The sequence below is a fragment of the Lissotriton helveticus genome, chromosome 6 (assembly GCF_964261635.1).
Source record: "Lissotriton helveticus chromosome 6, aLisHel1.1, whole genome shotgun sequence".
Lineage (NCBI taxonomy): Eukaryota > Metazoa > Chordata > Amphibia > Caudata > Salamandridae > Lissotriton > Lissotriton helveticus.
The window spans coordinates 159,994,944-160,067,032 of record NC_136067.1 but is presented as its reverse complement, the minus strand read 5'-3'; the positions used below and the strand labels follow the sequence as shown (position 1 = coordinate 160,067,032).

The window sequence follows — 72,089 nt, the reverse complement described above, 5'->3', positions numbered from 1 at the left end:
GACCACTTTCGGAATTCCATGCAGTTTGACTACATGTTGCACGAACAAAGAGGCTAATTCTGTAGCATTAGGAAGATTTTTTAGGGGGACAAAATGACTCATCTTGGAAAATTGATCAACCACCACCCAAATGACTGACTTCCCCTGACTGGATGGTAACTCAACGATGAAATCCATCGACACAGTGTGCCAAGGGTATGGAGGTACTGGTAACGGCATAAGGAGCCCCTGTGGAGATTGTCTAAGACTTTTCCCTTTTAAACACTGTTCGCAAGTGGCTACATACTGTCGAACCTGAGCTTCCATGCCGGGCCAAAGAAAATTCCGCTTCACCAACTCCAAGGTCTTTACCACTCCCTTGTGTCCAGCCAATGGCTGATCATGTAACATTTGAATGGTTTCAACTTGAAGCTTTTCTCCAGGAACAAATCTTTTGTCTTGAAAAAACGGTTTCCCATCTTTCACAGAACGATTAGGACCTTCAGATTCCCAATTCTGATAATCTTCTTTCTGAAATTCCAATTCAATCTTTTCTTCCAATTCATCTATTACGGAGACAGCTACAATCTTCTCCTTTGGAATCAGATATTCTTCTTGTCTTGCTTTTGGATTTTCTCCCACATTTAAACGAGAAAGAGCGTCAGCTTTCCCATTTATCACTCCAGGTTTGTAAGTGAGTACAAAGTCATAATCAGCAAAGAACAGCGACCAACGTAATTGTCGCGGCGTCAGGGTCCGAGCAGATTTAAGGAATTGCAGATTCCTATGGTCAGTAAACACAGTGACAACATGTCGGGCCCCTAGTAGATAATGTCGCCACTCCAGGAAGGCATTTCTGACTGCCAACAATTCCTTGTCTGCAATTGCATAATTGAGCTCTGCGGGGGACAGTTTCCGAGAATAATAAGCAACTGGATGAAGCTGCCCAGTCTTTTTATTACGTTGAGATAGCACTCCTCCTATTGCCAGATTGGAAGCATCCGCCTCCACAAAAAACGGTTCCAAAGGATCTGGGTGTTGCAAAATTGGAGCAGTGACGAATGAATCCTTAAGAAATTGAAAGGCCTTCTCAGCCTCAGGTCCCCACACAAATCTTACATTTTTTCGAAGCAACCGGGTTATTGGGCTCACCTTCTCAGAGAAATTCTGGATGAAACGCCGATAAAAATTGGCGAATCCCAAGAAACTTTGGATTTCTTTCACTGTACTTGGAGCGGGCCAATCACGGATGGCTTTAAGCTTAGAATCGTCCATGGACACTCCATCAGGGGAGAGAATGAATCCCAAAAATTCAACCTTGGTTGTGTGAAACACACATTTTTCCAATTTTACGTAAAGTAGATTTTTTAACAGACATTCCAAAATGGCTCGAACATGTAAAACATGCTCTTCAATGTTCTTGGAAAAAATAAGAATATCGTCTATATATACAACTGCAAATCGGTCCAAAAACTCTCGAAGGATATCATTTACGAAATGCTGAAAAGCCGCAGGAGCATTGCACAACCCAAAGGGCATCACCTGGTACTCAAAAAGCCCAAATCGGGTGCGAAACGCCGTTTTCCACTCATCCCCTTCTGCCATCCGGACCAGGTGGTAAGCCCCCCTTAAATCCAATTTTGTGTAGACATGGGCCTCCATAACCTGGTCCAAAAGCTCCGAGATGAGTGGCAACGGGTACCGATTTTTCCTAGTCACCAAGTTCAAGGCCCTATAGTCTATGCAAGTCCTCAAGCTCTTGTCCTTCTTGGGAATAAAAAAAAGAGGGGAGGAAACTGGAGACTGGGAAGGTCGGATAAATCCATTTGCCAAGTTCTTGTCTAGATACTCCTTTAAATGCAAATTCTCAGATTCAGAAAGAGCATATATGCGACTGCAAGGCAGTGAGGCTCCAGGTTCCAATTCAATAGTACAGTCATACTCCCGATGAGGAGGAAGCTTTTGTGCCTCTTGTTCGTCAAAGACTGCCTTCAAGTCTTGATACTGCACTGGGATTTCTGGAAGTTCCACCAAACAAATCATTTGTGGTTGGTTAGCCAAACAATAAGATTCAAACTTTTCCTTCTCTTGAGGACGAGGATGGAAACAATGTTCTAAGCAATATTCCGAGTCCAATTCCACTGTTCTCTTTGCCCAATCTATTTTAGGATTGTGTTCTGTTAACCAGGGCAAGCCCAAAATTAACTGAAATTGAGGAGCGTCAATTAAACTGAAACAAATGAAACTGCAGTGATTTCCAGGCCCGGAAACCGAAATTACTTCTGTATCAAATGTGATCGGACCTGATGACAATGGAATACCATCAACTGCCCGCACTGGCTCTGGTTTGATTTTTCTTACAAAATTAATACCCAGACTTTTTGCAAATAAAATGTCGCAAAAATTTCCGGTAGCTCCGGAGTCAATCATGATAGCTACCGATGCACATTGATCTTTTCCAAAATGAATTTGGCAAGAAAGAATGAGATGCGGAGCTGCGAGCTGCATAGTATTGGACAGGGACTGTTCAAAAGGAGTTGACTTAGTTTCGGCATCCACCAGAGCAACTCCGTCTACTGGTGGAGCTTCTCTTTTACCCATGGCGATGTCTTAGGTCTTCGGGGACACTCCTTTACAAAATGGCCTGTACCTCCACAGTACATACATAATTTTCCGACTCTTCTCTTTTCTCGCTCTTCCTTGCTCAAGGGACCACGCACAGTTCCAATTTGCATCGGTTCTTCTACGACTGCTTCATCCTTAGGTTTTATTCCTTCAGAACGAATCCGGTCAAACCTGGGAGGAATAGGTCGATTTTCCTTTCGCCGCTCTGAACGCCTCTCAGATTGTCTCTGATCGATTTGAAGAACCAGGTCGATCAACTCGGAAACATCCGTGGGTCTTTTAGGAATCTGAGCTAGGCCATCCTTTAGTTCATCTCTTAGACCTCTGTAGAAAATCGCTGCTCGTTTTTCCGTAGGCCACTTAGTTTCCACTATGAGTTTGTTGAACTGTGCTAAATATGCCACTAGTTCACGATTCCCCTGTTTCAAATCAAGTAGCTCATTGTCTGTGGTTTGCGAGATCGCTCTCCGATCAAAAATCCGTAGAAATTCTGTCTTGAAATCTTCAAAGTTGTATAACATGGGATCATTGGTAGACACAAATGGCAAAGACCAAGCCGCGGCATCCCCACTCAAGTACGACAGCATGAAAGCCACCTTTGACTGGTCCTCTTTAAATATTATAGGTTTACAGAGATAGTGCAACGAACACTGTGTGACAAATATCTGTGCCTTATTTGGGTCTCCCATAAACCTTTCAGGTGGGGCTAACGGAATGGTGGGGGACATGGCATGCACCACCTGAGTAGTAAGCTCAGAAGAAGATGGAGATGGATTAAAGGTTTGAGATTTCTGACCCCCAAAATCAGGTCTAGGGCTCACTGTGAGTTCATTTAACCGTTGTCGAAGAAAGCTAGTTTCTTGATTGGACTTTCTAACTTCTTCTCTGGTCTCTATCAACTGCTTCTGTAAGCCTTCCAGAATAGACCCCAGGGCCTTAACGTCAAAACCTTCTGCCATGACACCCAAGCGGAAGGCAATTACGGGCACTTCAATCTGTCAGATTGGTACCTGAAAATTCCTGTAAATCCGCGGGAGTGCCTGGCCGAAGGTGATGCTAGCTCCCAACTCCCTCACGCCACTGCGCCAGATTTCTCTTGCCTCAGTGGCACGGGGGAAAGGGGAAGTGGAAGAGAAAATACAGAGAGACTGCCCACACAAGGTTCTTCACCTCGACTGTTCAGGAGAGACGAATGTTCTTCCTAAAAGATTTAACAAAACATTACTAAGTTCCTTTACACAATTCAGCAGTTAATCTAAATTCTCTTTTACCCTTATCTCACCTGACTTAGTGTGGGATTTTGCCTCTCTCATGTAAATCTCTATATGTAACTTTCAGGCAAATAACATCTGAACTTGTGGAATCAATAGGTGAAGTGATTGAAGATAGAGATGGTACACAAGAATATATATATATATATTATTATCTACTTGTAGAGACAACTCAGCAGGTGACTTCACAGGTTACTGAATTCCACAAATTTCCAATGTACAAAGTCAAAGAATGCAGTTCCAGAAGAGGCGCCAAAAAATCTGGTCAGCAGAGGGCGCTCAAGATTAACATTAGACTCTAAACACTCAGGCGAAGGTAACCTTTGCATTAATCACGAAAATGTCTTTTCCTGTCCACTCATTGCTTCATGTGCGGAACATCATAACGTGAAGGCTCACAAAACATAGGTTCGAGTCTTTGCTGAATTACCTAACAGCAAAATACCAGTCTCTGAGGGAATTGTCTTTAAACTCAGTGATGAAGTTGTATTCTCGTATGACTACAATTTCAAATAAGAATGGTCTCACCCAATTCGTGACTGGAAGGTGAGTCGGAGGAGGAAACTGCTGACACCTCAGCTGGGCTCACAGGAGGAGTTTTTTCTGACAGGAAACTCGAGTGCGCTGAAACAGCTACCAGCGCAATTCACAGGTTCCAAGATTCCGAGTGGCAAACAAAGATTCCGTTTCCTGAACTGCCACCAACGGAACTGCAAGTAACGGGTAAATACACTAATGCCTGGAAACTCTAAATTGGAAACTATGACCAAACTAAACTGGAGAGCGCGAATTAAACATCCGCCTCCCGCTAATGGACGGTTGAAGTGCGACGTTCAAAAGACGCTCGCGCTTCAAGAGCAGCTGCGCCGGCAATCTCTGAAACCACTAGAGCGCTAACCGCAAGCGCAAACAGTGGCAACAGGGATATGCCTACATTGGCTCCAACGATACTTAGAGACCAATGCGCACCAACTTAAAGCGATGTAAGGGGTCTTAAACAAACCTAAACACTTGAAGCGGGGGGGAACTAAGCGTGAATGACCAAACTGGAAGCCATCCCTGACAACCGCTTAGCCACTTATCCTATGGCTAACCGCATTATTCCAGAGGTAATGGATTCTCAGGGGGTGACCCATCAGGCCCCCATGGCGGTGGCCCAATGTTTTGCTTCATACTATGCTTCCTTGGGTTCTGCCCAACCCCCTGACCTCGCTCTCTTGGAGCTCCTCCAGAGTGAGAGGTTCCCCCTCTCGCGGCTCACCGATGCTGAGGCAGAGGGTCTTGATTTCCCGATTACTCCCGAAGAAATCAGTGACGCCATCTCCCGCATGGCGGGGGGTAAGACGCCGGGGCCAGATGGCCTCCCGCAGGAGTTCTATGCATCTTACCGGGATACGCTGATTATCGCCCTATTTCTCTTATCAACTTGGAGCTCAAAATATTTGCCTCAGTCTTGGCGCAGCGCATACACCCTTACCTGAGCACATTGGTCCACATGGACCAATGCAGCTTTATGCCCGACCGGGGTACCAGGCACTGCCTCAGGCAACTCTACCTTACTCTGGTGCATCAACACCAACTAACTCCCTATCTTACATTGCTCCTCGTGGATTTCGAGAAAGCATTCGATTCCGTGGATTGCCGGTATCTAGAGGAGATGCTGTCGGAGATGGGCTTTGGGCCCTCCTTTTGCAACTTGGTCAAGAGGTTAACGGAGCTCTCTCACGTCCCTTCCCCATTGGGAGGGGCACGAGGCAAGGTTGCCCCCTCTCCCCTCTCCTCTTCGCGCTAGCGATGGAGCCCTTTGCTTCTCTTGTCCACACGGACCCGCTCCTCACGGGGTGGCACTGGCCTGGTCTGGCAGAGGGCAAGATTGCCCTCTAGGCTGACGACGTCCTGATATTTTTGTCAGATCCAGCCCGCTCAGGGCATCTGTGTCTACGAGCCCTACACCTTTTTGAGCGTGTCTCTGGTCCCCGATTGAATGCGGCCAAGTCGGTTATGGTCCACCTTCATCTGTCCAGAGAGTGTTTCGATTGGCAGTCCTCGATCCCTCTCCGGCAGCAGTCGTTCAAGTACTTGGGGGTCTGGGTGAAGCTCCTTCCTGATCTCGCCTGGTCCCTCAATGTCAGCCCTCTGGTGAAGCGGGTACGCGCAGATCTTCTTCGATGGCAGACATTGCCATCGAACCTTATGGGAAGGATCGCTCTCTTCAAGATGATGGTCCTGCCCTGTTTCCTTTATAAACTCCAAAACCTGCCCCTCGCCTTCTTGCGGTCCTGGTTTCGTACAAGGGATGGCTTGGCCATTAAATTCTTGTGGGGGGGTCGTAGGCCGAGACTGGCCCTAAACACCTGCCCGATTCTGCCCTTTGATGGGGGTTAGGAATGACAAACCTTCATCTCTATTATCTGGCGACCAGGCTTCTTACTGTACATTAAGGGTTCAACGGCGGTTGGGCGGATCCGGCCTATCGCCTGGAATTGCATGCATTGGTTTCTCAGATATCCAGGGGATGCTCTATGGAACTGCTATTCCCCACACTTTGCCGGAAGTTACTCGTGGGGTGTTTCTGGCCTGGTGCCTGGTGAGGTTCCCTGCGCCACACCCGCTGGTCGGGTAGGTAAACCCAATACACCCCTCTGTGGTGCGGAACACAGCTCAGGGAGGTTGCCACCGTCTCTGGGTTTAGAACCTGGAACCTCATTGGTATTTCTCAGCTGGGGGATGTTTGGAGCGAGAGCCACATTTGTGAATTCTCAGATCTACAGACCCGGATCTCCCTCTACACCTCTCAGTTTTATCGCTATCTTCAGTTGCGCCATGCACTCCACATGCACATTTCGGAGGGGACCTACTTGCCCGAATATAGCCCGCCTGAAGCACAGGTTATGACTGGTAATTTAGGGAAGGGGGGGATTTCCCGCATTTACCGTACCCTCATAAATAACACCCCCATTTCCCTTTCCTCTCTCCGGGATAAATGGGAGGGTTGGATTGGTCCATTAGATTATGCTGATTGGAGGGATGCACTGATGGCCCCTAAAATAGTTACAGTTTCTGCACGGCTCCGGTTGGTTCAAATATACTATTTGCACGCAGCCTATCTCGCGCCATTGCGCCTTCATCGCTCTGGGCTTAGGTCCGATGCTTCCTGCCCCCGCTGTCGGTGCTCTCAAGCAGATTTTTATCACATGGTATGGCTCTGTCCAGATATTACTATGTAAAAAAACAGGAGCCCCCTGGTGCGAATAGCAATCCTGGGTCAGGGTAGGAAATATATGTAAACCAAAATTCCCAGGCATGCACAAACGTTACTAGCAAGTACACATGCAGATAAGATTATCTACAAGAACATAGAACAACTGCTTTCTCCAATAAACTTGGTTTTAATTTCTTTTAGGTATTCATAAAAATTCATACGATAAAACTGTTTTACAATGTTCAGGGGAAATGCAAACTTCATTGTAAATATACATAATTTGTCATAGATAAAAATGTCATTAAACACTATAAAAATGGATGGTTTCCTGTCGACGCGTTTCGACACGTGACTCGTGTCTTCTTCAGGACTGTACCATCGATATTCTGTAAAATGATAATTATGAGCATTACAATTCTTTTCGTAATGAAGCAGTTTTCAATCGTTCATTTCATGTTAATTGTACCGCTAGTCAATCTTTCATACATGTTGATATACCGCATTAGTGCTCTAATACTTTGTAGTGAACCCATTTAAATACATCTATTATTCTCTATAAACATTGGCATCCTTGAGATAGAACATAAACATGCTTCAAAGTTATTTACAATGTCAACATTTGTTGTATAGCATCCTTAAGATGGAGCATAAACACGCTTCATAGTTCTTCACATTGTCAACATTTGTTGTATATAATCAGGATTTTCTAGTTTTTTTAAAAACGGGTGAAACCGTAGGAGTGAGCAGGTCACAGAGATATAGAGAGACTTAATATCTGTAATGATATATAAATTGTAAATGTCATACAACGTATTCTGTTTTACTGAAGATGGTACAAATGCATTACATTATGGCGCAGATGTTAGTTACCTTGAATTGGGTGATTCGTATTTAGTCACATATTTTGTCAGGATAATAAATGAAGTGTCTTCATTCAGTCTCTGGCTTGTCTAAACGCTGAAAACACGCTGTCGTCCGCCCGTTTTAGCCGACCCTGAAGTTAAAACATTAGCTGTTTATCGCGTATATTTTCTTTTGCCTAATTCTAAAATTAACCGGCACTGTAATTCTTACCGGCTTGGCATTATCAACCAATCTGCTCAGAGAGTATGGCGTAGCACGTTGATATGCAGGGGAACGGCCAGGCTTAACGGAATGAGGTTCTCGTAAGTCCCGTGGCAGATAAGGTAAAGAAAGACTCTATGGTAAAAAAGGGCAGCTGTAAAAATTAAGTAGTAATATCTCTAACTTTCCCCTAAACGTAATGGACATGTGCAATGTATAAACGGTTCTTACCGGTGAACGTATATTATATACGTTCACCGGTAAGAATGTATAAACGGTTCTTACCGGTGAACGTATATTATATACGTTCACCGGTAAGAACCGTTTATACATTGCACATATCCATTACGTTTAGGGGAAAGTTAGAGATATTACTACTTAATTTTTACAGCTGCCCTTTTTTACCATAGAGTCTTTCTTTACCTTATCTGCCACGGGACTTACGAGAACCTCATTCCGTTAAGCCTGGCCGTTCCCCTGCATATCAACGTGCTACGCCATACTCTCTGAGCAGATTGGTTGATAATGCCAAGCCGGTAAGAATTACAGTGCCGGTTAATTTTAGAATTAGGCAAAAGAAAATATACGCGATAAACAGCTAATGTTTTAACTTCAGGGTCGGCTAAAACGGGCGGACGACAGCGTGTTTTCAGCGTTTAGACAAGCCAGAGACTGAATGAAGACACTTCATTTATTATCCTGACAAAATATGTGACTAAATACGAATCACCCAATTCAAGGTAACTAACATCTGCGCCATAATGTAATGCATTTGTACCATCTTCAGTAAAACAGAATACGTTGTATGACATTTACAATTTATATATCATTACAGATATTAAGTCTCTCTATATCTCTGTGACCTGCTCACTCCTACGGTTTCACCCGTTTTTAAAAAGATACCCCCAGAATATTTCCACGTCAGTTTTTGACGCACTAAAAGGTGAGACACTTGAATGTGGGAAAATGAAAAGTAAATTAAAAGGTGGCCACTGCATAAAGGGGATAGAAAAGTCACCCTGATATACTAATAGGAGTGTTTTTTCCAAAATAAGAATAGGAAAAGGTATAGGCTAAATATCAATATGTCTAGATAACCCCATAGATTCAGGTTTAGATACACATTCAAGATTCATTTTTTTTAGCACATACCCACCATTGGATTAGTATGCATACCATGCAATGCAATGCTGGATACTTCTTCCCGCAGGGCAATACACCGTTGCATACCTGGTTGATGTTAGCGTTTTACTCTGTACAGTCGGTAGAATTCCACCTATGACCGTGCAGACTTATACGATAGTAATCCCTAATGGGTAATTCCTTTTCTTTGTTCTGCATGAATTTAAAAATATATGTGTAGCACAGTATATACCCATGCCAGTTCGTTCTGATACTAGCTTATCATCTAGTTCCTATTTAACAACTAGAAAATCCTGATTATATACAACAAATGTTGACAATGTGAAGAACTATGAAGCGTGTTTATGCTCCATCTTAAGGATGCTATACAACAAATGTTGACATTGTAAATAACTTTGAAGCATGTTTATGTTCTATCTCAAGGATGCCAATGTTTATAGAGAATAATAGATGTATTTAAATGGGTTCACTACAAAGTATTAGAGCACTAATGCGGTATATCAACATGTATGAAAGATTGACTAGCAGTACAATTAACATGAAATGAACGATTGAAAACTGCTTCATTACGAAAAGAATTGTAATGCTCATAATTATCATTTTACAGAATATCGATGGTACAGTCCTGAAGAAGACACGAGTCACGTGTCGAAACGCGTCGACAGGAAACCATCCATTTTTATAGTGTTTAATGACATTTTTATCTATGACAAATTATGTATATTTACAATGAAGTTTGCATTTCCCCTGAACATTGTAAAACAGTTTTATCGTATGAATTTTTATGAATACCTAAAAGAAATTAAAACCAAGTTTATTGGAGAAAGCAGTTGTTCTATGTTCTTGTAGATAATCTTATCTGCATGTGTACTTGCTAGTAACGTTTGTGCATGCCTGGGAATTTTGGTTTACATATATATCTGTCCAGATATTATGCATTACTGGGAGTTAGTGACCACTGATCTTACGGAGGTCCTGGGCTGGGAGGTCCAGTTGAACCCGCTGAACATACTCTTGGGGGTGACTAACGGTCTGGACGGGGACAGGGCTGAGAAGCTTTGTCTCACCACGGCCCTGATGGTGGCTAAACGCGATATTGAAGCCCTTTGGTTGGACCCTGGGGCCCCTTCCATTACGCGGTATCGTAGGGGGGTAGATTGGTGCGCAGCGCAGGAACGTCCCATGTATGCTGCCCGGGGTTGTCCTAAAAAGTTCAGAAGAGTGTAGGGTAAATGAGTTGGGGTGGTAGAAGACTGAATTACTTTAATCTTTACTGTGGACATGGTTATGGACATTGTCGCCTGGTGTTCCTCGGACTCCTCTATGTGGGGTGCTTCGGCTTCTTCCCCCCTGTGTTATTTGTCGCTATTGTATAATGCTTATTGTGTGAAAAGCTGGTTATGTTTTCATTGATGAATATGTATTCCTTGAAAGTCGATAAAATTGATTGTCAAAAAAAAATTATACATTCATACTGGTCTAGAGGTAGAATTTCAGTAGGAAGAGGACATTCGTGTTCGTATTGCAGGAATGCTTGTGTTTTCAAATAAGGATCAAAAACATATTCAACATCAGTTGCAGCAAGAGAATCAAACCATTGTATCCATCTTGGATGTAAAGCTTTTGCATTCGGAATGCTAGCTTTTGTAACTGCCTCTCAGGCTGGTACAGGAGTTACGACCATAATGCATTTCCCCTGTGCTAGGGCTCTTTCTTTTGCTACAGCGGTTTGAACTGCTGTCAGAATTTTTTCTGTTGATGTAAATTTCATTTCTGCTTGCGTGCACAAATGTGATTTGTATGCAATTGGTACTTTTTCACATTCATTAAAAGTTAAGTAGGTGAATCCGCATTGACCCAGAATGATTCGTATCACTAAGTTGCGTACGTTTTCGCATGTTTGTAAATCTTTTGTTGCTAACATGTCTGTTTGTAGTGAACGCAAAATTCCCGTGTTATCTTTAGTCCAATTTATTGCTTTAAATCAGGTTTGATTAATTCGTAGAGAGGTTTAACCCTTTCTGTGTAGTTTAGAATGTAAGTTCTTCCAAAATTCAGGAAACCTAGAATCGACTGTAAGTTTTTTGGCGTTTTTGGAGGTTGGAGCAGTGCACATTTTTGTAAAAAGTTGTCTGCCAAGCTTTTGCCTTCACTTGATAGTTCATATCCTAGAAAAAGGACGTTGAGATGGGCAATTCTTGATTTTTTTTAATTGAATTTATACCCTTCAGAGGTGAAGCCCAGTATAATGGTGTTCACCCTGTTCTAGTGCCTATTTAGGTCATCGTCTGTCAGATAGATATCATCGACATATGACAATGCCTCCTCATCATAAGTTTGTAGTAACTCTGTTACCCTTGCTGAGAATAACCCTGGACTATTCCTGTCAGAATCCGCCGACTGTTCGCGCCTGCCACACGGAAGAACTACAACTCCCATGAGCTCCGGCGGCTCATCACAGGAAGTACATCTAGGGACTAGACGCGCTTCCGGTTGCGCGTTATTCTGTTGCTGTTCTGCTTTCGGCGTGAGAGCGGCCGCTCTGCACGCCAGTCATTCGAGCCTCCTGCCTGCCCCCTAAGGCTCCGTGGGGGGGGGCATGTGACCATTCGGAACCGTGATTGCGGACTGCCTGGGGAGGACATCATCTTTCTAAACCGGCAGTAAGACTGAGTCTGCTTCCGCAGGTACTGTCGATCTATTTTCCCCGGCCGCTCCTAGCGGTCAGCTGATTGCTTGCTTAAGTCCGGAGCTCAAAAATGTACATTGTTTAGAGCTCCCTGTTCATAGCTTTTCTATTGCTCTCTTGGCTATTTTGGGTGTGGCGGAACACGGTGGTGGTCGAAACCACGTGTTACCGTACACCCCTGTTTCTCCTGGATACTGGGATAGCGGGGCGCGGTAGTGAGGACAACTACGCGTGTACGTTATTTTCTTGGACTGTGTGTGGAACTAAGGAGCTGGGTGTGTAGTGAAACTACAGGTTACCCCGGTCTCATGCTCTGTCATCCAGTGGGTGAACTGTTGACAGAATTCAGTGGTGGTCGCAACTACGTTTTCCTGTTTGGCATGATATATATTTACCGTTGGGTCATTATTTAGAGAGCGGAGTGTTGTAGTTTTTGCTTCCTACACACTGCCGTATCTCTCATACATTGTGTGGAGCGACCATACGTTTACTTTGGATATCTTGGACCCCCCTTATACATTGAGTCCTCTGACCAGTATGTGGTATGTTGTGAGTGTGGGTTAGGTGTCTCAGTACTGTGTGTGTGTTTGTTGAGGCAGGATCTTTACATTTACCTTATGTCTATGTGTTCCTTAGGCCATCCCCACAGACTGTGGCAGAAGGGCTGTGGTTGTTTCCTATCAAAGGTTGTGTTTTCTTTCTGCTCAGGTACCTACCTATTTCCATGCCTTCTTAGCGAGACTATATGAGAGTAGTACTGCATGCTAGTAAGCACTTAACTGATGCTTGTCTTGTTTTTTGTTACAGGCATCCTTTCCCTGCTGAGCCTACCTTTACCCTTCCCTCAATTTTTTATTTTAGTTTGTTATTTTTCTCCCTCGCCTAATGGCTCGAACACCCTGTGTTTACACTTCAGGGTGTTGGTGACATTTGGAGGTGGAACCATTATTGCAGTGACTGGATCCCGTGGAGTATACCTGACAATTCCTGAATCCTTGAGGGAGACGACAGAAGTGACGCTGGGTCCCCATTATTGAGAAAGCGGTCAAATACCTACTTTCAGGTGCAATGTTTTAACAAAAATAACTGTTAGAAATATCTAATGTGGTTTTATGTTTTTTACGCACATTGTTATTCATTAATGCTGTACTGTGTGCATTCTTTACTGCAAATGATTTACAACAAGAGTTTAGGTGTCTGTAATCCAAAACTAGACAATGTGTATTGTCTGGTTTGGAAACAGGAAACAAAGGATTGTTCATTGATGGGGTGCATGTTTCAATTACCCCTTGATATTCAAGTTGATCTAAGATCTCCCTGACCTGTTTTTTTTAGCTTCTTGCTTAATTGGATACTGCCTTTGTGCAGTTGGTTGATTTTTTAACTGGAATGTGTGGTGAGGTGAGTCCTCATCCCAACCTACATGATTTTAGTATAATGCTGTGGCTTGGGCAACTGCCCATTTCCTGGCATAAGTATATTTTAAATGTACTGGAACATGGGTGGAGAAGGCTGGCATAATGATGTCTTCGCCATGTGACTGATAGATGCGCTATTTCCCTTGGGAGTAACGTCTCCTCAATGCACTGGAGGTTAAATTTTCAAACGAATGATCAATAAAGGTTCATCTCTTTATTCTTTGGAGTAATATCTTTTTTTCATATCACTTTTTCATTCTTCATATTATTGTTGTCATAATATGTATTCATCATTTATGCCCAATGCATTTTGGGCTTCTGCCCTTCATCAGGAGACTTAATATCTGAAGGCAAAACAAGTAAAGCAATGTATCAATGCATCTAGTATTCAAGAACATGTTCTTACAGTTCTTAAATGCACGTGGTTGGAAAGACATGTTATATAAGTGCATCTGTATACTATACACAGGGCTGAACCGAGGCAGTGAATGCGGAAATGCAATCGGTGAACTGAACGTGACTTCTGTGCTTGAAAACATGCATGTGCATATGTGAGGCGCGATCTTATAGTGCACGGTGAGTGGAGATTCGGAAAAGGAAATAGATTACGAGTGCTCCGTTAACTGTGCCCGGTGCTTGCGGTGTGTCAGCCGATCTGCATGCGTGCTGAAAAACGTGTCCTAATGACTACATCGATGTCTGACCTGTCTCGTAAAGATACCCGGTTTCCACTGTGACTTATTCCAATGAAAGAATCTGGAAAAACATGGAGTATGAGTTACACGCGAGGAGTGAATAACGCGGTACAAATACACGCGAATCGCCGTTAGTGTAAATGCTTACCCGAATGGCTTAACAAAACCTTCCTCTCGTTCTACTATCACGCAAAGTGAACGCTGTGGTGACGGTTTGTGAAGCGCCATGTTAGGACGCTGACTGATATACATGCTCTGTCGTGTGGTTGGCGGGTCAAATGTCAGGTGACCCTGCTGTACGTTAGCCGGCCGTGGATAGGCTGATGGGTTACGTAAGGTGTACAACGCCAATACGAGAACTTTATTAGGTGCATGGTGAACAAGGTGGCACAGTCCCTAAATGTAAATAAGTAAATGGGCTGTGAACTTCGTGAATACATAAGTGCGAGCCTATGTGAGAAGGTGAATGGGCTGTGAACTGCGTAAATAGATAAATGCGGGTCATGAGAATGTGATACGTCAAGAATGACCAATGTGCATACATTCCAAAATAACCATAAAATACATAATATCTAGGGAGAATATATAACGTGTATATGAATCTGACAAGAAAGGTGCTACTTTGATTTAGAGGTGGCAACTGAATTCCAAACGTTCATTAAGTCCTTTCGGCTGTGCCGATGACAGGAGGTGTATCCAGAATATTGGGCATTGTCTCGCCCGGGTAACACTGGAACTTGTTCCAATATGCAAAAGCGTAACTGGCTGGCATTATGTTTGAACTCATCAAAATGTGTTGCCACAGTTGATTTGGCCAATTTTAGTCTGATGTTACTTTTGTGTTCGATTATACGCGTTTTGATATTCCTGGCAGTCTTGCCCACGTATACAAGCCCACATGGGCATTTCAACATATAGACGAGATTTGTGCTGTCGCAGGTCCCAGTTACGTTGAGTTTGACGTTATTGCCGGTTAGCGGGTGTGTGATGGTGTTGCTTTTGATAATGGCGTTACAATTGCCACAATTGTGGCACGGGAGAGTTCCTTTGTATTCAGTCGTTGGTTCAATTTTCCTGGAATTCAGTAGTTCTTTAATGTTTTTGGTTCGTTCATATGCGAATCTGGGATTGTGTGTGAATATGCCTTTGAAATCTTCCTCCAAAGCCAATAGCGGCCAGTGTTTCAGGATGATTTTTTTAATCTGGTGACTTCTGGTAGAAAACTTGGACACAAACACTATTCTGGGTTCGTCATTTCTGTGTGTAGGAGATATTTAACTCTTGTGCTATTTTAATGGCCTCTTCCAATACGGTTTCAGGATATCCTCTTTCTTTAAACTTTGAAATGGTGAGATTCTTGTGTTGTTCATAGATGGCCGGAGATGATGCGATGCGTTTGATCCGTACTAACTGGGAGAATGGGAGATGTTTTTTCAAGGATGGTTGGTGGAAACTGTGAAAATGAAGAAGGTTGTTTCTGTCTGTAGGTTTTTGATATATACTGCCGTTCCTGTTGATGATCATGACTTCAAGAAAAGATACCTGGGTTTCACTGATGTTGAATGTGAATTGATTCCGGTTATTGACATTGTTAAGATTCCCAATTGCTTGTTCCAAGGAGGTAGTTGATCCCTTCCACAGGTTGAAGATGTCATCAATATACTGTTTATATAAGATGAGATTATCGGTCCATTCTGTGTTGGTGAGTATGTGTTCGGTTTCATAATGATCCATGAAAATGTTTGCATATGATGGAGCTGCACAATTTCCCATCGAGGTACCAGAGCATTGTGCGAAGAATTGGGTATCCCATTGCAAATAACTGTGAAATAAGGAAAAATGCATTAATTCCATTAATAGTAATTTCAGTTTTTCTTCTTTGTCACAGTTTACCAAGGCTCTTTCGATGGCAATTAGCCCTAGGTTATGGGGGATCGAGGTGTACAATGCTCTCACATCAATGGTGCTCATGATCATGTTGGTATTGAATGACCATTTATGCTCCTCCAGAATATTTAAAAAGTGTCTGGTGTCTTTGATGTACGTTGGTATATTTTGTACTAATGGTTGCAAATGTTAGTCAATAAATTTACCCACCGGTTCATGAATGGAGTTGATGGTAGAAACAATTGGACAGAATGGTGGAATGGTCGGATGTTTGTGGATTTTCGGGATCATATATATATATATATATACGGGATTGACGGGTTGCTCTTGATTAGAAATTCCTTTTCCTTGGTACTTATGATGCCAGTATCAATTGCCGTATCGATAATTTGGTTCAATACTTTAATGAACTCATTGGTGGGATCAGATTCCATTCTCATGTAAATTTCTTTGTCATTAACATGATCATTTAAATTTTTTTCGTAAAAGTCTGTCTCAATTATTATCAGGGCGCCACCTTTATCTGCCTGTCTTATAGTGATGTCTTTATTGTTAGCAAGGGTTTGCAACGCATGTCGCTCTTTTTGTGTTATGTTCGTAGTTTTTGTTCTTGGAGTTTTGAAGATTTGAATGATATCTTTGTTGACCACTTTCTCGAATGCATCTATCACTTTATGACTGATCGGTGGTTGGTATCTACTTGGGTTCCTTAGCCCCATCAGTACATCCTGTTTGGATGATGTTTCTTGGTCTGGAGTAGTAATGACATTCGAAAAGAAATGTTTTAGGCGTAATCTCCTTACGAATTTGTATGTGCTGATTTGGGTCTCCAATATGTTCCAGTGATATGTTGGGACGAACGAGGTACCTTTTTGTAGGGTCTCCATCTGAAAGTTTGTGATGTTGTGTTTGGCTATGTTGATGACTAAGGTTTTTGACTCCTTGTGTTCTTCGCAACTACCTCTATGGTGGATCCTGTTTTTGCTCCTGGCCCTGCTCCTCCTGGTTCTTCTGGTCGTCCATGGCCTCTTTCTAAAAAAGAAGTCGTCGACGTAGTTGCCTGTTGTCTTTGATTCTCCGTTGTTGCGGAGTCTCCCATGCCTTGTCTTTCTTTCCTTTGATACTGTGCGTTTTTTCTGTGTGTTTGAGAGTCGTCGGATGAAGTCTCGTCTGATGATCCCTGTGTCGGTCTTTGTTATCTGCGTCGGGCATATATATCTGCCCATGTGTATACTTCCCCTGTACGATAGTCGGTGGTGTCTCTTTTGAACTTGCGGAGTTTCCTATCGTTGATTTCTTTTGTATATATGTCAAGTTGCGCGTTTATGTCTTTAAGTGCTTCGTCCCATTCTTCTGCATTCATCATTGTGTTTAATTCTTCTTTCAGTTGGTGTGCTTCTTTGTTTAGCTCCTCTATTAATTTCGCTAACTCTTCAATTATAAGCAGTATTAAGTCTAGCAAACATTTATTGAGTATCGCGAACCATTTCTCAGTGAAACGTGCGTTGTTTTTGCACAGTGTGGATTTGAGCGATATCCTGAGGCCCCTTGGAATTCTTTGTGCCTTATGATATTTTATGAGCGTGCTCGCATGTAAGCGCTGATTAACGATGCGTTTCGACATGTAGATAAGTTGTTTGATCGTGGCTTGTGTTGATCCTGTGCTTGTACTTGGGCCTTCGTCATCTTGAATGAGAGCATATATCCGTTGTGAGTCGGCATCTGTGAATACAAAGGTTTCTGCTCTTAAGTCATTGGTGTGCATGAGGTCATCGAATTGCATAATTGTGAGTTGGTGCAGATTCCACAGTTGCACAGGGAAGGTATAATTAGAAATCCAGTAAACGGAGTGTGGAAATCACACTCAGGTTTGTTTATCTCAGAAAAAACTTTTCTTTCTTTTCTGTGGTGCTGTCGAGGTGAACCCGCCTGGGCTGCGGGTGTAAATGACTGATAGATGCGCTATTTCCCTTGGGAGTAACGTCTCCTCAATGCACTCGAGGTTAAATTTTCAAACGAATGTTCAATAAAGGTTCATCTCTTTATTCTTTTGAGTAATATCTTTATTTCATATCACTTTATCATTCTTCATATTATTGTTGTCATAATATGTATTCATCATTTATGCCCAATGAATGTCGGGCTTCTGCCCTTCATCAGGGGACCTAATATCTGAAGGCAAAACAAGTAAAGCAATGTATCAATACATCTAGTGTTCAAGAAAATGTTCTTACAGTTCTTAAATGCACGTGGTTGGAAAGACATGTTATATAAGTGCATCTGTATACTACACACAGGGCTGAACCGAGGCAGTGAATGCGGAAATGCGATAGGTGAACTGAACGTGACTTCTGTGCTTGAAAACATGCATGTGCATATGTGAGGCGCGATCTTATAGTGCACGGTGAGTGGCGATTGGGAAAAGTAAATAGATTACGAGTGCTCCGTTAACTGTGCCCGGTGCTTGCGGTGTGTCACCCGATCTGCATGCGTGCTGAAAAACATGTCATAATGACTACATCGATGTCTGACCTGTCTCGTAAAGATACCCGGTTCCCACTGTGACTTATTCCAATGAAAGAATCTGGAAAAACATGGAGTATGAGTTACACGCGAGGAGTGAATAACGCGGTACAAATACACGCGAATCGCTATTAATCTTTGTATATTACTAAGTAATTCACTGTCCGACATTGCTTCAATGTCAGGGTCAGGTGTATAGCAGGCTAAAACCGGCCATGTTGCTCCTGGTCTACCTAGTGGACCAAGCCTGTTAATGTGATTTAAGTATTTTAGGGCGCCTTTAAACCAGAGATCATGCTCCTGGTATGTGAGTGGAATTTCAATATCCTCGAAAGGAATATATTCTTCAGATGGCTCTTCTTCGTTGTAGTAGTAAAACACTCTTGTTATTGGATTTGATTCTGGGAATACTATCCATGAGTAGAATACCTCTGTCTGGTGAGATTCATGTGCCTCTATCACAAAAACTGCTTTACCACCTCATGGTGTTAGACCATGTCTTATATGTTTTAGAGTGATGGCTTAAATTCGGAGGAATGATTATAGCATTCTCATCGGTTTCATTAAAACCTGTATTGTCAAAAAGTACTGCAATATTGTCGAGTACAGCTTCGGTGTTAACGGCGTCTTCGGCCATTGTTTAATGAGAGTTGCAGAGCAAGTTTCAAGGGAACAAAGATAAGGTGCACAATATTTTGGAACACTATCCTTCAAGGTTGAACAAACCAAAGAGCTAATACATAGGATTTTCGTCCTACTCAGCTATGGCGGATATTATCCCTTACCCACTCCAGACGTCTTATGGAGTATTACGAGTAGGGGTCTCTGAGAAAAGCACGACTGAATTACTTCAGTATCTAGCGTTAAATAAGTGCCTTACCAAACCGTTGGGCGCCATGTAGTGTAGTTCCTATATCCCTGATATGCTCTGCACATTGGAATAATATAACTATAGTTTTGACATAGGACTGAGGTCAGTATGTCTCTATCGAGTACATTAAACTTTATTACTTGTGTGTGCCAGCTAACTCAGAGGTCACTAGAAACTTCTTGAATAAACAAGAAGGGATTTGTTGCTGACAACCGCATAAACATGACAACTTTGTTTCCCTTTGAGTCGGAACAATCTCAGAATCGTGGAAACAATAGATAACAGTTTCACTCAGTCAATCGTGCATGCTTCGTTTCTACAGAGTTTGCACAGAAATAGAGAGACAGGCGTTTCAATAAAAAGGGTTTATTGAACAGTCTTATTTCTCATGCAAGAGATGTGAACTGCTACTATTGTAAGACAGAATGCAAAGTATAATACGTACAGCGTTAGCAGTAGGATAAAATAATACTACAATAGCATGGCTTGTAGCTATGACATATATTTGTATAAATACATACATAAATAACACAGGCTAAAATACTCATCTGGTGCTTTTAAAATAACCCTACCCCAGTGTACCTAACCTAAGTGTAGTACGAGGGAAAAACTAGGTTCTGTTTAGCCATAGTCTATTTTAGCCAAGAGTTGCCAAAAGTTTCTCTAGGTTCTAGTCCACTAGAATTATTGAGGTTGGAATCTCTTTCCAGGTCTCAATCTCTAACAAACCGCAAGGGGAGTCAGAAACACTGGAACTGGATTCTCTGCGAGGAGGATGACAGCGTCTGGTCAGTGCGTCAGTTGGGGACTCGACTTCCTTCCGAACTTGTTGATCATGTCTGTATTTGGCTAGCATGAGCAATGCCTAAATAAGGGCTGGGTTTCTATGCCTAAATAAGGGCAATGTGAATTGTACCTATATAAGGGCATAATTCTGGAAATCTATATATGGTATCTATATCGACACACAACAACATGGCCCAGTATGCAGCCATACCTCTGGACTATCTCCCTTGCACGGGAACTGGTAAAGAAAAGCCAGATTTCTCATATACCAAAATAAAGGTTTGTTTTAGCCATCTGCTCAGAGTAGCCAAAGAAGGCTGTAACCCCTTACCAGGCAAACCAAAAGTCACAAACAAGAATTGAACATTCTGGAAAGATACTGTACTTGTCACATAAATAGACAGAGCTCTGTGTAAGTCCAGAATATGCAAGCATTCATCTTTGGTAGATGAAGGATTGGGAAAATAACCAGGCAGAACCAAATTCTGAAACATATGACAGTCTAATGGAACCTTCGGGACTAATGAAGGCTTCGGTCTTAAAATCACTTTATCTGGAACGAAGAACAGGAGCAAAACACAGAAGTGCCCCAAGTTCTCCAATTCTACGGCCTGAACAGATAGCCACCAGAAATAACCCTTCATACGAGAGATAGGAGATCAACTGATTTTAATGGTTCAAATTGAGCGAACTGGAAATCATCCAGGTAATGAATGACTATATCTGCGGTAGCCGTTCACTTTAATGCCCACTCAAGAAATTAGATGAGTTGTGCATCCAGTGGACATGCATTTGTAAAAAAAAAAAAAAATGAGTAAGAAAAAAAAGCCCCCTCAAACTAAAAACCTAGTTGGAACAAACCTTCTGGTTGTACTGGCAGTAGGCGGAAGGTCAATTTGGGTCTAGCTAGCGCTATATAAAACTAAAATAAATAAATATTGTGCCTTGCCAACACTCCTCCCCACACATGGCCCCTCAATTTTGCCTGGGCCTAGTCAAGGGAAGCGGCGTACAGGGCAGGGTCAATGCATCATTTACCGATTTCTTCTGTCGTAAGTTCCCTATTGGGCCCACTGTAGTTCTCCCCTATGTTAGCCTACCTGTTGGTAGTAGGATGCTTTTGCATTCCACACATTATTAAATAAAACGTTTGTTTTTGTGCCACACTATTATTTTAGAAATAGGCTGCACATGATTTTTGTTATTTAACTCTTTTGCTGGGTTTCAGTCTGAACATTTTGTACAAGGCCGAACAACACTGTGCCCTGTTTTTCTCTTTGGTCGGTCACAAACACATGGACATAATAAATATACCCAGCTGCTGGTTTCTAGTATGTCATTTCTCATCAAACAAGCATAGACTACGCGGTTTGAAAATAGAGAGGAGAATTTCTTGCAGAGGAAAGATCCCAAGACGAGCATGCCAGCCGAGCACAATCTGAACTGTAGATCAGATAACAGTAAATGGCAGGTATGGGGCCCTTGTCTAATCCCAGAGATCGATGCCATATCAATGTGCTCACGTAGTGAGGTTAGGCATAGGCAAATACATAATTCGCCATGGTAGGGCTTTTCATTGTGTACAGTCCACTAATAATGCTAATCACGTTGCTTAGTTGCATACGTTTAAGTGCAGCACAGTTAGTACATGACAGAGCATGATAGTTTCAATGAACATTGTAAACTTTCCTTGTGTCTCTTGGTTGTTCATTATAGACATATATGAGTGAGAAAATGAAAGGTAATGACCTGCTACCGCTGTTCCCTGAGGAGACTAGAGTGTTTTGTGTTCTGGGGTGCCAACTCATCTGTTACTCTTGGAGGTTAGGAGCGCAGGTAAGGCACTATGGGCTAGTCAGGATTTGGGCGGATAGGTACTGATGTGGTACGGTGACTCAGTTCCTACATACTGACTTTCTGTGATCCCATGCTTAGTTCTGTTTCCAAAACAGAATCCCTGAAACACTACCTTTGGTGCGGATAGGTTATGTATGAGACAGTCCTTTCCTGTCTCCTTCAATGGTTCACTCCCAATGGTGAGTACACACATTTATCAAAAAAGGGTTTAGAAAAGGATCCAGCCATCCTCCTCAGCCTTCTTTCCTTTTCAATTTATTTCTGGCCTCCCCTTTATTCATCATGACAAATTTCTAATTCTTGCAGAACCTGGGAGCCATTACTCCTGATAGAATTTTGAAAATATAGTGAAAGCCACCGTAAAGTTGGCGAGCTGCCTCTCAGTTAGGACAGAAATACAGAAAAGGGATCAAAGCTTGTAGGACCATGGGTGAGTGGGTTGTTAAAAATAATTTCCTCTCAACCCCTTTCCTCTCTAGATTTCTTGAAGCACTTATACTCAGGATGTCCTGCTCTCCTACAGAAGATGCAATTGTGCTCAGATTATAGGTGCCAACTGACCATGTACAGGGATTTTTGCTCCTGCCCAACATGCCCCATTTTTTTACCCCCTGCTAGTGAGGGCCAAAAGGGCTGACTCGCCCCCTCACCTTTAAGCAGAATACACACACCATAACCATGTGTTAATATACGTTTGGCCCCAGAACATATTCAGGTTTGTCACCTTCTATAAGCTGTGTAGTAATCTTTCCATCAAGTACCCTCAAAGTCCTAAAAAGCACACACAGTCTTGTTCATGTAAAATGTGATTTGTAAACCCCACTAAGGCCACTACTCAATCATGACAGACTTGTTTTGCTTTTTAGTGCAATCATTGGTCTCTTTTGGCACCTCCGCAACCGATTTTTCAACAATCAATTCAAGAATATCCACACACAGCCCCTTCTTGATCTTATTCCTACTCTCCCCAGTCAAATGAAACCCTAGCTGATCCCTAAACGACATCACCTGGTCATTTGGCTTATTATTAACCACCCGCCCTTTGACCCCTGCAATAGCTTATGGAGGTGAGGGCGTGACTGGGGCTTTTAATGGCAGGTGAGGGAACCGGGGGTTGTGGGGCCCTAGTGAGGTAAACTTGTATGTTTTGTGCCTGGCCTGTGGGCACTGATTACCCACAGAAAATGTCCTGGTGCTATAAAGATTCTGGTTTTCACTAGAAACTAGTTTGATTGGTCTTCTCACCCTGACCTATGTATCTGTTTTGCCCCTCTCTCCAAACCCTCAGCAGTGCCACATCTCCCAACCTTAGACAGCCAGGGAATGACTCATTACAACCTGCCTATCGCCGGCTTCGTTTCAGGCTCGTTCATGCCTGAGCCCTGCCCAGGTTCAATCCTACTCGCTCTCAAAGTGACTTTTGCCCCTAGATTCAGCTGTTCCTCCATAATGTCTATAGGATGGTGGGTGGTGGAGGCAACAGTCGCCTTTTAACCCTCTCCTAAAAGTTAAGTCCTACCTCAGGTGTTTAGGCATTCGGGGAAGAGCCATTTTCTCCTATGGTGTTCCTCACCACCTTCAAATGTTGGGGAGGTGGAGGCTCTGCTGCTGTTTCTAGAACCTATTGCGTCCCCATTCCTGTTTTCGAATAATTATCAAAAGAGGAGGCTGCAGTAGGGCAAGTAACTCCACTATTAAGATGGTTGCTATTTCAACATCCCTCCCCACAGTCAGCTTCTTCCTTATTTGTCTCGGGCCATCCATAAATCAACCCCTTGCTATATCAGTAAACAAGGACTCACTCTGACCAAAATCAAGGAAGGACGCTGTGTTATGAGGAACAAAAACAGTCTGTGTTGATCTATGTTGTATGCCTAAACACAAAATAAACATTCCTTTATACTATTTCATAGGAAGATTTGCAATCAGTGCATTGCACAGATAGTGAAAACAGAGACCAGGTCAGTGGTGGCACCACAGGTGGGCCCTAGCACTATAGCCTCCATCCGTGCTTTTGATCAAGGCCCAGCTACCCCTATCCAACCCATGCAACTGGCCCTCAGCACCCCTAGTGATTCAGCTTGGATCGAAATGTCGACATATCTGCGGGATCATACCTTTACTGGATTAAGAACACTGATGTACTTAAATTGGAGTTAGGACCTAATGTCGATACCTCAATAGGGTGTATATTTATGACTTGATTTTTTCGCACCAATCACATTTTCTGCAACGTGTGCCATCCACACTGATTGTTCTACTATAAAATGCTGGTATTGTGATATTATGTATCATATTAACATAACGTTTTGGGCCCTTTGTTTAATCTATTGGTATACCATCATACCCATAGCAGATCTGGTACCGATGGTGTGATAGATCTGTACTTGAATGGTGACCCATGAGACCATTGTTGACTTGTTTTTGTAGGCAACATATATCAGTCAGGAACTTCCTAGCCATCATGCTGGCATCCAGAAGCCTCCAGAATATAGAAAGTGAGCCATCTATTGAATAATGGTTTACGGTGACTATGATCACTTGATTTCCAACTGACGGATGTACGTCAACAATAAAGTCAGGAAACTGTGTGCCACGGAAGAGGAGAAACGGGCAAAGGCTGAAAAAAACCAAAGTGCTTATCACGGACTGCCTTGAACTGTGCAAAGACAGGACAGGACTTGACATGGAGCTCTACATGCTAGCAAGCAGTAGGCCACCAGAAGAGACATAAAACAAGTTCTAAGGTTGATTTAACTCCATGATGGCCTGCTACTGCTGAGTCGTTACACATTTCCAGAACCTTAGTTTGAAGATTCTTAGTTGGAATTATTAACAAGCCCTGCTGGAAAATGTAGATTATGGCAATAGGGCAAAAGCACTTGACTCTGTAGACCACCCAGGCCTTCGGTAGAGATCGCAATATGAGCATTCCTCATACGCTGTAAGAACGACTTTACCAGGAAGAAAACTGTGTCAGGCTGCAAAAGGATAGGTGTCTTAGAATTCTGGACCACAATGTCCCATCTAGACAAGGCACCAGCTAGAAGGTTTGGAGTACCCGGGATGTTAGTTACAAAAAAGTAAAGGTGTGAAACAAAATAGGCCCAGCGAGCTTTTCTGCTATTTCTACACTAATCGCTAATAAAACTGGTCTCTCCACTCCCATTAAAAGATTGCGCCAATCCATACAGGCACATTTAATAATTTAATAGCCAAGAGCTCTCGTTCTACAACAGAATACCTTTGCCCACGGGGGTTCTAGACAAGGGAGAGACAAAAGATGAAATGCTTCAGATTTTCCTACTCTTGGAGTAGAAAGGCAAACCGTTCCCACAGCAAATTTAGAGGCATTGATTGCCATTAGAAATTTCTTAGACTGTTCTGGGTACCTGAGAATATAATCGTAAGAGGATCCATAGATAATCCATCCTCTGAGATATCCTAGATACTCCATTTCTGTCACATTTCTCTGCCTTATAGGTCAGTCCTTTTTCATCCCTGAGACAAAAAAGGACTGACCGATCATGTTTATGTTTTTTAAAGTCCATGGCTTTCCCGCGCTGGTGAGTACTGTGCTGAGTGTAGGGCCTCTGGTACATTACGGGGAAATAGCCATGTCTTAGGTTTCGTCCTGAAGGACAGTTCATTTTCCACTGCTCTGAGACTGGGTGGAAGATCATTCCAAAACTTTGGTATTACATGTGTAAACAGTCTTCCTCCCCATCTCATCCTTTTTACCCTGGTTGTACTGAGGAAATTAAGATGTGAAGCTCTCAGGTGTCTATTTGGAACATAAGTGGTTGCCTGCTCTCTAAGCTTTACTGGGCCATTGTTATTTATAGCCCTATGAGCAATACAGAGGGATTTAAACGTAATCCTTGCCTCAATTGGGAACCAATCAGCTGTTTGAGGGGTGCTCTTGCGGAGACATAACTAGGAACCTTTAGAAGGAGCCTTGCTGCAGCATTTTCCACAGTCTGAAGTCTCTTTATTACGTATTTGGGTGCTCCCACATAAAGTAAGTTGCCATAATCCAGAGGGAAAACTATGAGGGATTGAATGACCGTTTTCCTTAGATGCTCTGGGATCAATACCAGTATCTTCCTGAGCATTCAGAGTAAAGCGAAACATATGCCAGAACAATCATGGACTCAAAGCTCTGGAAGGGAAAGAGAGAAGATCAGAATATCATACAGGTATACAACAAAAACTGGTTTAAGATGTCAGAGCATATGCAATTGATGAACTTCTGAAAAACTGTTGGGCATTTGTAAGACCAAAAGGCATGAATCAATATTCGTAGTGTCCGAAGGGTGTCCAAAATGCCGTCTTTCAATCATCACCTTCCCCAATCCAGAGCAGATGATAAGCTCCACTGAGGTCGAACTTTGTGAAACATTTCGCACCGCGAACAGACTCAAGTATGTCTTTGATGAGTGGAAGAGAGTAACGGTCTTTAATGTGATTTTATTTAACCCACAATAATAAATGCAAGGTCCCAGCTCTTTGGTCTTCTTCGGGATGAAGCAGCAGGTAATGTAGAAGGGACAATCAAGCCCTTCTGAAGATTCTCGTTCAAATATTCCCTCAGAACCTGTTTTTTGTGCAGGGCAGACCGTATATTATAGCATAGGGAATTCTGACTCTGGGTTTTCGGTCAGGGTGGCACAACCAAATTTCTATAAGAAGGGGGAGACACAGAGCTAGGCTGCTGTAGGGCATCATAAAATTCCTGGCAAGCCATAGGAACAGGCAAAGTCTTTCCAACAGTGGCTTGAGACTGGCCTTCAGAAAGTCCTTGTACCACGAGAGCCCAGTAACACCTACCAGTGATTAAAGGTATTTCTGCAGAACTGTGATGAAAGTGATACGACTCCGGTCTCTCAATTGACATGGGATTGAGTGGTTCTAGGAGGTAGCACAGTTAGGAGACCTAAATAGATACAAATCAATCATCTTCTTTTGGTTGCCTAAGAACATTAGGAGCAGAACCATGATGGAGGTCATGAGAGGACTAAGAGGAGATCCGTTGATTGTTTGTAAGTGATTTCGAGAGGACTTCTTACTGGTCAGAATTTGAAGTCTCTTGCAGAATTCAAGTCCATATACATGCCAGGCACTGGAATTTAAGAGGCCAAGAACAGAGAGAGACTACCCAGGACAGTCTTGAAGGAAGAACTTTAACCTGAACAAGCCTGAATTGGAGCCACCAGATGAACTAAAAACTTTAGGAAGAGTGGAGTCTCCCACCCTTTTCTCACTTACAAAGCTCTGGATCTGGCATCTCCCTGTGCCTGAAGGGTCAAACAGTACAATTGCGCAGCAGATGCTTAAGACTTACAATAGAGGCACAATCCTCCCTTATGTCTTCATTCCCTTTTCGTTATGGACCTCTAACAGATCAGAGCTGCATTGTCTCGTCAGGCACCGCAGAAAAAGGATCAACTGGCTCAGTAACTGGACCAGTCTGACTAAAAATTCTGGCAGAAAGAGTAGAAGTGAACCTTTGGCCTTGTCTGTTTTTTCATTCTCCTTTCCTTAAGTCATTGTTCAATCTGGAGAACCTAGCCCAGAGGTTCAGAAAATGAGAACGCTCAGGGAGGTCTTTCCATGTCATCCTTTAATTCCTCCTTCAACCCTCTACTGAATAAAGTCATCAGAATGAGTTCCACTAGGTGGTTTTAGCAGAAAGCTCACAAACCTGACTGCAATAGGTAAGTATTTTTGAATTTCCCTGAGAGATCTCAGATAGGGCGTACTCGGCGGAAGCTTTACGATCTGGTCTTTCGAACATCTTATTGAACTTTGCTAATAAATCAGCATATTCACTCATGCATGAATCTTCAGCGACAAGCAGAGAAATTACCTATGCTGCACCAGAAGACACAATCAAATGTCCCACTTTGTATCAATCAGAGGACATTTTGGATGTTGATGAGCTGATGAAAGACAGACTGCAAGACCTTGAGTGGATTGTTTTATGAAGGGCAGCATTCTCGGTCCTCAAATGGTCCAATTTCAGGGTTTGGTGCTGTCCCCATGCACGAACACCATCTCACACACTTGTCCATGTACAGTGATAAGGATCACCCAAGAAGGACTAGAGCTAGTTGCAGTAGCGCACAACCGAACCCTCACCGCAGTGTCACTGCCCTTGCTTAGGGTGAAGTTGTAGACCGCATCCAGACTACACCGGACTTTGGAGTCTCTGATGCCAATGTCTCTACCAGCTTTGTCGCCTAAGAAAAGTCTGACCCACAAAATAGAACAAACTCTAATACACTAACAACATTTCACTGTAACACCAACTTATTGCAAAGGACAGTTGAAAGAGAATAAACCATTAGGAAAACATTGCATCACTTCAGGCCCACTGGCATAAATGTTGGTCACCTGCTGACCCCCACACGTCCCACCAGCCAATCACGAGAAGCCATGTTTCACAGTCGTTTCAACCAGCCCTTAATGAGATTCAAAAAATGCCACTGCTGTTCCACCGCAGCAGAACAAATGACAGACTTCCCAGAAGATGTTTTAAAAATTAGTGCCTGCCTTTCAAGATTTAGTGTTGAGAAAAACAAGGTAACCCAATATGCAATTGGTCAGGAACCTTGGGTACGTTACTATTTCTAACGACAATGGTCCCTAGACAGTTGGAATAGTGCAAATCAATATACACTCGATCAGGGCTATATTCTCTGTCCAGCCGGACAGGTTTTTAATATGCAATAAATGTATAGCGTAAAGTAAAAGAAAAAATCAAAGTGGGACACAACTTGTGTCCTACTGACAGTAACAAACAAACAACATTAAGGGAAGGGTTCAGGCAAAGGAGACGTGTCTGCATATAAGTTTGAGAATAAAGCAGACGGAATAACGTGAAAACACCATTACATATTTAACATAGCAATATAGTACATGCATATGGTGTACATTATGTCGACAGCGTTTCGATCCCTTAAATAAATAGTGGGATCATCTTCAGGACATTATAATAACATGCCTGTGTACATCAACCCGAGACGATGAACCAGGGGTCCAAGGCGGTTTGGGGCGATAATGATAAATAGGGGACCTGACAAGTGCCGCGGATGGTGAAGTTGGATAAAGTGGAGGCCCGGGCCCGCTGAAAGGTAATTTGGAAGTCTTTTTTTTTATTTATTTTTTAAATCTTTTTATTATTGCAAAGTACAAACAAGACATCAAGGAGGGCCATCACAAAACACCCTGTCAGACTGTACATCTTGAGAGAGAAACAAGACAGTATTCCGAGAAGATAACAACGCTCCTGAATCCTATTCCAACCCTTTCTCCACTATGTCTCGCTCCCTCACTCAGTGCCGCACCAAGCTCAAGCTCATAGCTCCAGCCCCCCAATCTGTGCTCTTTGTGTTGCATCCCTCAAAGTCTATGAACTCCCACTCCCCTCCCCCACCCCTGCCGTCAGCGCCATCATGTAGCTAGAGAGTGTGAGCAATGTACTATCCTAACGTATGTTCTATGCACTATCCATCCCATCTGTTATTTATTTATTTATTTTATTTTCTTATAAAGCGCTAACAATCATCCAAGTAGGATATCACGGCGCTATGATTGCTAATGTGCATGTACCGTTGGCATAATTCAAGTTGGGTTAGTCTGGATGGGGGAAGAGGAAAGTTTTTAGCTGTTTCCTAAATGCCAGGTGGTATTCTGTGAGTCGGAGGGCCGTAGGTAATTCGTTCCACTTGGTTGCAGCGATGTGGGAGAAGGCACGCTCACCCATCCTGGCTCTCTTTACCCGACAGGTTTTTGCATGAGCCAAGAATTGAGAGCGGAGGTTCCTAGTGGGAGCATAAAACTGAATCCTGTTTCTGAGGATGAGAGGGCCTGTTTTGTGCAGTGCTCTATGTGTTATACACAGCATTTTAAAAGTTGCTCTCTGCTTCATTGGTAACCAATGGAGATCACGCAGACAGCTCTTGGCTGAATCATATTTCCTTTTCATGCAAATAGCCTTGGCCGCTGCGTTCTGCACCATTTGGAGCTTGGTGAAGAGATACTCTGCCATGCCTACGAACAGGGAGTTTCCATAGTCCAGCCTACTCATCAAGAGAGACTGGACCAGGATCTTTCTGCACTCTATTTGAATCCAGGGAAAGACTCTTTTAAGCATTTTTAGTATTGCAAAGCCTTTTCCGCATATGGCAGCTACATGGGTCTTCAGGGATAGGGATGTGTCGGCCACCAGCTGTCGTTCCACAGTTGAGTGTGACCTCCGAACAGTAGTATCTCTGATTTGTCTGCATTTAGTTTAAGGCAGTGCTTGTGCATCCATTCAGCCAATTCAGAGAGACAGTTTAGTAACCTGTCTTTAGGGTTGTTCTTTTCATCCAGGATAACAGTAAGTTGAGTGTCGTCGGCATAAGAACATATTTCGACACCCCACTTTCTGCCTATTCCCGCCAGGGATGACACAAAAATGTTGAACAAAGTTGGGCTTAGTGAGGCCCCCTGTGGGACCCCGTATTTGATGTTCCGGCGTGGGGACAAGAACTTGCCCATGTGCACTGATTGCAATCTATCCGATAGGAAAGACCGCAGCCAACCCAGTGCTTTGTCCCTAATGCCCCTAGATGCTAGAGTTTCCAGGAGCAGATTATGAGGGACAAATGAAATGAAATGAAAAGATGCTTGCTAAAGCGCACTGCGGCCAAGCGGCTTCCTGGCGCTGGGGGAGTCAGATTCTACAGTGCTACCAAGGGACTAAACTGGGAAGGCCTGGGAAAAAAAGAAAAGTTTTTAAGGCTTTGCGAAAGGAGGAGTAGTTGGGAATGGACCGAATGGACAAAGGAAGGCTGTTCCAGAACTGGGGGGCCAAAACCGAAAAGCGGGTGCCACCAGTTCGAGATTTGCGGAAGCGGGGTACTTGGAGGAGAAGAAGAGATGAGGAGCGAAGGGTGCGAGTCGGGGTGTAGGGAGTGACTAAAGAAACAATAAAGAGAGGAGCAGAGTGGGTGTAGGCCAGAAAGGCTAAGCAGGCTAGTTTGAAGAAGGAGCGGAAATGCACCGGGAGCCAGTGGAGGGACTTGAGGACGGGCGTGATGTGAGAAAATTTGGAGAGATGGAAAATGAGACGGGCTGCTTGATTTTGAATTGCCTGTAGCCGTCGTGATTCGAAGGCCGGGATGCCAACATAGAGGCAATTCCCGTAATCAAGACGGGAAGTGATGAGGGCCATAATGATCGATTTAAGGGCAGTGGTAGAAAAGAAGCGGGAAATTTTTCGGATGAGACGGAGGGACAAGAAACAGGATGAAACAACGGAGCTGACTTGGGCATGCATGGAGAGGTCATTGCTAACCTTGATGCCCAAGGTACGAACAGAGGGAACAGGTGGAGGGGAGGGGCCAAAGGAAGGGGGCCAGTGAGAGGGGGACCAAGGATTGGTGGGACCACCCGTGAGGACAAGCTCCGTCTTGTCCGGATTCAACTTGAGATGGTTCGTGATCATCCAATCCGAAATGAAGATTAGGGTGGAACTAAGAAAGGAGGAAGAGTCAGGAGTGGACAGGTCAAAGATGAGCTGAAGGTCATCCGCGTAATTGTACACGGAGACCCCCAGCTCCTGAAGAGAAAGAATAAGAGGGTAGATATAAAGATTAAAAAGAAGGGGGGAGAGAGAGGAACCCTGAGGAACTCCACACACTAGAGGGCGGGGAGGAGCGGAGAATCCTGCAAGATGGACTGCCTGGGTTCTGCCCTGGAGGAAGGATGCTATCCAAGAGAATGCAACACCTCTAATGCCGGCTGCGCTGACACGGTCGAGAAGAATGGCGTGGTCGACCGTGTCGAACGCAGCCGACAGGTCGAGGAGCACCAACGCCTGGGGAAGGCCAAGGTCCGCCTTGCCCTTGAGCTCATCCAGAACAGCGGTGACAACAGTCTCTGTGGAATGGCCAGGGCGGAAACCCGCCTGATGGGAAGCTAAGAGGCAGTGTTCCTCAATGTGGGAGGACAGACAGGAGGTGACATGTCTTTCCAAAATCTTTCCCAGGTAGGGGAGAAGGGAGATGGGCCTAAAATTAGGGGGTGAAGAGGGATCCAAGCCCGTTTTTTTATGATAGGGAGGACTATTGCGGATTTAAAGGAGGAAGGGACAGAACCAAGGGCCAGGGAGGAGTTAAGCAAGGTGAGAGGAGGTCCAGGACAGGAGGTGAAGAGAGTTTGAAGGATTCGAGCCGGGGCACAGTCAGCTGGAGAGCCGGACTTAACCTTAGCAAGCAAAAGAAAAAATTGATCATAGGTGATAGGGAGAAAATGATCCAGCAGCACAGGCGGCGGAGGGGGAGAAAAGGTAACTTGAATTTGAGAGACTGTGGAAATGTTGTTTTTGATGGCAGTAATCTTGTCAATAAAATAATTATTAAGAGTGAGGCAAAAAGACTGAGATGGGGCAGAACTGATATTTGTGCGGTCAGAGGTAGCAAGCTGCTTGACCAGTGAGAAGATCTCACGGGGTTTATTAATAGAGAGAGCAACCTTCTCTGAAAAGTAAGCTGTTTTGGCCGACACAATAGCTATCTTATAGCTGTTCAGTAAGAGTTTGTACCTGGAGCGGAGCAAGGGACAGTATTTGCGTCTCCAATGGCGCTCCGAGCCCCTGAGACTGAGTTTGAGGGACGGTGTCGAAAGCCGCCGAGAGATCCAACAGTATTAGGGCAACTGTTTTCCCCTGATCTACATGCATTCTGATGTGATCCAGCACGGCCAGGAGTGTTGTTTCCGTGCTGTTGTTGGCCCTAAAACCCGTTTGTGTGATATCCAACAGGTTGTTTGCTTCGAGAAAGCTGGCCAGTTGCCTGTTGACCAGTTTCTCTAGGACTTTCGACAGATAGGGAAGTTGGGATATGGGTCTGTAATTGGCCGGGTTGTTGATATCTAAGCCAGCTTTTTTTAGAAGGGGGGTGACTGTGGCGTTCTTCCAGCTGGATGGGAACTCTGCGGCATCTAGCGAGTGATTCAGTACTTGAGTCACTGCAGGGCAGATCAAAGGGATAAGCTGCCGGAAAATATGATGAGGGCAAGGGTCCAGGGGGGAGCCAGATTTGATTTCAAGCATCGCTTTGCCCACTTCCTCTTCAGAATATGGGCCAAAGCTGGTGCAGCAGGCTTGGGGGGTGGAAGGCTCGTGGTCCACCGGGCTGCCTGATTTGGGGTTGGAAAAAGATGAATAGATCTTGTCCATTTTTTCGCAAAAGAAGTTATTCATCTTGTCGCAGCCTACTTGTGAGGGAGTCAGATTAGATCAGAGACTGGTAGGGCTGCAGAGCTCTTTTACTATTTTAAAAAGCTCTTTGGAAGAGTTTTTATTCTCTAAAATTCTACTAGAAAAGTAATCCTCTTTTGCCTTCCTAATGGCTTTAGTGTATTGCGACAATTCTTTCTTGTAGACAGCCCTTGTCTCCTGAGTTCTTGTTAACCTCCATTTGTGTTCGAGCATTGTACATTTCCTTTTTTGTGACTTCAGTTCTTGCCCGTACCAATTTTCCGACATGGTGCGCCTAGGTTTGGCATCGTGGCGATGCTGTGAGCAGTGCTCCAGAGCCGACGCGATGTGGTTCTGAAGTCTAACTGTTGCTTCGTCAACACCTATCTTTCCTATAGAGGAGTGGACGAAGTGTTGCTGAAAAATTTCAACTTTGAAGTTAGCATAACTTCTCCTATGGGTTGCTACTTGGTAGGAAGGCCTAGCGTTTTTAGCAGGTAGGTGAAAATTAAACTCGACCAAAGAGTGGTCCGTCCACAGTAGTGGTTTTATTGCAGAAATGGAGATGGGGTTGATATTGGAGAACATCAGGTCAAGGGTGTGTCCCGCCCTATTTGTTGGTTGATTGATTCTCTGGGACAGCTGCAGGATCTCCATATTCTCGGTTAATTGTTTGGTGAGGGGGTTATTACTGTCGTCATAGTGGATATTAAAGTCCCCTAGAAGCATTATCTTTTTGTTATGAAGGCAGATTGGCATAACTTGTGCCAGGAGTTGAGCGTTGAAATCGGAGGTGCAGCCAGGAGGGTTATAGATGATAGCACCACCGAATAGAATGGTGGTGTTAGTGGATACTGAAAATGCCATGTCTTCATGGCTGCTGGCCTGAGTAATCGCCTCCTGTCTGCAAGTGAGAGAGTCTTTAAACAAGAAAGCTACTCCACCTCCCTTCTTTTTCTCCCTATTCAAGTTGAGGATCTTATAGTTGTCTGGGAGGGCCGTAGCGATGTCCGGGGTACTGTGGTTGTCCAGCCATGTCTCTGTAATAAAGGCTAGGTCTGGTTGATCATTTTCAAGAATGTCCCAGATTTCAATGGCATGTTTGGGGAGGGACCTTACGTTTAGAAGGATACATCTTAAAACCAGGTCGGGGGTAGTGAGATTAGTGGGACAGTGCCAGGGGTTACTCAGCCAGTGGCAGTTCCGACAACTAACTGGTCCCATGGTGTTCAAGGGTCCCAGTTGTGCACACGAAGCATGATGCGATGTGGCTGTGGTGTTGCATTTTCTTAATTCGCTGCCTGAGTGTGTGATGACGCCTTTCCTCAGTGGTTGTGGATGGCTAGTGGGTAGGACAGGGGTTGTGGCTCCGGGTCCCGGACTGTCGCGGACGGGCGCAGACGGGCTTGCCTTTGGCGCGCCTTTGGCGCGCTGACGCTGCGCCCGTCCGCTGCGCCCGTCCGCTGCGCCCGTCCGCTGCGTCTCCGGGGTGGTGGCTCCATTTTGTATTGGCGAGGGTGGGAGGGGCCGAGCACTCGTCTGCTCGCCCTTCTCCTGCCCTCACCCAAGATGGCGGGGGCCCCAGCAGCGTCTACTCGGCTGCAGAGGGGGAAATCAGGGGGAGCTTCAAACCACAGGCACACCAGGGATCTTGAATGGCGGTGGGGAGTGAAACACAGTATTTATGGACACAATACAATTTGAAAACTCTTAAAATCAGTCGGCAAATTGTTAAAAAATGTTAAGAACAGTTTAGAACCAAATTTTTAAAAAGCGCTAGCAAGATAAAATGCTTTGCGTTACAAGTCCCGGCTTTCCGCCTCAGGACGCTTCTTGCCACACTCCACACACAGTATCAATCAAAGGGGAGTGTGATTTAGGGCTTTTTGTATTGGCGAGGGCGGGAGGGTGGGAGGGGCCGAGCACTCATCTGCTCGCCCTTCTCCTGCCCTCACCCAAGATGGCGGGGGCCCCAGCAGCGTCTACTCGGCTGCAGAGGGGGAAATCAGGGGGAGCTTCAAACCACAGGCACACCAGGGATCTTGAATGGCGGCGGGGAGTGAAACACGGTATTTATGGACACAATACAATTTGAAAACTCTTAAAATCAGTCGGCAAATTGTTAAAAAACGTTAAGAACAGTTTAGAACCAAATTTTTAAAAAGCGCTAGCAAGATGAAATGCTTTGCGTTACAAGTCCCGGCTTTCCGCCTCAGGACGCTTCTTACCACACTCCACACACAGTATCAATCAAAGGGGAGTGTGATTTAGGGCTTTTTGTATTGGCGAGGGTGGGAGGGGCCGAGCACTCGTCTGCTCGCCCTTCTCCTGCCCTCACCCAAGATGGCGGGGGCCCCAGCAGCGTCTACTCAGCTGCAGAGGGGGAAATCAGGGGGAGCTTCAAACCACAGGCACACCAGGGATCTTGAATGGCGGCGGGGAGTGAAACACGGTATTTATGGACACAATACAATTTGAAAACTCTTAAAATCAGTCGGCAAATTGTTAAAAAACGTTAAGAACAGTTTAGAACCAAATTTTTTAAAAAGCGCTAGCAAGATAAAATGCTTTGCGTTACAAGTCCCGGCTTTCCGCCTCAGGACGCTTCTTACCACACTCCACACACAGTATCAATCAAAGGGGAGTGTGATTTAGGGCTTTTTGTATTGGCGAGGGTGGGAGGGGCCGAGCACTCGTCTGCTCGCCCTTCTCCTGCCCTCACCCAAGATGGCGGGGGCCCCAGCAGCGTCTACTCAGCTGCAGAGGGGGAAATCAGGGGGAGCTTCAAACCACAGGCACACCAGGGATCTTGAATGGCGGCGGGGAGTGAAACACGGTATTTATGGACACAATACAATTTGAAAACTCTTAAAATCAGTCGGCAAATTGTTAAAAAACGTTAAGAACAGTTTAGAACCAAATTTTTTAAAAAGCGCTAGCAAGATAAAATGCTTTGCGTTACAAGTCCCGGCTTTCCGCCTCAGGACGCTTCTTACCACACTCCACACACAGTATCAATCAAAGGGGAGTGTGATTTAGGGCTTTTTGTATTGGCGAGGGTGGGAGGGGCCGAGCACTCGTCTGCTCGCCCTTCTCCTGCCCTCACCCAAGATGGCGGGGGCCCCAGCAGCGTCTACTCAGCTGCAGAGGGGGAAATCAGGGGGAGCTTCAAACCACAGGCACACCAGGGATCTTGAATGGCGGCGGGGAGTGAAACACGGTATTTATGGACACAATATAATTTGAAAACTCTTAAAATCAGTCGGCAAATTGTTAAAAAACGTTAAGAACAGTTTAGAACCAAATTTTTTAAAAAGCGCTAGCAAGATAAAATGCTTTGCGTTACAAGTCCCGGCTTTCCGCCTCAGGACGCTTCTTACCACACTCCACACACAGTATCAATCAAAGGGGAGTGTGATTTAGGGCTTTTTGTATTGGCGAGGGCGGGAGGGTGGGAGGGGCCGAGCACTCGTCTGCTCGCCCTTCTCCTGCCCTCACCCAAGATGGCGGGGGCCCCAGCAGCGTCTACTCGGCTGCAGAGGGGGAAATCAGGGGGAGCTTCAAACCACAGGCACACCAGGTATCTTGAATGGCGGCGGGGAGTGAAACACGGTATTTATGGACACAATACAATTTGAAAACTCTTAAAATCAGTCGGCAAATTGTTAAAAAACGTTAAGAACAGTTTAGAGCCAAATTTTTTAAAAAGCGCTAGCAAAATAAAATTCTTTGCGTTACAAGTCCCGGCTTTCCGCCTCAGGACGCTTCTTACCACACTCCACACACAGTATCAATCAATGGGGAGTGTGATTTAGGGCTTTTTGTATTGGCGAGGGCGGGAGGGTGGGAGGGGCCGAGCACTCGTCTGCTCGCCCTTCTCCTGCCCTCACCCAAGATGGCGGGGGCCCCAGCAGCGTCTACTCTGCTGCAGAGGGGGAAATCAGGGGGAGCTTCAAACCACAGGCACACCAGGGATCTTGAATGGCGGCGGGGAGTGAAACACAGTATTTATGGACACAATACAATTTGAAAACTCTTAAAATCAGTCGGCAAATTGTTAAAAAACGTTAAGAACAGTTTAGAACCAAATTTTTAAAAAGCGCTAGCAAGATAAAATGCTTTGCGTTACAAGTCCCGGCTTTCCACCTCAGGACGCTTCTTACCACACTCCACACACAGTATCAATCAAAGGGGAGTGTGATTTAGGGCTTTTTGTATTGGCGAGGGCGGGAGCGGCCGAGCACTCGTCTGCTCGCCCTTCTCCTGCCCTCACCCAAGATGGCGGGGGCCCCAGCAGCGTCTACTCGGCTGCAGAGGGGGAAATCAGGAGGAGCTTCAAACCACAGGCACACCAGGGATCTTGAATGGCGGTGGGGAGTGAAACACGGTATTTATGGACACAATACAATTTGAAAACTCTTAAAATCAGTCTGCAAATTGTTAAAAAACGTTAAGAACAGTTTAGAACCAAATTTTTTAAAAAGCGCTAGCAAAATAAAATTCTTTGCGTTACAAGTCCCGGCTTTCCGCCTCAGGACGCTTCTTACCACACTCCACACACAGTATCAATCAAAGGGGAGTGTGATTTAGGGCTTTTTGTATTGGCGAGGGCGGGAGGGTGGGAGGGGCCGAGCACTCGTCTGCTCGCCCTTCTCCTGCCCTCACCCAAGATGGCGGGGGCCCCAGCAGCGTCTACTCGGCTGCAGAGGGGGAAATCAGGGAGAGCTTCAAACCACAGGCACACCAGGGATCTTGAATGGCGGCGGGGAGTGAAACACGGTATTTATGGACACAATACAATTTGAAAACTCTTAAAATCAGTCGGCAAATTGTTAAAAAACGTTAAGAACAGTTTAGAACCAAATTTTTAAAAAGCGCTAGCAAGATAAAATGCTTTGCGTTACAAGTCCCGGCTTTCCGCCTCAGGACGCTTCTTATCAATCAAAGGGGAGTGTGATTTAGGGCTTTTTGTATTGGCGAGGGCGGGAGGGTGGGAGGGGCCGAGCACTCGTCTGCTCGCCCTTCTCCTGCCCTCACCCAAGATGGCGGGGGCCCCAGCAGCGTCTACTCGGCTGCAGAGGGGGAAATCAGGGGGAGCTTCAAACCACAGGCACACCAGGGATCTTGAATGGCGGCGGGGAGTGAAACACGGTATTTATGGACACAATACAATTTGAAAACTCTTAAAATCAGTCGGCAAATTGTTAAAAAACGTTAAGAACAGTTTAGAACCAAATTTTTTAAAAAGCGCTAGCAAGATAAAATGCTTTGCGTTACAAGTCCCGGCTTTCCGCCTCAGGACGCTTCTTACCACACTCCACACACAGTATCAATCAAAGGGGAGTGTGATTTAGGGCTTTTTGTATTGGCGAGGGCGGGAGGGTGGGAGGGGCCGAGCACTCGTCTGCTCGCCCTTCTCCTGCCCTCACCCAAGATGGCGGGGGGCCCCAGCAGCGTCTACTCGGCTGCAGAGGGGGAAATCAGGGAGAGCTTCAAACCACAGGCACACCAGGGATCTTGAATGGCGGCGGGGAGTGAAACACGGTATTTATGGACACAATACAATTTGAAAACTCTGAAAATCAGTCGGCAAATTGTTAAAAAACGTTAAGAACAGTTTAGAACCAAATTTTTAAAAAGCGCTAGCAAGATAAAATGCTTTGCGTTACAAGTCCCGGCTTTCCGCCTCAGGACGCTTCTTACCACACTCCACACACAGTATCAATCAAAGGGGAGTGTGATTTAGGGCTTTTTGTATTGGCGAGGGCGGGAGGGTGGGAGGGGCCGAGCACTCGTCTGCTCGCCCTTGTCCTGCCCTCACCCAAGATGGCGGGGGCCCCAGCAGCGTCTACTCGGCTGCAGAGGGGGAAATCAGGGGGAGCTTCAAACCACAGGCACACCAGGGATCTTGAATGGCGGCGGGGAGTGAAACACGGTATTTATGGACACAATACAATTTGAAAACTCTTAAAATCAGTCGGCAAATTGTTAAAAAACGTTAAGAACAGTTTAGAACCAAATTTTTTAAAAAGCGCTAGCAAGATAAAATGCTTTGCGTTACAAGTCCCGGCTTTCCGCCTCAGGACGCTTCTTACCACACTCCACACACAGTATCAGTGTTATACTACGAGTCGCTGTGATCCCCCGGAAGTCGAGGACCCACCCCCACGCTCGTCACCCTAAGGCTAGAGGAAGCCGCCTGCGCCTGCTCCCCCTCCACGAGGAACCCGACTCCGACTCCACATCCGCATCAAGCTGCCTAAGTTCTATCACCAGTGCCTCCCATGCCCGCGCCGCCTCCAGCGCCCTATCGCCATGGGACCTATGGGCTTGTTGCAGGCGAACAGAGCTCTCACTGCCCACCCACACGAGGAACGCTGCTTTCCACCTAACATAGCTAGGGCCAATCACCGCTTTCCAGTGTGATGTAATTTCCCTTTTTGCCAAGATGAGACCCAAGTCCATAAACTTGCTTGTTATTTTAGTCTTACTGGTGTGCGGGAACCGGTGCAGCAGGCATGCACCCTTATCCATATCGGCCTGTCGCGCAGTCACTCTGCAGAGGGCCGAGGCTACTTCCTCCCAATACGTCCCCAACTGGGGGCAATCCCACAGCATATGGCTCAGATCCGCTCCCTGCAACCGGAATCGCGGGCAGACCGCTGTATCCACCCGGAAGTACTGGTTAATTTTAGCTGGCCTGAGGCATGCCCTATGCAATATAAAGAATTGGATAAGCTGGAACCTAGCATTCCTTGTGCCCTTCCATGCTCTCTTAAGTATCTGCGACCGGGTCGCGTCCGGGATAGTCCTGCTCAAGTCCGCCTCCCAGCGCTCTCGCAGTTTTTGTAATGGGTTAGGCTCCTCTCCTAGCATGCGTTTGTATAGGCAGGTGACTGCCTGGTACGTACCCGCCGCCATCACGACGTACTGACATGCCCCGCTTAACGGTGGTTCCGAGATGGCTGTAATCAATGCCGCATGCAGCAGAAAATGGCCGCGTGGGAGACCAAAGGTCTCCTGCAGCATGCCATACGCATACAAGTCGCCCACCATCTGCAGCCCCAGTTCCTCCCATTCTGCCAGACCAGACCAATCGCCACCGTGAGGCAGTGCCGTGCACATCCCCAGTGGTATTTCGGGTGCGTATGGGCGCTGTTCCCCAATCCTCGAATGAAAACGTTGCCAACAATACCTCAGGGTGCCCTCAACTAATGACAAATCCGCGGTCCTTAGTCTTTGCTGCAGGATCACAAAGGATAGAACATGTCGTTGTACCTCTGGAACCATTCCCCTCTCCGGCCTTCGGAACTCCAGCGCCACCGCCTGAGTGAGAACCTGGAGTTGTGTAGCCAGATAGTATAATTCAAAATCAGGGGCGGAGAGGCCCCCCTCAGTTCTAGGTCTCATCAGTGTATCTAGTGCTACTCTGCGTCGGCTCGCACCCCAAATGAAGCTACTCACTGCAGATCGCAGCTGCCGGAAGAATGCAGCCGGTATGCATATGGTCAGGGTCCGGAAATAGTACAACAGACGAGGAAGCGCCACCATCTTTAGGAGCGCGACTCAGCCCGCCACCGACAGCGCCAGCGCCCCCCAAAATCGCATGCTACTCCTCAAGCCCCTCATCGCTCGCTCAATATTACCCTCCACAAGATCTTCCTGAGCATGATATATCTGCGTCCCCAGGTAGGGAAGGCATCTCGGCTCCCACGTCAGCCCAGGGGGTAACAGCGGCTGAGCGCACGCGCTCGATACTGGGAACACACAAGTCTTTGTTCAGTTAACCCGTAGGCCTGAGATGTTCCCAAAGCGGTCTAGTAGATCACGCGCCCCCTCCAGTGCCTCTCCCGCGTCTGCCAAGAACATGAGGAGGTTGTCCGCATAAAGCGAGATGTAATGCACCTGACCCCGGAGCTGCAAACCCCTGTACGCCTCCCCTCTCCGAGCGCGCACCGCCAATGGTTCAATCGCTAGGGCAAACAGCAGCGGGGACAGAGGACATCCCTGCCTAGTGCCCCTCCCCACCAGGTAGGATGAAGAAACCGCCCTACCCACACGAACCCTAGCAGTCGCCGACGAATATAAAATTTCAGCCCACCGAACATATCCGGCAATGACATAACTGAGTAGAGATAGGGCCATTCAAGGCTATCAAACACCTTAGCAATGTCCACTGATAGGACCAGTTCCTGCCCTTCTCCACCACGGCCGCCATCTAACAGTCCCAGCAACCGACGGACGCTACCGGCGGTGTTACACGTCGGTATAAATCCAGCTTGATCCGGATGTATCAGTCGTGTCATAAAGGGGAGGAGCCTGGCAGACAGCACTCGGCTCAATATCTTATAATCAGTCGTGAGCATGGACAGGGGTCTATAAGCAGCCGGGTCAGTCGGTGGCTTTCCTGGCTTAAGGAGTGGAACAATGATGGCCTCCCTAGTAGAAGCCGGTAGTATCCCCGTCCGACCAGCCTCTTGGTACATCACCAATAATCTGGGAGCCAAGAGGTCAATATATTGCAAGTAGAATTCAATAGGCAAGCCGTCGCTACCCGGTGTTTTATTACGTGCCAACTGTTTGATAGCACAACGAATCTCAGCCAGTGTGATATCCTGACCTATCGACTCTGCCTCGTCCTCCTCAAGAACGGGTAGCTCCAATCCCTCTAGAAACACTCGAGCGTCACCCTCACCAGCCCGCAATTGGCTCGTATAGAGATCCGCATAGAAGGATCGAAAACGGTCGTTGATACGATGTTGCTCATACTCCAGCCGTCCCTTTACGGAAGTTAGCGCCAAAATGGGCATGCATCTCGGAATGGGGTCTGCTAACCAGGCTAGCAACGTGCCCACCTTGTCCCGTTCCGCACGCGCACGAGTCAAGTAAGCTTTTTGATCGAAGCACCGCAAGCGCTCCACCCCCGCAGCCAACGCCTCCTTCCGAGACAGGACCATCTCTCGTGTCCCCGAGCCCTCAGAGTGGGACCGCTCAGCATCTCGTAAAGCCTGTTCACTCGCGTCCACCTCTTGCAGCAGTAGCTTCCTAACTCCCACCCATTTGGCAATACATAACCCACGGACCACCACCTTGAAAGCGTCCCATTAAAGGGCCGCCGTCGTAGCAGTGCCTGCGTTCTCCTCAAAATAGTGTTTTACCCCATCCCTCAACTCCGTTCGAAAGACCTGGTCCTCCATCATCTCGAGTCGCAACCTCCAGTTCGGGCTCGCAGGGTGCTCCGCCATCCAACAGAAGGACGCTAATAGCGGTCTGTGATCTGATATGGTACGTGTCAAATATTCGCTACTAGCCACCAGTGGCGCCAGGGCGGAGCTACACAAGATGGCGTCCAGCCGGACGTGCAGGTCGTGTACCGACGAATAATAGGAATAATCCCTATCACCTGGGTGCTGCGCTCTCCAAATATCGAGGAGCCCCCAATTGTCTTGCCAGCGAGCTTGAACCCCTGCCAGTTTATTAATCGGGGCCGTGGGTAGCGGTGGGTGGGACCTATCCATGGATACGTCAACTACTGAGTTAAAGTCTCTCCCCATCAAAACTGGAGTCGTGAAATAATCTGCAAGGACAGATGACAGAGCCCCGAAGAAGGACGCCTGGTCTACATTAGGAGCATAAATACTGCAGAGGGTCACCTCACGCCCATAAAGGCGACCACGAACCGCAACATAGCGGCCCTCAGGGTCCACCAGTTGGTCCAGCATCTGGAAAGGAACCCCAGCTCTAATCCAAATCAGGACCCCTCGCGCAAACGCTGAATAAGTGGTATAATATAATTGGCCGCGCCACCTGCGCTGCAGGGCAAGCCCCTCCGACCTAGTTAGGTGCGTCTCATGCAAAAGAGCTATCTGCTTGCCCCTGCGAACCAAATAAGAGTGTATTCTATATCTACGCTGCATGGAGTGCAATCCCCTAATATTCCAGGTTATACATTTGACATCAGGGGACGGACCAGTTCCAAAGATACAATAGCCACACGCAGCAGCCCTTCCCTCCTGGCCGCCGGGCAGCAACATCCTCATATGTGTACTCAACAGCAGTATTTCGTCATATACGCTCACCGGCAGGTAAGTCCCCGTAAATAAACCAAGCCCATCCCCCAACTTCCTCATCCCACCCAAAACATCACCCACCCCCCCAAGAACAGGCACTAACATAGTGAATCCCATCCAAACTACCCCAATGACCTGCCCCATACAAATTAAGGCAAAGTAACTAGTACCATCCGGTGGGGGTTGGATAGAGCCTAATGGGCGACCTGCTGGAAAATCTATAACACGATCAGTGCTCGCCCCACAATCCCCTCTGATACCATTACTCCCAGGTCCTCCCCAGGGCCCCCACACCCAATATCACCACCCCAGTCCTAGACATTCTGGGTCAGACTCCCGACACCCCTCCTCCAATAGTAGTCAAGTGGCATCCCCACACAGAAAATAAAAGTCTCAACACAGTGTCCTAACCCACTCCAGGCTCCCATTCTTCCACCACATCGCTACCACCCCCATCCACTGAACAGACATTGCAGCTCCCCATTACAGGGCAAAGGCCCCAGTCCCACAGCCAGTACAGAGTTTACTCATCCAGCAGTCCATCCGCCATCCCAGGTGTGACCGTTGGTAGTTGCTGATCACCCAACACAGAAGACTCCGCCTCCGACTGGCCCTTATCACTTTCAAGAGCCGATGCCTCCGGCGTAGTCCTCAGCAGTTCACCAGAGATCGCCGACACCGCGTCTAAGTCTCCTTTGCGCTCTATAGCCGTTTGAGAGACCGATGGTTTCCGCAGGCCCGGCCTGCGGCGCCGCAGTCTCTGTGACCTACGAGGCTGAGCGTCAGCAGTCAGCTCCTGCGCCTCCACCACCCGGCCATCCTTTCACGCTCTGTATGATTCCAGCCAATCCCACGCATCCTCCGGCGTGTCATGAAAGTGAGTCTTTCCATCAAGTGCAATGCGCAACCTGGCCGGGAAGAACAGAGAGTATTGAATCCCCTCAGCCTGTAATTCCTTCTTTACAGCTTGAAAGGACATGCAACGTCGCTGCGTGTCGAACGAATAGTCTGGAAATATAGTAACACTACTGTTTTCCACCTGGTAAGGGCCGTCACTACGAGCTCTCCGGAGAAGCAGGTCGCGATCGCGAAAGTGCAGCAAACGCGCCACTACCGGCCGTGGCGGGCGACCCTGCAACGGTGGCTTCGACGGGACTCGGTGTGCCCGCTCCAAGGTGTAGAAAGTCAATAGCCCTTCGGGGGCCTCAACAGCTTACAGCCAAGCTTCTAGGAAGCTCACCATATCCGATCCCTCAATTTTCTCCGGTAGGCCCACCATGCGGATGTTGTTGCGTCTGTTCCTGCCTTCCGCATCCTCAGCCCTCCGCTCAAGCACCGTAATCCTATCCAGGACACTCGCCATTGATGCTGTTAGTGCGGCTGTGCTGGGCCTAACTCTTGTAGTGTGGTTTCAGTCTGCTTCACCCAGGCCACTAGTTTTGAGTGGCCTGCTCGCAGCAAGCCCAGTCCTGTGGTAACCTGCGCAATGTCCTGCTGAAGAGCAACTCGAGTGTCCGTTATGGCCGCCAATAATTTATCCAACTGGAGCTGTATCCCAGGTTCTTGTGGGATTCCCTGTTCACCTCTATTCTCCTGGGTGGGGACTCAGCCCCGATGGCTGGGGGTCTTCCTCCTTTCGACCGCGAGAGTTGCCCATTGTTGCGGCCGTGAAATTCCTGCAACCCTGTACTGCAGTACCACCTGCACTCCCCGCTCAAGTCGGCACCGTCGCGCTCCCCTCTTCTCTCAGTGATTTCAAAGGGTTCCGCTCATCAATATCTCACTATTCAAGGTAGCCCCCAGACCCAATGAGCCATCCAGACAGCGCCATTCGCGGTCGCGCCGCTTTCCCAAGCAGGAGGGCCAGTCTACTCAACTCTTCTTTGCCCCCGCAAAAGCTCCTCACTCAGTGCTCGAGGCCAGAGCCACCCCGATACACCATGGACTTGTGAGCGGGGGGAGGAGGGGGCAGGCCCAGGTATCCCTCTCGTCACCGTGCTGATGCGCTCCTTCTGCGACCCTCAGGCCAACCTGCAGCCCTAGTGCAGCTTCCGTAGGGACTCGCTGCCGACGGTCACACGCCCAGCACTATTCCGCAAAGCCACCCCATAGCGTGCGAGGTCCAGCACCGAGTCGCAAGGCCGCCTCTCACAACCTTCATTCACCCCTCAGTGTAGAGGAGGGCTTCGCCAGTCCATTCACCCCTCCCAGGGTAGCGCAGGTCCAGTGCCCTATGCCGCCGCATCCATCCGCCCACACTCTAGTCCCTGAGTGCTTCCCGCAGTGGTCACTGCCCCAGCTCTCGACTCTCAGTTGCAGGTGAGGGGGGGGGGGGGGTGTAGCACGGTTACAACGAATTTTTTACAACGCACTACCATTACATCGCAACTTTTACCACGCAAACCATTACAACGCAATGCGCTGGGGGGCGCTCTAGGATAGGGAATGTATTTAATATACTATCCAACACCTTCCCTGCTATCCACGGGGACTGGAGTTGGAATAGTAAATTAAATAATTCACTATCCAGCGCCTAAAAGCATTATGCGTTGTAATGGACTGCGTGGTAAAAACCGCGTTGTAAAGGTATGCGTGGTAAAAGCATGCGTTGTAGTGACACCAATCCGGGGGGGGGGGGGGAATTTCCCCCCGCGAAGGAGATGCCCCGCTCCTCTACAAGCTCCCGTCCGCCGCCGGGCCGCCAGAGGTATTGCCCCCCTCAGGGGTCAGCCACCACACGCGTGCTTCCAGTATAGGCAGGGGGGAGCCCCTGATCAAAGGCAGGCTGGGCGCGCCCCGATCTCAAGGCCGGCAGCACCCTGAGGTCTGCAATGCCTCGGCAGGCCAGACCACCGGCGCAGTCCGTCCCGCGCCCTGCAGCCTCAGCTCCGCTGCTCCCGCTCACCTCCGCTCGGGGCTCCACGCCTCCCAGTCACTCCGCCGCTGTCCCGGCCTTCATTCTCGGGGTCCACGCCACAGAGCCTTTTCAGCTACAGCACGCCTCCGTCCTCGGCGCTAGCTCCAGCCGGAAAAGACGGCAGAGAGTGGCGCCATCTTGGGTCACTTGGCGGCCGGCCCCCTCTCGTCTTCTCAGGGCCAGGGCGACCGATCCACGCCTAGATTCGGGCGATTCTCAACTCTCCTCAGCTCTTGACCGCCCGCCACTCCATCGGTCACATCTGGGGGCCCGGGAGGTGCTGAAAACAGGATAAGCTCAGGCGATCGGGCGCGGAGCTCCGTGCTCACGCAGCCTGTCCCATCGACTCTTAAGCCACGCCCCCGTAATTTGCAAGTCTTAGTAAGGATTTAAGCGTGAGTCAACGCGGAGCCGCAGTCGGGATCTCTGGAATGAAGAGAAAGTCCGAGGGAATCTCGGCTCCTGCCTCGAGTTGGCGGTCCCGGCGATGAGCAACCCAGGTGGATACCCGGTGCTGTGAGTCGTTGTGAACGACTCACAGCCCTGGGTATCCACTTGGGCTGCTCGAGGCAGGAGCCGAGATTCCCTCAGACTTTCTCTTCATTCCGGAGATCGCGACTGAGTCACCGCGGAGCCGCAGTCACGATCTCCGGAATGAAGAGAAAGTCCGAGGGAATCTCGTCTCCTGCCTCGAGCAGCCCGAGTGGATACGCGGTGCTGTGAGTCGTTGTGCACAACGACTCACAGCACCGGGTATCCACTCGGACTGCTCGTCGCCGGGACTGACAACTCGAGGCAGGAGCCGAGATTCCCTCAGACTTTCTCTTCATTCCGGAGATCGCAACTGCGGCTCCGCGTTGACTCATGCCTAAATCCTTACTAAGACTTCTAAATTACCCTTGAGCGGTCCAGGCCTCCACTTTATCCAACTTCACCATCCGTAGCACTTGTCAGGCCCCCTATTCATCATTATCGCCCCAAATCACCTTGGACCCCTGGTTCATCGGTCTCGGGTTGATGTACACAGGCATGTTATTATAATGTCCTGAAGATGATCCCACTATTTATTTAAGGGATCGAAACGCCGTCGACATAATGTACACCATATGCATGAACTATATTGCTATCTTAAATATGTAATGGTGTTTTCACGTTATTCCGTCTGCTTTAGTCTCAAACTTATATGCAGGCATGTCTCCTTTGCCTGAACCCTTCCCTTAATGTTGTTTGTTTGTTTGTGTCAGTAGGACGCAGTTTGTGTCCCACTTGGATTTTTTTCCTTTACTTTACGCTATACATTTATTGCATATTAAAAACGTGTCCGGCTGGAGTGAGAATATAGCACTGATTGAGTCTATATTGATTTGCACTATACCAACTGTCTAGGGACCATTGTCTTTAGAAAAAATTTCAAGATTTAGTAGCAGTTTCTCTTGAAAAGCGAACGTGCAGCTCTTATTTGAGGGCCTTTCTGGACTTTCTGAAGGGGCGGCAGAGAGAAGAGATATTCTGAGCACAGTCACTTTGCCTTTTCTTCAGCAAGTTACGTATGTCACAACCATAGGTTTCTTTTCTAAACTAGCAGGGGCGGTTGACCATACCAATAATTTTCTGGGCAAGAAAGCTTTTTTAAGAGAGACCAGCTATCTGCAAAGCAAAGTGATGTCAAGTGCCCCCATGATATTACAAAGCCTGGTTGTATTGTGGCCCACTTTCACATGGTGTGCTGCTTGTAATATGTTTCAAGTTTCATGTTTAAGTTTATTTGATATAGTTCTCGACTGAGAACCACAAATATTTGATACATGATATAAAAGTTTAAGCAGTTAGTTGATAAAAGTGTTCATTCTAATACAAAGTTTAAAAGGATTTTAAAAATGTAAATAAATATGCATTGACATTGTTTGCCACTGCCTTAGTCATGGCGTTCTATGGTGCCTTCCATATGTTGACTGGGCCTCACCACCAGCGAGCCCCACCTATTTGTCAGAGGCCACCATGTTCCTCGCTCTCCGAAATCAGAAGTCTTGGCCTGCTCACACTGTAAGAATTGACCATCTGTTCAGGCTCACCCGTGGGTGGTGGCAAAAAATGATAACAATAATTCTCTTGCTGGCTTTTTGGAAGCACCGTTACTGGAAAGTTTGATTTGTTCCCCTTTGGCCATGTTCCTAAAGAAGGAACTAGGTCTGTATCAGCTAATACATAATCTTTCCACCCCAACAGGCTCTTCTGGTAATGAGGCTACTGATCCTCCATTTACTTGGTTCATTATGCTTCTGTGGATCAGGCACTGATTTAGCTGAGAAGGTTGGGGCTGGGAGCTTTACTGGCAAAAACAGATATTGAGTCTACCTTTAGGCTGCTTCCTGCCCACCCTGATGACTATCACCTGCTCGGTTTTCAGCACTATGATACATGCATTTGATGAATTGTGCCATCTTTTGTTCTTATGTTGATCAGTTCAGCTCATGTCTGGAATTCATTTTTTCCAAAAGACTAGTTTCCAGAATGTGATGCACTTCCTTTTCATGTAGGTGGCTGGATTTGACGAGCGTGCCAGGCCCTCAGTACCTTTTTTTCCCCTGCATCGAGAGCTATGCATCCCGTTAGTGACAGAAAAACCTGCAGGTCCTTCCTCATGTATTACTTTCCTAAGGACTAAAACGGATTACATTGTAGACAAGTGTAGCTTTCCACAAGAAAACGTGAGCGTTCATCCAATACATAATTATTGTCTTAATGGGGCATCTAAATTTCAGTTTAAGAATCATTTCCATTGCCCTCCTTTTTTAGCAGTCAGTTGACAGGACAATGGCAAGTCTGACCCAGAAGCACCATCACAAGAGGCTGCCAGCTTGGTTAAAAGACGTTTTAGGACCTGGATACAATTCCTGGTTTAGTTCAATTATTTGATTGTGTGGCCTTCCCATCAAGTTTCTAGCCAGGTTTTGGGCCTATACACTGATCTGGCAGGCAGCATTGGTTTTGGGGCTTACCTTGGTGATCGCTGGTGTAGGAGGGACTGGCCTAAGTCCAGTCATGATTCCAGCCTGATGTAGAACAATACATTTTTTCAGGAATTGTTCCCTATATTTCTTGCTGTGTCAGTCTGGGTAAAGAAGTTTGGGAACAGAAGGGTAATATTTTGGTCAGACAACATGTCAGCAGTAGAGGCGATCAATAGGCAAAAGGGAGTTGCAGACATATCCTGAGGTTGTTGAAGCATTTTGTCTTCTCTGCAGTATTTATTGCAGCCCTTACGGCTGCTGAGATAAGCCCTTACGGCTGCTGAGATAAGACCAACAAATTACTCCTCACATTCTTTTAAAATAGATGCGGGCACTATGGCAGGAGACGCAGCGTCGACAGAGAATGAGGTCAAAAACATTGGAAGGTGGTCCTCGGCATGAAACAGGTGATATGTTCACCCTGTATATTTGTAGTCGAGTATTTGTCTCACCCAATTTTTTTCATTCTCACAGTAGTGATCCTCGGCATGCTACAGGTGATATGTTCACCCTGCATATTTGTAGTTGAGTATTTATGTCTCGCCCAGTTTTTTTGCATTCTCACAGTAGTGATCTTCGGCATGCTACAGTTGATATGTTCACCCTTCATATTTGTAGCCGAGTATTTATGTCTCGCCCAGTATTTTTTTCTTTCTCATAGTAGTGATGTCTTCCCAGATCATTTTGGTCATGGATTGCTCCATTGTTTAGCCAGCAGCGTTCAGGTTGCAACAGCTCCATAAGCCTAAGCCGGCTTCATTCAGGATAATTTTCTTCAGGTGGTTCGGTACTGGCGGTCTGAAGATATCACAGCTCTGCAAGGCAGTGGAAGCGACAGAGGGCCAAGAGGGACTGAAGTCCCCCAGATTGCATCATTGTGCATCCTGGCAGAAACGATCTGGTAAGAGGAGTTGCAAAGAATTTGGGAATGGGGAAAGGGGACATATGATTGGTTAAACATGTTGGTCTGTGGCTGGGTAAATTAATGCTTGGCAGGAACACTTTTGGGCCCCCTTGGCATCTCAGAGGGATTAAGGCACAGAGAACAAGTGTCACATGGATCAAAGGGAATGTTTGCAGCAGTCATTAAAGAATCTGCAACTTTGTGGGGGTTGGGTCAGTCCCACTTGCGGCCACCTTTCACCCATGTGCATTTGTGCTAAGGAAGCGTAGTGATTGGGGTGATTGGAGGATGTGGTCTATGCTGGAGGACCAAGCCATGTCGTGGTTGCCCTGACTAGCTCTCCGTGGATGTGAGAGTACCTTAGGTAGGGTTGCTCTGGGGTAAGCAGGCGTCCTGCACATGTAAAGAGAACAAGGACTCGAATGAGAGCGATTCGGTCTTTTCCTGCTTTGGGAGGGGTATAAAGGAGGCCTGGAAAGGTGCGAGGGGGACTGGTTGAAAGGCAAACCATGAGTTCAAAGAATGTTTTTGATGCACAAAGAATATTGGGGTTGTATCTTGATCTCTCGCGGACTCTGTATGCTGGAAAATAATTATCACAACTTAGTGAGTATGTATATATATATATATATGGTGTAGCACGGTTACAACGAATTTTTTTACAACGCACTACCATTACATCGCAACTTTTACCACGCAAACCATTACAACGCAATGCGCTGGGGGGCGCTCTAGGATAGGGAATGTATTTAATATACTATCCAACACCTTCCCTGCTATCCACGGGGACTGGAGTTGGAATAGTAAATTAAATAATTCACTATCCAGCGCCTAAAAGCATTATGCGTTGTAATGGACTGCGTGGTAAAAACCGCGTTGTAAAGGCATGCGTGGTAAAAGCATGCGTTGTAGTGACACCAATCCATTACATATATATATATATATATATATATATATATATATATATATACATACATACATATATATAGCACACAAACATATATATATATATATGTGCGCCAAGTGGAGGTTGTGTGAGGGTGCTCCGTTCGCTGCAGAAAGGATCAATTTTACTATATATATGTTTGTGTGCTATGTAGTGTTTTTCAAATTGAATTTATGTTTTATGCAAAAAATATGGCCTGAGAATTTGATATCTCTAACCTAACAACAAATCCGAATCTTGGTCTCAGCTGGAGTTGGGGGGTGGGGGGATTTGTTGGGTTAAAAAAGGAGTGTATCTGAGATCACAAAGGAGTCCCCTCTGTATGTATTTTATGCAAAACGTTTTGTTTGAGATGGTCATTCCCTGAAGCTTAAATAGCTGCATCCCATATGATTCCTAAGCATATCTGAGGTGTTGGGATCAAGTCCAGAATGAAAAATATTTCCGTTAGGCACCTAAATGTAGAGTTGGCCTAGTTATGAATAGGGAAGTGTTTAAGGTACATTCCATACAAAATGCGGATGGGTGAGCAGACGTTTCACCATGACGGGGTTCACCGCTAAGTTGGGGCCGACTTTTTCACTGACACAGTTTAGGCCTATTCAGCATCTTTGTTTTCTGGTTTGGAGGGTCAAGGACCCTTGGCCCTGGTTGCCCTTGTGTCGGGATGGCAGGCCCACAGCAACAGTTAATTCAATGACAGTTGTCCACTCCTTGTTTACCTTTAGGACTGCACTGAGGTTGGCAGACATCAATGTTAATTTTGCGTGGATAATTCTAACAGCACAGTAGGGTACTGTAAATCCTGGTCTTATGGCATGCGATAGACCACATTAACCTGGTAATTGTGAGGAGCAGGACCATAGCAGGTGTGCGGTTGGACAGACGTCCGTGATCACGCCTCAGGGACGGAGGTGCTTTTACATGTGTGGTTTTGGTAGAATGAAACATAAACCTGAGTGCTGTGTAAATCACACTTGCTACCACCAATTGTAAATAGCATGGGATGGTGCTTAAGGCGACTGAGATATCAATGTGTGACACATTAGGCAGACCCTAACTGACATTTTGCACATTTTAGAATTGTAGTTTGAAGATTGTAAAAAAAAAAAATTATGATTCCTCAAAAATGTTATAAAATTATGTTTTTTTATTGTTATGTGTGGTTATGTTTTGTGACCATGGCTTTTGAGTACTCAAAAAGTAAACTAGTCCTGTCATATCAATGACTCGATTAGAGCTAAAAGGGACCACACTGGGAACCTCCTTGACCTGAACATCAAGATCAAGTCCAGCATGTACTTTCCCCTTTGACAGATGTAGAGATCCAGTTCCACATGTGAAGTGTCATCTCAATTGAGCTCCAGTTCCACATGTGTACTCTTGCCTTTGATCGAACCAGAGACCAATTCCACATGTGTACTCGCATCTCAGACTGAACTATGGTTCCAATTCCACATGTGTATTTTTACCTTTACCTTTGACCGACCTAGAGTTACAATTCTTCATGTGTACTTCCATAGTGGACAGACCTTGAGATCCAGTTCCAGAGGCATGTGCACCACGGGGAGCCCTTGGGTCCACTGTTCCAGATGTGTATGCTTGGCTGGACAGAACTAGAGGTCGAATTCCATATGTGTACTCTCACAGGTGAAATGCTAACATGCCCCTTGCGTTTTCATCAGTTACACAGACTGCCCCATAATTTCACAAATTATACACCTTAAAGCCCAATTTCACATCTCTAACCCACAGCAAAATATCAATTGCTATACACCATCATTGTCTAGTTGACCATGCAGGCTCTCAGAACCTCTAAACTGGCATTCCCTATTTCATCTACCTATTTTCACCCCCTACACATTAACCAGTTCCTCCAAACTAGATCCATGACCACAGCAAGCGAGTTTCATTCCACAGAAGCTCTCAGCTGTGACATGCCAACAGGTCCCACCTCCATGTGCCGACCACCTACCTCCCAGCTACGTTTCACATATGTAGCCTTTCGTCTAACATGTTTGGTGGTACTGCCTACACACGTTAAGGTTCCCACATCACACACCTTATCACTACTTACAGACCCTACTCCACAAGCATTTAATGACTGCTTAAGTATTGTATTCAACTTGCTTCCCATTACCACGGCTGAGTAACCACCACACAATGGTTACAACTTACAGTTGTACTCTCACAAGCATTCTTTTGCTACCTAAGGGGGTTCTTATTCCCCATGCATTCTATCCCCACCTAAAAGCTCCATTCCATAAGCATACTTTCAACTCCAATGGATTCCATTCCAAAAGGGCACTACCATATCCTATGTGTCCCATTGCAGAGGCTTTTGTCTCCTTTGGGTCTACATAACTGTAGACACCACCTTCGGGTACCATCCCATTGGGGAGCTTTCAGCACATGTCCCATTCCACAGGTGTACTGTCAGCACCTGTCAAATTGCATAGGTACACTGTCAGCACCTCACTCTATAAGTGTGCTGATAGCACATGTCCGATTCCATGGGTGAACGGTCAGCACCTGCACCATTCCACAGATACACTGTCAGCACCGGCTTCATTCCATAGGTACGCTGTCAGTCCCTGTCTCATTCTACGGGTTTACTATCAGCACCTGTCTCACTCCACAGGTGTACCGATAGCATCTGTAAAATTCCATGGGTGCACTGTCAGCACCCTTCTCATTACACAGGTACACTATCAGCACCTGTTTCAATCCATAGGTACACTGTCAGCACCTGTCTCATTCCACAGGTACACTGTCAGCATCTGCTTCATTCCATAGGTACACTGTCAGCACCTACCTCATTCTACAGGTGTACTGTCAGCATCTGTCCCATTCCACAGGTGAACTGTGAGCTCCTGTTTCATTCTATAGGTACACTGTCAGCACCTTTCTCATTCCACGAGTAGTCAGCATCTGCTTCATTTCATAGGTAGTCAGCATCTGTTTCATTGTACAGGTGTACTGTCAGCACTTGTCTCATTACACAGGTACACTATCAGCACCGGTTTCATTCTATAGGTACACTGTCAGCACCTTTCTCATTCCACGAGTAGTCAGCATCTGCTTCATTTCATAGGTAGTCAGCATCTGTTTCGTTCTACAGGTGTACTGTCAGCACCTGTCTCATTACACAGGTACACTATTAGCACCTGTTTCATTCTATAGGTTTACTGTCAGCACCTGTCTCATTCCACGAGTACACTGTCAGCATCTGCTTCATTTCATATGTACTGTCAGCATCTGTTTCATTCTACAGGTGTACTGTCGGCACCTGTCCCATTCCACAGGTGTACTGTCAGCACCTGTCTCATTCCACGAATACACTGTCAGCGTCTGCTTCATTCCATAGGTACTGTCAGCACCTGTTTCATTCTACAGGTGTACTGTCGGCACCTGTCCCATTCCACAAGTGTGGTGTCAGAACCTATCCAATTCCACATGTGTACTGTCAGCAATTGTTCCACTCCACATGTACTGTACATTGCCAACTCCTGCCCCTTTCCACACGTGTACTGCCACTTTCCACAAGTGTACTGCCAACACATTTTCCATTCCTCAGGTGTACTGCCAAAATCCATGAGTTCAATTTCAAATGTGTACTGCCAACACTCCTGTGTTCCATTCCACAAGCACACTACTTTCACCACTGGTTTATAGTTAATAAGTGCAGTCACCTCCCATGTATCCCATACCACAATGATATTGCCACCACCTACAGGTTCCATCTTTCAAACATACTAGCACCAGATTTGGGCCCAATTCCATGCAGCCTGTCTCTGATTACATGACAATATGTATGTGAACGCCTTCGGTCGCATTTCACAAGCATACTGTCACTGTGTACAAATCCCATGTCACATGCACACTGCCACCACAATAACTGCTGTCCCAACAGGAGTAGAGTCAACATCATGGGAAACCATTGCTCAAGTGTATTATCACCACCTGCCGGGTCCATTCCACAACTGTGCATTCAACCACGTACATGTCTGATTTTATAAGTGTAATGTGACCACTTACACTTCTGATTATACAGACCATCTGTCAACACCTAAGGGTAGCAATTAAGAACTTCTGCCAACACCTAAGGGTATCAATTAAAAAAACAGTGTCACAACTAATAAGGCCCAATTTACATGTGTAATCTAAATACCTGTGGGTCTCATTTCTAAAGCATTGTCACCACCTATAAGACCCATTTCGCGAGTGTACTGTTGCCACTTGTAGGTCTCATTCGACAAGGAAACACAAACACTATCACTGCTTATGCGGTTCTTTTCACCACAAGTGCACTCTCACCTCCTATGAATCTCTTTCAACAGGCGTAGTGCCACCATCCGCAAGGCCCATTTCACAAGTTTACTGTCAACAATGGGTCTCCAGAACAAACCAACTGCCACAACCTATAACACCAATTTCACAAGTGTACTTTCACCACCTGTGAGTTTCATTCATTAAGCATAGTGTCACAGCCAGTGAGAACAATTTCACAAGTGTACTGCCATCACCTGCGGTTCCCAATTGAGAGACATAGCAGTATAATAATAATTCATTTTTGATTATAGGCGATGATGACTTAACTGAAAGCTATCGATAAAACGTATCTTCCAGGTGTGCCATATCTATTCTATTCTTAGCGTACAATTCATTGGCCTCTTTGATCAGAGTAATGTCTTGAAGTTTTGTTATAAGACATTTTCTACCCGTTGCCACTCCACTTGTGCAAAGTGGACGCCATGGACTGGTAAATAAGGATATGAACCAACACTTTTCTATCTGTAGAACTTTTTGATTTATAATGTGTGATGCCAGACCTATAACATCTCCACATCACAAGAAAAAGGTTAAGCTAACCCCCTCCTTCGAGGCAAAGAATCATTTGAATGAAGCCTCCTTGAACATGACCTGGCCTGCCCCGGGCGTGCCTCCCTGTGCATTGTTCTGCCAGCTGCACAAGTGCGAGCCGTTTGCTATGTTTACTATCCGCTAATGCTGATGATGGAGATGAATGGGGTGTGACCAGGGAGCACGGCCGTCCTAATTCCATAACCCTCACTAACTGCTCGATGGCCTCTAATGTGGTGCTAATGACGGTCTGAAAAGGAGCACACAAACAAGGCTGTATTTGTATGGCCAACAAAACTCTCTTCGCTGTCAGAACTGCCTTGAAATTACCATATCTTTAAAACTTGATATTTTAAAAGTCTGTTTTTTAAGCATAATAAGTACTTTGGACTGGTTTGCGTCTGAAAATCAAATGCGGTATTTACACGTACTGATAAATTCTGTTTTACTGGAACATGAGCTGAAGAACAAACAACAGTATTTTAATTCAATTACATAGTTTATTTACTACGTGTTAAAATATACATTTCTGGAACACAAAAATAGATTGAATTTGATCTCATCTGTGGCTAAAAAAAATAAATCTATGAAACCCAAGTTCTTGGGAGAAGTCTGCTTTGTCCAAGCGCTCAAAAAGGATGGAAGGGATGTACCAAAAAGAGGAAAAATCAAAAGTACACTTTTAAGTTAAGGTATGTACATGTAAGTGCTTCTAAAAGTCTGTGGTTGTGCTAGTGATTACATCCTAAAGTACTCCAGCCTAGCGGTGATCACTATTTTGAGACACAGGCCCAGCCGGTCCCACGTCGAGCTTCCTGCTTGCGTGGAAGTCGTGGGCACAGCCCCTTCTCACCGCCTACTGCTGCTATCTACTCCCACGGAGATGTGGGCTTCGATCGGGGCATGCTCAAGCACTGTCTGAGTCAAATGCTGTCCTCGGCCCCCTCCAGGGCTAGTTCAGTGCGCTAGTCTGGGCCCGCACGTTCAAACGACTGAAATGTTGTCCATGGTGCACCCACATTTCTCCACTATCATGTTGGGGAACTCGGCCACCTCGATTTCCGTGTAGTCCCCCTTCTTGACCAGGTACATCATGGGCAGGGGGGCGCTCTCCACCACGGCGCAGGTGCGCTCGCCGTAGCCGAAGTGCCGCAGGGGGCTCCGCAGCTGCTTGCAGCCGCCCACGCAGCGGAAGGCCTGGTACCCGGCCGGCTCGATGATCCAGTACTGGGTCCACGTCAGTTCCCGGAAGTTGATGAAGTGCTCCTGCCGGCAGCAGACGTTGTTCCGCCTGGCCGCGGCCTCATCACAGTCCCCGCGAGCCCTGGAAACAAAACAAGGCAGGATGTTACACGCCAGCTGATAGGACGCTGCTCTGCTTCTACGCACCGCGTGCCACCCTTACAGGGTCACTCAATCTCGCGCCATTTTGTATTATAATAATACCAACTATAAAATGTAAACTAATGTGGATTAAATGCTTCAAACGCAATGTAGCAGCAGGAAAATCAGAGGCCCTACCCCAAACAAACATGCAAGGCGCTGGCTGGGACACTCACCCGTGCTCCTCCAGGTTCAGGGTGTACAGCACCAGCTCCGGCCGCCCCAGGGCCCGGTCCGACAGCTCCTGCGACGAGAAGCGCACAAACTTGGCCATGTCTGCGGCGTAGCTGCCGTGCCGCTCGCCCTCGATCTTCACCTCCAGGTGCATGGACGTGGGCTTCTTGTTCTGCAGCCAGTAGTGCACGGCCTGCGTGACGTCGAAGCTCTTCCAGCCCGACTCCATGATGGGCACCAGCCTGGGGACAGGAGGAAAGGGCGGGCTCCGTTAGTTCACGCTGTGGGCAGTCTTTTCAAATCATGATCGCCATCATTCACACGCACTTAACTGCCCCTCTCTCAGGCACAACCTAGACTGCTGCCAAACCCAGCTTTACGCCGCTTCCGTTGACAAAATCTTTATAATAAAGGAATGTCCTTGTCAGCACCGCCTGCATATTCTTATCTATATCCCCATGGACACGCACTTAGAACCGCATCATTTACGCACAGCCTCTTCAGTTAACAGCACCAATGCACACCTTAGCACTTGTGTCACGTGTGCCAATCACTAGGGTTTAGAGTTATCTGTCATTTGGCACTGCTGTCCACCATTTAAGGTATGGTGGAAGTCGAATGAGTGAAGGATTGGATGAAGGGAATAACGGGAGGAATACAGCAAACCTTTAGCTTGAATGGGCTTTTTGCAAATCACCTATGTGACTATATAATCTGCAATATTCCATATTTTACTTTAATATCTACTATATTTCTCAGATAACAGCACAGCGTAACTGATAACGTGATTATGGGGAGCCATGGGGCCCAAACGGAGTAGGTAATACATGCATAGCCGGATTGAGCAAAAGATTCAGTAGAAAACTCAAGTACAACACACGGGTACCAAAGGCCACGCGCACACACAATTATATATAGAGAGAGGGAGCAGAATTGCGTGCTTAACCCCTGTGCTGAGACGGATGTATAATTCAGGTACAGCCATACGTGCATGTAACAGCGCACACCATAAATCCCATCCCGCCCGCACCCAGAGGTGGCGCTCACCTGGAGTCGATGAGGGAGGTCCGGTTGCTGCCGTCGTCCTGCGCCTCCACCCAGTAGACGCTGACCCGCGCGTTGTTGACCATGCGATGGTAGCGGCGGTCCGGCATGCTCAGGCGGTTGGGCGGCTTCTTGAAGAGCTTCAGCTCGGCCATGGTCACCTCGCTGTTCTCGGGGATGAGCGCGTCCATGTCAAAGACCAGGGTCTGGCGGCTGGCGTCTGAGTACAGCACGTCCCCGGAGATGTCTGCAGGGGAGAGGAGTCAGGGTCAATCTCTGGCACATTAACATGACAAACCCCCCGGAAGACCCGCACATTAGCATGTAGCCAGGGCACAACAACGTGAAAAGAGCCCCATCGCGGCCAGACAGACGGGACAGCAGTTCAATCCACTAACGCCCAATACACTGGCAGAGCCCGCCTTCTGCAGGCTGTCTGCTCACCCAGCCACCCCCTTCCCAGCCCATCATCCTTTACAAAGGGCGCCCACACCAGGGCATTACAAAACCATGAACCAGAAACAGCTAGTGGGCCATGCCTGGAACACATCGTCTGTACACCCCAGTTTAAATATACCACACAGCCTAACATGCCCCGTGTTCCACGCTTACACCCTCATAGACCAGGATCTAATATTCCACTCACCATAATGTGTTGTCATAGTTTGACGTGCTTATTGACCCCATAGTATAATATACCAAGTATTCCATTGAACAAAGCACGAATACGCCTTAAACATACATGACTATACAACCCATTGGCTAACATAATTATATAACCCACGGTACGATACGGCTATAAGCATCCATAACACAGCATAATGAAAGATGGATTGCATTTAACACGTCTATGCACCCCATAGTCTGACACGGTTATATGCATACATCAGTGAAGAATGGCTATCAAATACGTCACATATCGAAAGATGGCTGCATGTGACACGTCTATACAACCCACAGTCTGACACGATGATATGAATACATCAGTGAAGAATGGCTGGACACTCAGTTTGCTATGTGGTCCAATGCTACATATCACAGTCCTATGCACACTTCCTCTTAACAGCGCTACAATCCGCTCTCATCATTCGCTAACAGTGCAGCGAGTTATCTGGCTGCAGAAAGCCTCCTCACCTGCGTTGCCAGGGATGCCCCTCAGGATGCCGGCCAGGCTGGGCAGGGACCGCCTCCTCCGCCGCTGGCTCTCCTGGTGCAGCCGCAGCATGGCCGTGTACTTGCTCTTGATGTAGTCCGGGATGACAAGGCGTTGCAAGTCCTGGGGATGGAGCCGGGGCACCTCGGGCAGTCCTAGCTTGTGCAGTAGGGCCTCCTTGAGCTTCTCGGGGGTAAAGCCGCGGGCGGCGGCCAGGCAGAGGGCGCCGAGCAGGGTCAAGTACAGGGTCCTCATGGTGCTCTCAGGCAGTGGGTGCAGTGAGAAGAAGCGCCGGAGCAGAGCTGCCTTCTCTGTAGGGGCACTCGCGGTGGGGTCAGGCTGTCTGCTCTACCCTCCGGCCCTCCTCTTTTATAGGACAGCGATCACACGCGAGGGGGTGAGGCCTGGCACATCAGAGGCGGAGGTCTGAAATGTGACACCGCGGGGACATGAAAAGGCCGCCTCACACCTCCCACCCCCGAGCTGCGGGGAGCGTCCTCTGAAGGGGCTGCCTACTTCACTTACACATTCAGGGCCACCGCTTTGCACACCTATGCTTTATAAATTCCCACTCCAAACACTTTCTTCCTCACACTGGGCCGCTTCCTGTGTCTGTCTACTGCGACGTTTAACCTCACTGCCCCAACTGCTTGCACCCCTGAGATGTGTTTTGGAAGCAAGTGCACCAGTACGACTTTTTGGAGATACCGTTGAGCTGCAAAAGGTACCGAGACGCGTTTGTGTGCAGAAGTAGTTTACGAAATACTAAGCCCATGTTTTTTTTTACGTGTCAGACTCGCCTGGAAAGGTAACTTTTTTTAAATCACACTTCTATGTGCTGACCCAAGGAACAGTAGCTAAACAAAACAAGCAATCCTTACGCCGCCGATATTTACTGCTGTGAGCATAACAAAAAAGATTAGAGCATCTTTTTTTCCGTCGATATTTTGGCATTCTAAATACACTGACACAATCACAATTTACTATCTAAATATGTTTATGCAAACAAGCATACGTCAACTAACAATGTATGGAAACAGGTGACCTGCTGTAAATAGAAAACACTACGTTTATACCTTCTATGTACGAAGCGTAAACAAAAAAAAATTCTATACAGCGCTGAGAATCACACATTCACATGCAAACATATACACAGAGACATATATAAATCAACACATTTGCAGAAATCTGTATAGCGACAAAATCACAATTTATACACAATTATCAACTAGCCCACTCCCATATGTCCGAAATGAATGCACGAGTAGGCTTGCACATACCAGTATTTTAAACATCTCTGGTATTCACTTTTTGGTAAGACAGTACTGCACCAAAGCATTACACGTATTAGTAAGCAGTGTGTAAAACATTTATGTTTTACACGTCTGGGTCCAACTCATGGGAACAGTCAATTTCCACATATCGCTTTTAATGCGATTTGATATTCAAGTGCATCCAGAAGGAGCTTTGAACTTCTGGCAGTGAAATGCTGCAATACAGTTCAATATATGTATGTATATTATATATGATTATGCTGCTGCTTCAAAGTCACCGCAAGTACAGAGAAGAGAGTGGGCACATGCGTGGTGTATATGCAGGCTGTTTATTTGTGGAAAAAGATTAGCTACATTTTGCATTTGTGCCTCGGTTTTACGACAGACGTTGACCCACCCCACAATATGCGCGCAACTTACCTAAAACTAAGCTTTACTTTGCCCCTATGTACCTCTGCCGGGCACCTTGATCCGCAGGTGTTAATGGCTGACAGCCTACAAAAATAATTATTTGTGGGTGTGGCGTCACTGCAGGCGGTTGCCCGGCAATAGAGCAGGTCAGTGTTGAGAGAAAATGTACCTCTGCCCAGGGGCGTAACACAGGCCCCCTCAATTATCGTTACGCCACTGCCTCTGCCATACTTTGCAAACCAATTGTCACAGTAATATACAGTTAGTCTTTCGGAAGAGTTGCATCAGACACATTGTCAGGTTGGGGACAGAAGAATGTACCAAGTTTCACGCATGGCATTGGCCAAGGGAAGTTTCTATGCCAGGGTCTGGGTGGTATTTCGGACTCGAGGAGAAATGTAACACACCTACAATGACAAGGCCGTCGCCTATACTTCCAGCCGGCCCTACCTGGCCAAGTGACGTGACTTCCGCGTAAACATGGCCTTGCCACGTGCCGAATATTGCGCCGGAAGCGTGCGTGTGTGCGCTGCGCGCGCTGCTGCTTAGGGTGTACGGTGTCTCCTTTACAAAACCCGTCGTTGCGTGACGCTTGACGTAAGTCCCTTAGTTTTGTTTCCGTCACCAACTTTCCTGTTGCTGGTCCAGGTCTACAAAGGCTACGAGCACCGAGTATATCTGCCCATTTGTATTTCACGTACGTTATAATTTTTTTAATAGAAAAGTCGTGTTTCACGGACCTCATGATAGTGGCCAGTTGTTCGTATATTATACTTGTTATGAAGAAGTCGACTTTCTGTAATGCGTTCGATCCCGCTATTCCCCGTAACAGATGCAGGCACTGTTAACAGTTTTAGAAGTTTCATGTGTTAACTTGTTACCCCCCACCCCCAGCCGATTCAAAGTTGTCATTTATTCCCTTTCGCTGTGACGTCAGACGGTGACAGTACATAGAGCAGATGATGAATTCGAGTGACGTGCATACAGGGCGAAGCTGCATTACAATATATACCGGCTAGGAAAAGCTCACAACAAGAGACAAGACACAAAACATATATTTATGTGACTGGTCTCACATTGGTTAATAAGACGCGACTCGATGGTTTGTAGAGTGAGTAGTGCCCAACAACACAATGGGAATTAGACTACATAACACCAATGATGTACGTAAGGAATACAAGTAGATGTGCGACCTAACGAGGTGCGAGATCTTTACCGGCACCTGGTTCTGAGGATTAAAACCTGTTAACGACTGCAGTGGGAAGGCACGCGGTAACGTAAACAAGCAATATATGCACGTACGAAGTATTAGTCTAGATATTGTTTTTTATATCTGCAGATGCCTTCATTAGAATCTGTGGGTTACTTAGCAGCTACTACTGTAAATATAAAATCTAACTTTGTGAAATTCATGTTATGGCTACAGCTACACGGGGCGAGTGTGCACGGAAATGTCCATCCAGATTTCCCTTCAGAACAATATAGCAATGTCCCTGTATCTGGATCAGCCCAGACGGGCCTCCGTATGAGACGCTCTTTCATATGCTGATTGCCGTTTGTGTCTCCTTCAGAGGTGCACATGTGCTCCTCACAGGCTCCAGACACACACACACCAGCCCTCCCTTTGACCCTCCAGACGGCGGTGTACGCCGAGGACCTCACTTCCCTGCTTTGTTTACCTGCCTTGTTTGCCCCCCCCTGTATGTTTCAAAGGCTAAAATCTACGTCTCTGTCTGTCGGAGGAGGGGGCATGGGGGATACACATGACTTATTTTAAGACCCCGCATGGTGTCCTTTCAGACAGAAACTCGGCTTCTCTTTCCCCACTGAGAATACGGATTTGGAAGCCCGAGCCAGTAAAGTAAAATGAATGAGCAAACAGACAGTGAGGCCTCTGAAGAGAGAGAAAGGATGTGGATTGTGAGCATTTGACACGGGGGTGATTATCTACCCCAATTGCAGGATTTGCCATTCCCTCTTTGTCATGCAAACAGGAAAAAGTCCGGGGACCCGTAATAGCCCCTGGGCGGTTTGTGTATTGGAATCGGCTCGGGCCTTTCAGGCTATCAGACAGGGAATTACAGCGGACTGGGAGGCCCAGGGCATTAGCGCAGATTTAGTTAATACACATTTATTGGGGACGAAAGAGCGGGGTTGGACCAGGAGGAGTGGGATCTCGGAATGTTTAAAAATAAGATAAACATTCACGTTTACATACACGTGTTTGTACTTTTCATTAAACTTTACGACCACGCTTCAAAAATTCGCATTGGTAAGAAAAGCGAAAAACTCATCGATACTACCAGCCCATTGTTGTTGTTAAATGCTGGTTGCAATGTATTTGTATGCTCGCTTTTGATGTTTCGAATTTTATGTTTCGAATTTTACTGTATAGAGGTTGCAACCTCGGCTGTTTAACAAACACATATTCCATCAAATCTAGAGCTGCAAGGCCAAGCGGATGGTGCCCCGCTAGGACCACTACAACATGTTTGAATAGTTGTCTCCAACGAGTTTGGACAGCCCAACTGCCTGTGCGCTCTTCGCCAAGATGAAGAGTCATATGTGTGAGTTGCGCACATGACTGGTATGTGGAGCAGAAGCGCTGCTATTCGGAAAGCACGTTGTAAGAAATAGCCTTGTATCAGCTTTCTTCACTGTTCAAAGTCACTGAGGTGACGTAAATGCTCCAAGTCTCCCAGTTTATTTACCCTCTCGCTGGGTCACCCTGGTCGCTCAAACTCGCTCATTTTCCAAACTCACTTTCTCTCTCTTCTCATTCCCAGGCCACTACACAAACGTACCCATCTGTTCCCTCAGTCACTGACTCTTACTGTAACTTTCACTCACACTCTCGCACGCCCGTCTTCCCGCCTACCCACAACCACTGGCTCAAACACGAACCTACTAGTCACTCAATTATACACTCGCACGCCCCATCCCTCACTAGTACCTCGTTCCTATTGAGCAGTGACCCTGCACTCATGCTGCGGGTGTCCTTGCGTGTTAACAGCAGACTGACCTTTCTGCACGAAGCACATTCATAACTATTCAGTGACTGCAGAAAGAGATATGCTTTCTCGAGGTGTAGAACCACTATTTAGCATAATGATGACATCTCTGAATATTACACCACGCACCATCTAATACGTACAAGTCTTTTCCTGGGGGAAGGGTAGTTGGGAGGGGGCGCTGTTTATGTGTTTTATACTTTAAAGATTTTAAGTAATCGCACAGTTAATACAAAGTTTGCAAGTCTTGATCCACGCGCTCCCCTGTTATAATTCCAAATCCCTCAAAAATATTCTGGTTGGGTGCTCATTGGGTGTCACTCACTGATCCAGAGTGTCTTCAATAGTATCTACAGTTGCATTGCATGAACCAAATCCAATGCCCCCCTGGCACTTCTCTCTTGCCCCATATGGGGTTCAATCATTCTTTCACGTTGAACAGTATTTTATCAAGTGAAATCTCCAACTCTTGCAATCATGCCAAAATCACATTTATTGAATGTTTAATCTTCAATCTACGCCTTCCTTTCTTTTCTTGAAGGTTTAGTTTCTAGGTCCTCATCCATAATGCATTTCAGATTGAAGAGTCCTTCATCAGGTTTATTTAACGCCATGGAGCAAAAAAAAATCAATTTAATTATGTAATCCATTCTGTGCATGTATTACAAATCAACTTAATCACTATTGGTTACTCATCAATAAGTCATTCAAAAAATGCCTCTAATTGGCTGATCTGGTTTCCATACCTTTCATGCGTTAATAGTTATTATATGGCATATATTGACCTCGGGTCGCTCCCCACGCCGCACGGCTCCTCCCGAGTGCCCGTGCCTCTCCCCCGCTGCTGACGAGGGTTCGCCGCCCTGGTGAACTGTCTGTTATACTGCTACTGCTAATCTTGTTTCTTTCCCCATTTGTCTATTGTAATTTGTATTTTGCATTTCTGATTTCACTCAGGCGCTCATTCTTACCCCACTGCCCTTCTGTGCTCCCCTCCGCCCCCCGCTTCCCAACGCTGCTCCCCTGCGGCCCGCCCTCTTTTTCCTTCTGTGCCCGTCCCCTCGCCCATTGGCCGCCCCGCTCCCGCCTCCCAGCTGCCGCTCCCTCCCACTTGGCCTCTTATGGAGGTCGCCGCGCAGCAGTAAGTGTGACCTGACCTCGGGTCGCTCCGCACGGCTCCTCCCGAGTGCTCGTGCCTCTCCCCCGCTGCTGACGAGGGTTCGCCGCCCTGGTGAACTGTTGGTGACTGTCTGTAGGACCCGGATCCCCCAGCATGCTCCACGCCCGCATACCCACCAATCAATCAAACTTTGAGAAAAATGGTGGGTGTAAAAAAGGCCATGTTTAATAACAAACTCATAAACATGACATATATGATTATTAAAACATTATCAAATTATGAGCAACATTTATCATTTATTATTAAAACATCTTATCAACTTGTATTATGCATTATTCAAATTTTATTCGCTCATAACTTCTTCATTCCCCCAGCACCAAGGGGCCCTCTGGTTCGCATCCCCCCAGGTAGAGATGCCCACGCAAGGTGCAACCCACCTGCGCCCCTGAGCGATGGGCCCCAGCCCTCGGGTCCTTGTCCGCCATTTCCAGGGCCCCACCTCTCGTCCACCAGGCTGCCTAGGAGGCTCGTACCTGTCGCCCTAGCCTCCCCAGCTGGTGGTCTCCATCCCCCTGCGGAGAGCTTACCTTCTCTCCCCTCAGTGCTGGCATAGGGAGTGCGCAAGGCGGACTCCCATCCATTTTGTAAGTCTATCAGTGGTCGAATGTCTCTTTTCCGCAACGCACCCCTCCAAATTACTGCCTTAAGGGGACGGGTGGGCGGGAGATTTAAACGAATATCCTAATGGCGAGGGGAATGGGTTGAGTAAGGTGCGAGCAGGTCCGGTGCTGGCGAGGAAAGAGGCCGAGTTCCATGTGATCTTGACCTAAATAGGTCATGGCCTCTGCCCGCACGCCCCCACCGGACGTGCGTCACCCCTCCCCGACCCGGAAGTACTTCCCCGGCCGGCCGCCCATAGGGCAGCCGGCCAGATACTTTAGCCAATGGCGAGGCGTGGGCCGGGGGGCCGGGCCCTAAAGGCGGGCTCGTCTAGCCTCGCCCTTTGTATTATACTGCTACTGCTAATCTTGTTTCTTTCCCCATTTGTCTATTGTAATTTGTATTTTGCATTTCTGATTTCACTCAGGCGCTCATTCTTACGCCACTGCCCTTCTGTGCCCGCTTCCCGCCGCTGCTCCCCTGCGGCCCCGCCCCCTTTTTCCTTCTGTGCCCGTCCCCTTGCCCATTGGCCGCCCTGCTCCCGCCTCCCAGCTCCCCTTCCCTCCCACTTTGCCTCTTATGGAGGTCGCCGTGCGGCAGTGAGTGTGACCGGACTTCAGGTCGCTCCCCACGCCGCACGGCTCCTCCCGAGTGCCCGTGCCTCTCCCCTGCTGCTGACGAGGGTTCGCCGCCCTGTTGAACTGTTGGTGACTGTCTGTTATACTGCTACTGCTAATCTTGTTTCTTTCCCCATTTGTCTATTGTAATTTGTATTTTGCATTTCTGATTTCACTCAGGCGCTCATTCTTACGCCACTACCCTTCTCTGCCCCCCGCTTCCCTCTGCTGCTTCCCTACGGCCCGTCCCCTTTTTCCTTCTGTGCCCGTCCCCATGCCCATTGGCCGCCCGCTCCCAGCTGCCCCTCCCTCCCACTTCGCCTCTTATGGAGGTCGCCGCGCGGAAGCGCAGCGGACGCGCCGCTGGCGCGCGAAAGGCAAGCCCGTCTGCGCCCATCTGCTCCTGGACGGCACCAAGCGCCAGGACCCCTGGACCCCGCGCCCCCGCAACGCCAGACTGCACTACGACTCCAGCACCCTCCACGCACTCAACACCGGACGAGACCACCCCTGCTACCGGTCCACGCCGGGGCGCACCCAAGGACCCTTCGCCTGCCGGAACTGCAGATTCACTAGCATCCAGCCCACCAAACCACCAGCCAGAGAACCCAACCACCTCCGCTGCATCCTCCTCAACACCCGCTCCGCTCGCAAGCACGCCGTCGAACTCTGGGACCTCCTAGACTCCACCGCCCCCGACGTCGCCTTCCTGACGGAGACCGGGCTGAACGCCTCCTCAGCGCCAGACATCGCCATAGCCATCCCACAGGGCTACAAGATCTCCCGCAGAGACCGCACCAACGGAGTGGGAGGAGGAATCGCCATCATCCACAAGGACACCCTCAGAGTCTCGACCAACACTGACGACACCCTCACCACAGCCGAGCACATGCACTTCCAGATCCACACCGACCCCAACACCACCCTCAGAGGAACACTCGTCTACAGACCTCCCGGACCTCGACCACAGTTCGGCGACACCATCGTCGACCTCGTCAGCACCCACGCCCTCGCCTCCACGGACTACATCCTCTTCGGGGACCTGAACTTCCTCCTCGAGAACAACAACAACGCCAACTCCACCGCCCTGATTGCCAACCTCGGACTCAAACAGCTTGTGACAACACCCACCCACGCGCTGGACACACGCTAGACCCCATCTTCTCCACAAGCTCCCACGTCTCCTTCAACCACACCACCGAACCTCACTGGACCGACCACAGATGCGTCCACTTCACCTTCAAGAAACCCACAACACACCACCGCACCCAACAGCTGCCGCGCTGCTGCTGGGGCAAGGTCACCAAGGACCAACTGACAACCACCCTCGCCCTGAGACCTCCCGCCGACCCCTCTGACCCAGACACCACCGCGACCAATCTCAAACAATGGATCAACGACTGCGCCCCTCTCAAGACCACCACAACCAACCACACCAACAAGAAAGCCACCTGGTTCACCGAAGACCTCCGGATCACCAAGCGCACCTGTCGGAAACTGGAGAAGAAATGGCTCCACGACCGAACACCAGACAGCCATACAGCCCACAAGAGCGCCACCTGCAGACACCACCAACTCATCAGAACCGCCAAGAGGACCGCCTTCAAGGACCGCTTAGACAACAACGCACACAAAACCAAAGAGCTCTTCAGCATCGTGAAAGAACTCTCCAACCCCAGCTCCAACACCAACGACATCCCACCATCACAAGACCTGTGCAACTCCCTGGCCACCTTCTTTCACCGCAAGATCACCGACATCCACGACAGCTTCAACTCCGACACCCCGCACCCACCACCGAGTTCACCACCCCTGCGACCACCACCGGCAACAACCGCCTGACCGCCTGGTCCTACGTCAGCGACGAAGACACCATCAAAACCATGAACTCCATCCACTCCGGATCCCCATCTGACCCCTGCCCTCACCACATCTTCAACAAAGCCAGCACAACCATCGCGCCCCACCTCCGGAAAACAATCAACAGCTCCTTCGAGACAGCAACCTTCCCAGAAAGCTGGAAGCACTCCGAGATCAACACCCTTCTGAAGAAGCCCAAGGCGGACCCCAAGGACCTCAAGAACTTCGGGCGTATCTCCCTGCTCCCGTTTCCGGCAAAAGTGACAGAGAAGATTGTCAACAAACAGCTAACCCGCTACCTCGAAGACAACAACGTCCTGGACCCCTCCCAATCCGGCTTTCGCAGCAACCACAGCACCGAGACCGCCCTCATCGCCGCCACTGACGACGTCAGGATCCTGATGGACAAAGAAGGAACAGCCGCCCTCATCCTCCTGGACCTATCAGCAGCCTTCAACACAGTCTGCCACCGCACCCTATCAGCACGCCGGAATCCAAGAGAAGGCCCTGACCTGGACCACATCCTTCCTCTCCGGCAGAACCCAGAGCGTCCGCCTCCCACCCTTCCGCTCGAAAACCACCGACATCATCTGCGGCGTCCCACAGGGATCCTCGCTCAGCCCGACACTGTTCAATATCTACATGGCACCGCTCACCCACGTCGCATGACAGCAGAACATCAACATCATCTCCTACGACAACGACACCCAGCTGATCATATCCCTCACCGAAGACCCCCACACCGCCAAAGCCAACCTCCACAGAGGAATGAAGGCCGTAGCCGACTGGATGAAGGACAGCAGACTGAAGCTGAACTCAGACAAGACGGAGGTCCTCATCCTCGGACCCACCCCATTGGCCTGGGACGACTCTTGGTGACCCACATCGCAAGGCACAGCCCCGGAACTAACAGATCACGCTTGCAACCTGGGGGTCGTCCTCGACTCCACCCTCTCCATGGCCAGGCAAGTCAACGCTGTCTCCGCGTCCTGCTTCAACACCCTCCGAATGCTCTGCAGGATCTTCAAATGGATCCCCCCCACACGAGAAAAACCGTCACCCAGGCCCTCGTCACCAGCAGACTCGACTACGGGAACGCCCTCTACTCAGGAACAACAACCAAGCTCCTGAGACGACTACAACGAATCCAGAACGCCTCGGCACAACTGATCCTCGACGTCCCCCGACGCAGCCACATCACACCCCACCTGAGAGGCCTGCACTGGCTCCCCGTCAACAAGAGGATCACCTTCAAACTCCTCATCCACGCACACAAGGCACTACACAACACAGGACCCACATACCTCAACTATCGACTCAGCTTCCACTCCCCCACCCGAAGCCTCCGCTCAGCCAACCTCGCCCTCGCCACAGTTCCTCGCATCTGGAAATCCACCGCCGGCGGCAGATCCTTCTCCTACCTCGCCGCCAAGACCTGGAACACTCTCCCTACCAGCCTACGACCGACTCAGGAGCTGCTGGCCTTCAGAAGACTTTTCAAGACCTGGCTCTCCCCCCCCCCCCTCTCCGCCCCACCCCTCCCCCCCCCCAGCACCTTGAGACCCTCACGGGTATGTAGCGCGCTTTAGAAATGCAATGATTGATTGACTGATATTAAAAATCTACATAAAATAAACAAACAATGAAAAAAGACACTGAAAGTGTCTCTTGCCTATTCCTTCAACACGTTCCTTATTGATAATAAACCAAAATCTCAAATTCCATCTTGTTAAACAAGGTCACATAGTACCATCTCACTAGCAAAAACGGCAAATCAAGTATTCCAGATGAGCTTACCCTGTATGTTCATGTTGTTGATTCAATATTTTAATATGTGTACACTGCCGGTCCAATCTCTCTAAACCAAAGTTCAACGTTTCACTGATTTCTTACGTTATTGTTCTACACAGCTCAATGCATGGCGAGACATATCTGTAAAATTAAAAATCCCTTCATGTGTAATGGGTAACAACTGCGTTTTGAGAATGCATGAATCTCACGGGCATGTATGACCGAAATCACAAAAGTGTGCATGGAGCGTTAACTTATTACTTAAGAAAAATTGCTTGTCAACGTTGAATAATGATTGAGCCCCATATGGGGCTACTGTGGAGTGCCAGGGCGACATTGCATTTGGTTTGTGCAATGCAACTGTAGACCAAACAACATCTCATATCACAGGACATAACACTCTAATCTGTGGGACCCAGAAAAAAAACAGATTTTTTTTCCCAGGTAGCATTATGAGACATAGATGCCATGATTGAATAAGTGACCTATGTACAGTGTGACCTGTTTTAATAACTCGTCATCAGCAAGCATACATGAACAGCACAGCGATGTCAGTCACTCCAGCAGCAAGAGAAGCATGCGCTTCTAGAAACTACTCTGCTCTCTGGTGGTTGTGTTCCTACTCAGGAAGCAGGGCTTCATCTCTTTAACCCACAGCTTGCAGAATTATTAGGATGGCTGAGATAAATCTATCAGAAGAAGTTTTACCGAAAGAGCAGTACCATACCTCCTAAATCGGTAGGATCTGCCAGCAGGGAGGAGTTAGATGAAGACAGCATTCGATGCCTGGGAGCTGTCTTCTGTGGAGGTCACTGGTTCATGAATGTATGGCACATTTCTCTTTATGAATCTCACTCCTGCAAAATAAAATAAAAAATAAGCAACTGGAAGTGGAAATGTCATAGATTTTTAAATGTGAGTAAGTAACGTTTATTGTTTGATTATTAAAACCGTTGCAATACAGTACACAGTAAATACACAAAAAATATATTAAAAGAAATACATAAAACAGACACATAGTGCTATCACCATTGTCCTTTAAAAAATCTGGAGGAACGTTTTGTGGAAAGATTTATAAGAGACTCACTTCCTACCCTGTAGATTGAGGTGAGTCGACCCCAAGCCTATTAATGCCTTGACTAGCGGGAGTGTATATACTTGAGGCGCAGTAATAGAGTGTAGCCAATTTTCTAGGCTTGCTCCCTCTTCCCCAATGCAATACAGATTTGCATAAAAACTATTTTTGAAATCAATAAAACCGTGCAAGTGTGAGTGTAGCGGATAAAGTGCAATATTCCTAGAATACGATTAAAACTGCATTTGAGCACAGGGTTGTTAAGGTGCCTTAGCTGTTAACAATAGAAAGTCCATGTGCGAGGGTCCAGGCCTCTAAAAACATTAGCCGACTGGTGGACCTATATGCACCTAATGAGTCATTTAGGGCGGAGGTATTGTTGGTCTCCCAAGTGATGAACAGTAGGGGAAGATGAAACTAAAAAACAATGACCACTGTGCCAGGTTGGTAGGGTGCTAGGGGCTTATTATGAGAGGTGCAGGTGCAATTGGCTTGGCATTTAAATATTTTACCCGGTTTACAAAGCCTACGTACAAACATAAA

The 72,089-nt window shown here is 47.0% G+C and overlaps 1 protein-coding gene across 1 annotated transcript; it reads right to left on the bottom strand.

Moving 5' to 3' along the window:
- Positions 1–56,472: 56,472 nt before the first annotated feature.
- On the bottom strand, positions 56,473–61,194 carry LOC144761261 (left-right determination factor 2-like). Its single transcript, XM_078646713.1, has 4 exons — positions 59,709–61,194; positions 58,578–58,821; positions 57,533–57,772; positions 56,473–57,297 (listed from the first exon to the last, which is right to left on the bottom strand). The coding sequence occupies exons 1-4, from the start codon at positions 59,980–59,982 to the stop codon at positions 56,958–56,960; spliced, it is 1,098 nt and encodes a 365-aa protein (XP_078502839.1). The 5' UTR covers positions 59,983–61,194; the 3' UTR covers positions 56,473–56,957.
- Between the last annotated feature and the right edge of the window lie 10,895 nt (positions 61,195–72,089).

Coding starts and splice junctions, on each gene's coding strand:
- LOC144761261 (XM_078646713.1), bottom strand. CDS start 59,982: ATGAGGACCCTGTACTTGACCCTGCTCGGCGCCCTCTGCCTGGCCGCC. Junction 58,822..59,708: donor GGGCATCCCTGGCAACGCAG/GTGAGGAGGCTT, acceptor TCTCCCCTGCAG/ACATCTCCGGGGACGTGCTG. Junction 57,773..58,577: donor ACCTCCCTCATCGACTCCAG/GTGAGCGCCACC, acceptor TCCTGTCCCCAG/GCTGGTGCCCATCATGGAGT.